At 43.3% G+C, this 69,442-nt stretch overlaps 10 protein-coding genes across 11 annotated transcripts; 5 read left to right on the forward strand and 5 right to left on the reverse strand.

The window, feature by feature from the left end:
- Positions 1–2,904: 2,904 nt before the first annotated feature.
- On the reverse strand, positions 2,905–5,013 carry LOC128708478 (protein TAPT1 homolog). Its single transcript, XM_053803457.1, has 2 exons — positions 4,818–5,013; positions 2,905–4,739 (listed from the first exon to the last, which is right to left on the reverse strand). The coding sequence occupies exons 1-2, from the start codon at positions 5,011–5,013 to the stop codon at positions 2,905–2,907; spliced, it is 2,031 nt and encodes a 676-aa protein (XP_053659432.1).
- Positions 5,014–5,450: 437 nt separating this feature from the next.
- Positions 5,451–6,809, reverse strand: LOC128708143 (cleavage stimulation factor subunit 1). Its single transcript, XM_053803104.1, has 2 exons — positions 6,736–6,809; positions 5,451–6,657 (listed from the first exon to the last, which is right to left on the reverse strand). Exons 1-2 carry the CDS (start codon positions 6,807–6,809, stop codon positions 5,451–5,453), a joined length of 1,281 nt encoding a protein of 426 aa, XP_053659079.1.
- A 238-nt stretch (positions 6,810–7,047) lies between these two features.
- LOC128708137 (28S ribosomal protein S33, mitochondrial) lies at positions 7,048–7,383 on the forward strand. Its single transcript, XM_053803098.1, has one exon. The coding sequence runs from the start codon at positions 7,048–7,050 to the stop codon at positions 7,381–7,383; it is 336 nt and encodes a 111-aa protein (XP_053659073.1).
- Positions 7,384–7,708: 325 nt separating this feature from the next.
- LOC128715243 (eukaryotic translation initiation factor 2-alpha kinase-like) lies at positions 7,709–14,401 on the reverse strand. The gene is made up of 3 exons (XM_053810127.1): positions 14,208–14,401; positions 8,082–11,151; positions 7,709–8,020 (listed from the first exon to the last, which is right to left on the reverse strand). The coding sequence occupies exons 1-3, from the start codon at positions 14,399–14,401 to the stop codon at positions 7,709–7,711; spliced, it is 3,576 nt and encodes a 1,191-aa protein (XP_053666102.1).
- On the forward strand, positions 11,480–13,255 carry LOC128715254 (protein misato). Its single transcript, XM_053810138.1, has 2 exons — positions 11,480–11,554; positions 11,621–13,255. The coding sequence occupies exons 1-2, from the start codon at positions 11,480–11,482 to the stop codon at positions 13,253–13,255; spliced, it is 1,710 nt and encodes a 569-aa protein (XP_053666113.1).
- Positions 14,402–15,288: 887 nt separating the features above from the next.
- Positions 15,289–17,141, forward strand: LOC128708091 (general transcription factor IIF subunit 1). The gene is made up of 3 exons (XM_053803049.1): positions 15,289–15,303; positions 15,378–16,867; positions 16,931–17,141. The coding sequence occupies exons 1-3, from the start codon at positions 15,289–15,291 to the stop codon at positions 17,139–17,141; spliced, it is 1,716 nt and encodes a 571-aa protein (XP_053659024.1).
- A 148-nt stretch (positions 17,142–17,289) lies between these two features.
- On the reverse strand, positions 17,290–17,804 carry LOC128719277 (splicing factor 3B subunit 6). Its single transcript, XM_053812901.1, has 3 exons — positions 17,775–17,804; positions 17,588–17,706; positions 17,290–17,521 (listed from the first exon to the last, which is right to left on the reverse strand). The coding sequence occupies exons 1-3, from the start codon at positions 17,802–17,804 to the stop codon at positions 17,290–17,292; spliced, it is 381 nt and encodes a 126-aa protein (XP_053668876.1).
- Positions 17,805–18,373: 569 nt separating this feature from the next.
- Positions 18,374–23,040, forward strand: LOC128719203 (protein CLEC16A homolog). Its single transcript, XM_053812826.1, has 10 exons — positions 18,374–18,576; positions 18,656–18,795; positions 18,907–19,285; positions 19,353–20,005; positions 20,073–20,282; positions 20,995–21,114; positions 21,193–21,391; positions 21,472–21,737; positions 21,807–22,401; positions 22,494–23,040. Exons 1-10 carry the CDS (start codon positions 18,374–18,376, stop codon positions 23,038–23,040), a joined length of 3,312 nt encoding a protein of 1,103 aa, XP_053668801.1.
- Positions 23,041–25,716: 2,676 nt separating this feature from the next.
- LOC128707074 (uncharacterized) lies at positions 25,717–29,333 on the reverse strand. 2 transcript variants are annotated; one of them, XM_053802021.1, is made up of 4 exons: positions 28,988–29,333; positions 28,634–28,894; positions 26,986–27,123; positions 25,717–25,991 (listed from the first exon to the last, which is right to left on the reverse strand). In XM_053802021.1, exons 1-4 carry the CDS (start codon positions 29,331–29,333, stop codon positions 25,717–25,719), a joined length of 1,020 nt encoding a protein of 339 aa, XP_053657996.1. The 2 variants fall into 2 exon arrangements, with proteins under 2 accessions (XP_053657996.1, XP_053657995.1); XM_053802020.1 differs by having other exon boundaries at positions 28,601–28,894.
- A 10,367-nt stretch (positions 29,334–39,700) lies between these two features.
- On the forward strand, positions 39,701–41,156 carry LOC128708174 (protein NASP homolog). The gene is made up of 3 exons (XM_053803134.1): positions 39,701–40,430; positions 40,509–40,783; positions 40,866–41,156. Exons 1-3 carry the CDS (start codon positions 39,701–39,703, stop codon positions 41,154–41,156), a joined length of 1,296 nt encoding a protein of 431 aa, XP_053659109.1.
- The last annotated feature ends 28,286 nt before the right edge of the window (positions 41,157–69,442 follow it).

Genomic DNA, 69,442 nt, shown 5'->3' on the forward strand with positions numbered 1-69,442 from the left:
TCACCCACCAGCCGGGAGTATCGCATTTCGGTTATGAGTTATGAATCGTTGGACAAATTGTTTTGTTTTAATTTAACGACAACCCGGCCGTCGATCGGGCCGCGTCAGCCGGATCCGGTGTCGTTACGGGCAATTAGCATACGAATGTGGTATTTAGGTGCGTGAAGGTGCCAAGAAATGGACTGTGCTGCTGGTACCGAGTATGGTCGAACGACCGGCATGCTGCCACCGGGAAGCCAACATCAGCCGCCAGAACGGTTAAGTGATGGTACGCAATGAATTCCAACGGATTCGGTTGGACCGCACCCACTCTCGGCTGGGTCTCTGCTCACTATCCCTTCGGAACGGTCCCATATATCTATCGTACCAGGGGCGTATGTACACCTTTGACTTCGATTTGCACGTTTAACTTTATGCGAATGGAAACGCATGATCATCGTACTGCAGATCGAACCAGCATGTTCCCGAGACCCAAGAGCGCGATCAGCGTACGCGAAGAACCCCCACGCTGCGCGAACGATCGGTCGGTGCGGGTTATAATTTTCCATAATTTAATAGGTGATCGTATCGATCGGTGTGCTTGTTTGCCCATTTTCCGCCATCTACGATCGTGTCACCGGAGTGACAGTGACTATGCGGCAGTGGCACCAATCAGAACCTTATCGGAATGCCGGACGGATTTGGTGAAAACAGTTCCGGCGGTCCATCGGACCGAAGTACACGCGCTTTGAAACATTATAAGAATTTGATGTGCAGTACTCAAGTATAAGCAGGTTAATAGGTGGAGGAGTTAAAATAAAATCAATTATCAGTAATAATAATCTTTTAGGGATTTATTTCATATATTCAAAATGTCTGCAGCAGCTAAGAATATTAAATCTCGGAATATTCAAATATTAAAGTTTTTAGATGAAATAATGTTACTACTCCAAGATTTTGCAGTACTGAAGGACCTCCGACCGCCTGTGAAGTCTGCGGTGCACACAGATTGACAGACGTGATAATTCCAACGTACTTCATTAGCGAAACATAACCACATCAGTTACGCGAGTTTGAAACACACTCCACTTTACGATCCTTCCCTCGTTTGCTGCTACATCGCGAACTAAGTAGAGATCAGATCAGCACATCATAACTATCCGCTGCTACTGTACAACGTGTACAGCTGGATCAAATATCAGTTTATTGACTTCAATTTGATTCTTCGAGTTACACATCGATAAAGGGCGAGTAAATGCTCAAGATGTCCCTCAGGAAATGATGTTGAGCTTCAACTAGACGAGTGTTCCTCCCTGTACTTCTACCGCCATCTACCGGAAAATCTTCTACCACCCTGTTAATGTGGCGAAAATGTAAGTTTTCGCATCAAAGAACAGCTCTGTATCGAATGGATTCGATTGCGCAAAGAAAAAGAACGAAACAAAAGCATGAAGTAAAAACGAAAGAAAAAGGCACAACGCGCGCACTGCTCTTCAATTTTCACGCCGTGCACAAGGAAACGCGAGAAGAAAACGGGCAATCGCAGAACGGAACGAAGGAAACATTTTTGCGCGGATTAAATTAAATGATACCTTTTAAGATGTCACGATCGAAGCATAAATACGGGCGGAAAATAACATATCATAAGATTATCAATTAAGGCAGCTAACCGATTGTCTTTTCGATGTCAGAATGTGTCTTTGCGGGGCTTGCATCCATGGGTTGGCAGAATCGTGAAGCGAAAAAAGAAAAAAAAACATCCAAATACAACCGTTCTGCACTACACCAACCATCCAGCTGTTGTCTGTTTTGTTTTTGTCTTTCCCATTCATGAGCAGCAAAAGGTCAGGACCATCTTAGGGGATAAGGTGAACGGAGAAGGAAATGAATGTTTCATCCTTCCGGAGTGTCTCTTTCTCGGTGCTCGCGTTAAACTCGATCCGTTTCACCGCCACTGCAGTACTGCGATACATCGTCCCTCCCAAAAGGTGTCTATAATTTTCGATCGCTACCACACCTTATACAGGCGCTAGAGTGTTGGCCGGTTGATGCTTAACGCGATCATAAAATAAAACTCCCTCCAGTTATGCTTTAAGTGGTGGATTAAGAATCGGTTCTGGTGAAGTGTAACGTGAAATGGAATGACGAGCAAAAATGACGGACACGAAGCGACAATAGTGTGTGATAAAAGTAAATCGCGTGAAACCGGGTATCGGTACGAGTCGTGGTAATTAAATTTTAACGATCCAACTGAAGCTGAATTTCCCTCGAGGTGCCCTGAAGCTGTGAGTGTTGTTCACACATATTTCTGTGCTGTGCGGTTTTCACGCTTTCTCACCAATGAAGGTGTTTCTTATGTAGAAGAAATTGCTTACAAATAAAATCCATAGAAAATCGTGTTGCTTCCGGCAACAATATTTATCTGCTGTAAGAAGAAAAACTTATTGCATTTATGATTAGTGGGTGAGATAAATGTAGTTTACCAAGGTCGTTACCGGGGTCAGAAGTATTTCATCGAATCAGTTTATGCTGTTCGATTCGGTCATTACTTCTCAAGAAGGTACAGCACGTAAACACGATTAAGTTTTATCCATTATTTATTTTCACATTTCATTACCTATCGGGTTCCGAAAAAAACGATACTATTCGCAAGTCCAGTAAACAAAAAAAAAACAAACAAAAAACGCATAACAAAACCAGGGACGCGAATGTAGTGAAAACAAACTCTAAACTAAAACACACATTCACGTGCATTGTGTCAGCCTTTGGTGCTTTAGCAAGCAATAACCATTCGAGCGCAGTCGATTGGCAAAATTAAAAATTTGCATTTCATCGAAATAAGTTGCTACAACCGTGTACTAACAAAATCAAACAACGCCTGGCTGTAGCGGTCGGGTTCCTCGCGTTCTACGATGTACGACGACCTTACCCTCCACCTTCCAGCTGGATCGATGGTTCTGACTCGGACCGTTTATGTGTCCGCACGTAATGATGGTGGTGATGAAGGTGCAACGGTCCGTCTCCTCCTTCACATCCAACCGATTCGTTCTGATGCCGGCCTGGTGTTTTCTCAAGCCCTGGCTCTTGCTGAAGATCCGGCACGCTGCGAGCTACATTTTCTTCCTCCTCTTTTTGGGTACGACTTACGCTGGAGTCCCCATTCCCAGTGCTACTTCCGTTCAATACCTGATCGTTCAACTTGACGTCATCTAGATCAACGTCGCTGTTGGAAAACAGAGCGGTCGCACCGAGCCCGGATGTTTTGCGCAGCACGTCGGTTGAGCTGTTGCTCGCGGAACTTGCCAACGAGCTTGTAGATTTGCCCACCGACATCGGTGTCGATTGCGGCGTGGATGGAGAAAGTGTCGTGATCACCATACCGGTCGAAGATGTGATTAGATTTGCGGACTGTGCTGCATGTGAACGATGGATCGGCGATGTAGCTGTATCGCTTGTCGCACGGCCACCAATCCCACCAGCAGCCCGGACATTACTCGGCAGGGGTGTGGAAGTAAGCGGATTGCATCCACTTTGATTCCGCTCATCCTGGTGCTTCTGCGTAAGATCACAAGCCTTACCGAGGGCACAAATTGTGTTCAACACACGGGCACTAAGCAACACCAGGAACGCAACGAACAGTATGACAATCGAACCAGCATTATCAAACGACAGCGCATGGTAGAGAGCTTTCACCAGGATAACCCCGAGTGGGTACGGTATGAAGCCCATGCGCCGGGCGACAAGATCGGAGTGATCACTGAATGCGTGCTTCTGTCGCGTTTGCGTCATATCGTAGGCCAAACTTGTCGTGTACTCCCGATACACATCGCAAGGTATCTCGTTGAACCGCGTAATGAATGCGTGCTTGATCCAGTCCACCAGACACTCGGTAAACATTACATACATACAGTCCGGAATCATCACGAAAAATTGTTCCGACTTCCAGCTGAACTCCTTCATCGTCTGTATCAGCACGATCAGCATCAGCACGGATAGGTGGAACCGCTCGCGAACATCGCTGCAGCTTAGCTGGAAGAGGTTGTTCTTGTCAAACTTCTTGAACACACTGCCCTTTAATTCAACAAAGTTGTTCGACATCATGATGGTCAGCAAACCTTTGTTGTTCGAGTTGATGGCCACGTTCAACGAGGTGGCCTGAAACATTACCAGCACGCTGTGCAACGTCACGTACACGATCGCGAACAAAAAATGGGGAATCGTGCCGAGGTGCTGCCGCTTGCTGTGCTTTGGCTCGGTTGCAGTCCAGAACAATGCATCGATCGTGTCTTGCCCGAATGCGGACAGTAAGCGATCGCCCACTTCGAGCATGTTGTAGAATATGTACAGCTTAATGATCGACTGGCTCTTGATCAAGTGGTAAAGCATGTTCGTATCGACGTACAGTAGCGTGTAACTGCAGATTATCCATATGGTGCCCTTTAGTAGGTCACAAATCTCTGCCGGTGCCAGTAACCTTTGGGACGGACGTCGAAATCCGAGACAGCGTGCGATCGGTCTGCTAATTAGTGCCCACAGTGCTAGGATGTATCTTATCGGTAGAAAGGTGTAGATGTACAGGAACGAATCGGCACACTGTAGCACACCGTACAGCATGAAGCATTCTAGCTCGCGCGGAATCTTCAGGAACGAGTATATTTTCTCACGCCGTGCTGAGTAGCGCTCTTCGTCGTGTTCCAGCACATAACCTCTGGTAAGTTCTATACGAACGAAATCGTACAGGCTACCACGTTCTGGTCGCTCTAGAGATGAGAATTCAAACCACAAATAAGTATTATTGCAACGATGAACTGATGGTATATACCGACTAGTTCGCTTACCCGGTGCCGTTTCTCCATTATTCAACCGTTTTGTATCGTCATCCGATGAAACTTCCTCAATGCGATTATTGCCAGACGTTCCATTTATCCCGGAACCGACGGGATCACGATTGAAGTGCGCCGCCAAATCACCCCGAAAGCGTAACTTCTTCCGGCGCTCTTGGGGTGTTGCAAAAATGTCATCCTTGCGAAACATTCTCACCGTGTCGATGCCGGTGGCATTTCCTGTATCGACTATTCCGCCTTAAGCTGCTGCAAGCAATCACCTTCCTGGTGTACTTAAACCCGGTGCACTTATGGATTTTTTTGTTCAGTAAACAGCTCTCGAAGACGTAAAGTTTACGAACGTCAGTGTAGCAAAATGCGTGAACCGAAAACAGCTGAATGACAGCTGCTTGTGGATGTTATGCCTGCGGGTTTATTTCACGCACGCCAAACTGTTTACCAACAAATTAAATGTCGCTTCCTCGCATCGTTTCTCGAAGCTAAATTTCGTACGTTTAAAATGTTTAACGGATTTTCCTTTTGGTTGGATGTTTTATTTATTACTTTTATATGGATACATTGATTAGTGCAAAGAGGAGTTATTTTAAAGTTTATCAATTACATGACAATTTAACGTCATCGTTAAAATTAATGAGCAGTCGTACGTCGTACCCAGAAACGCGCACGATAATCGTCCGAACAGGTGAGAAATGCGGACTGAGTAGGCGAATGAACAATGTGCCTCACTGCTCCATTGTGACCCAGGGACATCAGATGACAACGGGATGCATTCCGCGAGTTCCATGCACACAACGAAGTGGTTGCCTCGTCCGGAAAGAGAACATAGTCTTCGGTGTGGTTGAAGATGGCCTGTGTTTGGTGTTCCTGCTTACCGGTTGTTCCCGCTCCGGTATACGCAATCAAACAGCGGCTTGTGCTCAGTTCCCACAGTTTAACCAGCGAGTCCTGTCCCGATGATAGTAAGTATTTGCCATTTTTTGTAAAAACAACCGAGCATATTTCCGCTCCATCATGAGCCTGCGCGAATGTATTGATACAGCGACCACTGACGCCGTCCCAGAGCTTTATCGAACCATCCAAGCTGCCAGTTGCGTACACCTTCGCTGAGGTCGCGTAACGAACGCACGTAATTCCACTGTTGTGCTGTTGGGATGGAATTGCGCTCACGAAACATTGCGACGTATGTATATCGTACACTCGCAAAACGTTGTGATCCGTCCCGACGGCCATGTAATCGCCTGTCGGATGAAACGCTATGCATCGGACCGGCACACAGTCACTCAGTACCTTGTGGGCTTTTTTAACTGACGCTTTCGAAATGTCGAACAACTTCACGGTGTGATCGCGTGACGCGGAAGCAAGAATTGGGTCCCTCGGATGAAACTCCAGATACGTTACTTCGTCTGTGTGATCGTACAGCGTTCGGATGACAGGGTGAGCATGCTGTTCGCGACCCGGTTCCATGTCCTCCGGTGCAGACTTGGCAAGCATACGATCAACGTCGAGTATTTTTATACTAGCATCCATGCTGCCGGTGGCCACAAGCTGGCCATCTCCGCTGAAACAACCCGCACGGCACGCTTGCTTATGGGATGTTACATAAGCCGTCTCATAGGATGCCGGTTCCGGTGCCAGTGTAGAACCTTCCGTTTCAAACTCCAGATCCAACCCGCAGGGCAAATCATCGAACAGATTACTTTCCTTCGATTGTTCAATTTGATTGGCCTGTTTGAAAATGTTCATCAGCCGATCGCTCGGTGGACAGGGAGGATCTGCCCGTACCAAATTGGTCAGCTCTACCGCAACAGCATGATGTCCGTCGTAGAAAAGTTGACTACACGAAGGAAGAAGCCAAGATACCATGAGATAAGTAACGGATTCACCACTTCATTTAGATCAAAAGTATGCAAACCTTATCATCATTCGATACAACTGTTCACGGCACTTCAGCAAGTTCTTGTTTTCTGGAGTTTCTTGGTCTTTCATATTGGAAAATAATAAATTTAGCCGCGATAGCACTATATGTAGCAGTCCGCGTTTACGATGTAAACAATCTGAGCAGGCGGTGATATTTGCCGCATGTCAAAAACTTTTAGGGCTTCTTTCACGCACAGGAAGAAACGTGCACTGTCAAATGCTTTTTGTCAACAAATCAAATTACACAATTCCTTTCGATTAGTGGATAATAGATAATAGCGGTTTCTGACCAGTGCACAATAAAATAATGTCCAAGTACAAAGAACTTACCAAACTTACGACGACGTACGCGCGCCGGATGAATTACCTTTCGAACCGGATCTTTGGTGAAGTGGCCCGTCCGACGAATTCCCAATCCATGAAGGTGGTCAAGATGTTCAGCGACGAACCAATCCATCAGCGAGACTACGTCGTGAACTGGTATCCACGGCACGTTGAAACACACCTTCTAGCAATGAAACTTCGCGAGTATGGCCTGTTCCGGGACGAACATCAGGATTTCAAGGAGGAAATGAAACGATTACGTGCGCTTCGTGGAAAAGCGCCACCGAAGAAGGGCGAAGGAAAACGTGCGAAAAAATAAGTGTGTACCGGACACATGAATGTTTGTGGTACATCAAATATAGGAGCTTCAAAAACCTATCGGGACTATTTACAGTTTTATCACTTTATTACTTATTTTCATAACTCTCATTCAATACCATCCGTCGTTTACGATTAGTTTACGTAGTTTTAAAACAATATTTACGTTTTCACTCCTAAACGTAATACCTCACCGGGATGCGTTAAGACTGTAACAACCATGTGGGACGACATAAATATCTTACAACTAAACATTTTCACTTGGCAACTCAGCCAGCATCACAATAAGCCGCACTCCTATTGTGATCCCAGGTAATACAAGTTCTTCAAAAGCACAATTGATTGGGGCCTGGTACGCCTGCGGATCCATTGCCTGATCCGGACCCGGACGTACTGTAAGTACGGCTGTCTTTTCTGCGCGGTGGCAACTCAAAGTGCCATTCTTCACCATCGTCCGATTCAAACGATCCATTCGTAGAGCCGGGATTGCTATCAACGACCAACGTCTCATCCACAACGCCCAGTGCATTGGTGGATTTGTTAGAAGGGATTCGCTTGAACGGTGGATGAGCCTTGATACCAAACGTCGTTGGTCGTTTATTGGGTGTTTCAGACAACATCAACGTTAGTAGTTTAAACTGAAAAGAAACATCACATTTATAGTTACACAAGTAGGAAACAACATTCCACTATACAAACCTCACGCTGGTGCTCTTCTTCAAAATTATCCGGAAATTTGCTTTTACGCACGTTTTTTAGCGTGCAGATACGTTCCATTTCTGTGCCAAAGCTAACGAGCAACTCGAACAGGATCAACCCGAGCGAAAAGATGTCCACTTTGTAGTCGTACGGCAAACCCTTTAGCTGTTCCGGCGACATATACAACTGCGTGCCAACCTGCCGCGTGTGCCGATTGGGCACCATGGTTGGCATATTGTTCTCGCTATCGTACTGCAGATCACTCGAATCTGTCACGAGTCCAAAATCACCAATCTTAATCCTGCCATCTAGCGAAAAGAATATGTTGCTCGGTTTGAGATCACGATGGATCAATCCCTTCAGATGAACATACTCAACACCGGCAACGATCTGTTCAAAAATTGGCACAATTTTATCTCGCCGCGATGGGAACCCGTTCATACAGAGCCACTCCTTCAGCGATTGCTTGTGGCACAGCTGCATTTGAATGTAGAGATAAATTTTATTGCTCTTCGCAGAATTGGCTTTCGATTGTTCAGTGGATGAAGGAAGTGTGCTATGGTCTACCGTGCTTCGTGCAATCGGATCATCGGGGAAACAGCGCACATTTCCCCTACTGGTGAGATCAAGAGACAGTGGTCTACGGTGTGTTTTACGGAATGGGTTCTGCTTTTCCGGCTGCTCCATTGTGCCATTGCTGGCACCATGTAGCATCACTGGTTGAGATGGAGCTTCAGGCGAGAACGAAACATCAATCGATACAGCATGCTGGGATACTAAACCATTAGAGGTAATGCCTTCGCTGTGGGACGGTTCTTTGAAAACAATATCCAATGAATCATCGACATCCGCTTCTTCGTTCCATCTCTGCTTTCCGTTGCCTTCCATTCCCGACGTTTCATCTAAGTCGTCGGAATCGGAGCTGGATGTATCGTCGCCATCATCATGTGTCCGTTGTTTGTCCTGATCGCCCTCGGCGCGAAACTCAATAAAAGAACAACTGTCGCTCTGTTCATACCGCTTCACCGTAGGTCCATCACCCATTCCTTTGGAGAAGGAAAAGTTTGGCTCTGGGAACCGTGGCATCCACAGGTTCGATTGCACAGACGATGTTTGAAGCCTAGAATTTTTCATTCCTACCTCAAACGAAGATGCCGTAGCTGCAGTCATTCCACCAGACAACGGAGGACATGTATCGGTCGGTGTTTCAATGTCGATCGACGTCGAAAGGCAGTTCCTTTCGATCCATTCACGATCGTGCCGCTCTTGCCATCCCGGTGGAGGTGTTTCAACCCAAGCATGGAAATATCGAACAATGTTCTGATGTTCGCAGTGGGCCAACGTTTTCACTTCACGCATTACACGATCTTTTGACTCCTGCTTGTTCGGTAGCACCACACGCTTGATAGCGTATCGGCAATCGTCTAATTTGTTGCGAACCTCGAACACGACACCGAAGCCGCCTTTTCCAAGGCACTGCACCAGATCAAAATCATCTCGAAAGCGTGAAATGTAATTTTCCACTATTGCCGGTGGGCCATTCGATGAGCTAGACTCCGAGTAACTGCGCACCGTACCCATTCGTATCGCTGGCGGGAACTCTTCCACTGCTTCCACTGCAGTCGGGATTGGAACTGTTACCTTACGTTCGACCACTACCATAACCGGTGGTTTTTCCGCCCGTAACTTCAGCATCATATTCAATATTAATGCGGTCGTGATGGAAATGATAAGTATTTCCTTCCACCAGAACCACATCGACACGATGATTACCTTGACAGGTGCATCGAACATTGTGTTCAAATCGTCTCCAGCATCCATTACCGAATGCTCATCTTGGCTGTAATTTGTACTATCAGTACTGTTCGACACGTCCTCAGTCTGACCGCACTGTTCGCCACGATCGGAATCATACACTAAAAAGAATCCATTTCCATTGATATAGTTCGATGCGTATAGTACCGAACGTGCAATTGCAGTTGATTCGCCAGTGTCGTCTTCGTCCTTCACAACTTGACCAGAACTGTCCCCATCTGTAAGCAAACCCGCAACAGAAGGGCTTGCTGGTAACGGTTTCCACGGAATTGCCGGAAGTTTACTTTCGTCGGTTAGTAATGCAATGTCATGCAATTTTTCTTCCCGCTCGTTCAGCATCGTCGGCGATTCCTGTATGTAAAGTTGTTTCTCATGCATACCGATGTACAAAGACGGATTTATCAACGGAGGTCGATCGGTTTCATCATCATCCACGTTGCCATTCCACAACCAGTCCGTACGATCGAATAGATCAACACCGACCAACTGATCGTCATTCTTATCCGACGTTCGCCATGCGCTTACAATCGGCACATCAAACTTGTGGCGCCAAACAATCTCACCCGGTGCGCTTTTACGTACGGCGCAGATCACTCCCTCCGGAATGATCACCCGAAGTTCGAGATCAAGTATTACTGGATTCACTTCCCGGCGTTCCTTGCCTCCACGGCAGTCTTCGTTGCTCATCCTTTCCAGCTCATGATGGCCAATGCTAAAATTCCAACGTTCACTACCGGTGCGTGATTCGACCGCTCTGACCGTTTGTGTCTGTCGTCGAATAACGAGTACATCTTCCTGCATTGGATCTAGTGTACCAGCTCCAGCGGACGGTCGATCATCTTCGGGCGGCCCGTACTTGCCATCTCCAGTCGATTCCATCGCTAATTCTGTCGCATTTTTGCACCCTTGCATCGTACAAATATAAATCAGTTGACCGGATTGCATAGACACGCCATACGAACGCGATTCCTTGCCGCCAGATATAACCAGATCGTCAGAAAATTTGAATGAAGATTTGAGCAAATCTTCTGCACTGAATGGAATAGGTTCGATAGAATCGCCATCAAACTTGTACAAACTTCCACCGAGCGACGGTATCATGCGAACCCATTTTCCATTGTTCGTCAGTTCTAGACGGTGAATACTCGAGGAAAGTAGCGGTCCTGGGCCAGTTTGGATACTCCAACGTTCTACACCCCCGTTCAGCATGTCCAGGGCAGACAATTTACCGTCCAACGTTGTGACGAAAACCAATCTGAAATAGAAAACATTTTCATATTAGCCTAAAGTTGCACTTCATGCAAGAAAACTTTAACACTATATTTATTTGGCGAATTGTTACGTTTTCAAATATTTTTTTGTTCACGAAACCCCATTCAGAAAAGCCGGCTTCTTGCACGTGTTGAATGCACATGCGAATCTTTCAAACCAGTCATGTAAACAACTCTCACGTTGCAATACAACCCTGCGTAGCGCTTTGTTTGTATCTTGACAGGTGATGTTTGTTTACTAGACGAGCGTCGAACATCGTGGAAATCGTGCTAGAGTAGCGAAATAACTTACGGAAACATCCAAACCCGAAAATGGCACGTGAAATCTTAACATTCCAATTGGGCAATTATTCCAACTACATCGGTACGCATTGGTGGAACATACAGGTATGGTTTGTGGACTACGAGTAGAATCCGAACATGATCTTACGTATATGAACTGTTACCCGTCAGGAATCTTCATTCAACTATGATCCCAACGCAAAACCGTCAGAAATTGATCATTCGATCCTGTATCGAGAAGGTCAAACGAGACAACGACAGGTTACCTTCACACCACGCCTGCTGATGGTTGATTTGAATGGGACTCTGAAGCATGTGCCACGCACTGGCGACCTGTACGAACAACCGATTGATCCGGAACAAATATCATCGGACCCTGCGGAGGTTACTGACATCGGATGGGAAACTGGAAAGGTTGAGGTGATAAAGAAGGAAAAATCCGCTGGGAAACATCCTTACCAAGCGGACCTTCAGGCCGGAAGTTCCAACGACAGCGAGGAGGCAACGGAAAAAGATTACAATTTTTCCAATACGGTTGAAAATTGGATAGATTTTAGCTACACCCGATACCATCCGCGAAGTTTAAACATCATCGAAAGGTATACACACACCAAGGAAGAATCCCAACTCGATACTATTATGAACGGTATGGAGCTGTGGAAGGATTACGACTTTCAGGACGATTTTACTGACCGTGTGCGGCAGTACATCGAAGAGTGCGATGGTTGTCAGGGATTTCAAATGTTGTTCGATTGCTGTGATGGATTTTCTGGACTAGCAATCAAGCTGCTCGAGCATCTGCAGGATGAGTACAGCAAATCCTCGCTCATATTTCCAGTATTTTCGCCCAAGGCACCAATGTTTAAAAATGCCGATGAAGCCATGAGCGATTCTATACGCGTTATTAATACAGCACTTGCTTTTGCACAATTATCCGAACAGTGTTCGCTGTTTGTGCCCCTATCAACTATGAGCCGCTGCTGGCGCGATGTGACCAAGCCACGTTCGCTTCCTAACCTTGTTTACGATCCTACCAATTTCTATCAAACATCCGCCATTTTGGCGAGCTTCTTAGAAACAGTAACGTTGCGCTATCGATTAAAGGGATCGATTACAGCCGGTGCAGGAAGTTACATTTCCGGCATGTGCAGCGATTTGAATGCCTACGGACGAAAGATGGCTGCAGCCGGACTAATCTTTCCCTTTCCATTAGGTGACACGCAAGATTTAATAGACTGTCTCGATCAATTGGATGGTAAAAGCTTGACCGTTCAGCTTTCTCCAAACGTTAACGTGGGCAATCGTGCCGTCGTACAATCCGTGTGTGCCCGAGGATTGCCACAGAATCGTCTAAAGCGGCCCCCAACAGCCAAATCTGCCCAACGGCAACAGATAATGCCTGCGTACAGATGCAACAATGTGAGCGAAATGTTACAATTCTTCTATTCCTGCAGTCTCGAGATCAGCATGACGCACGTAACTTCGGTTCAGAGTCCTATGACCGTGCGGCAACCGTTCCCGGTGGAACTGTTCGACAAACGAGTTGGCTACAACGGTTTCCTCACCGACTGTCCATTGGCGCAAGCTTCTGCGCTGTACGTACAGCATTGTCCGGCTTTAGCTGCAATTCAATCGTCGTCTGATTTAGGGGATGGCCTCAATGCGCTTCATCGTGAAGTTAGTCGAATTCGGTTACCGAAAATACCACGATTTGCTGAGTGTGGTTTGGAGGAGGTGGACTACAAGGAATCGATCGAACGACTGTTGGAGTTTAAGGAAAATTACGATGAAAACTACGAACTGTAAGCTGTGGACGTGAGTGATATCTATATTCTTCAATGTTATACCCCAAGTGCTTTGAAATGCAAAAAAGCTCGCTGGTATGCGCTACTACAACACAAATAAACGTTAATAAAAAAATGATTGCTTTTAAAGTATAACAATTTTGGAAAGTGACCAAAGCCCAGGAAGTAAAATTAAGCCTGATTCGTTACTTTTTAATTAATTTCTAAAACTGTTATTATACAATTTATTCTATATTCGAGAAATAAGCGATATCTTCATTTATTTACTGAAAAAGACACCTACTTCTTCCTCGTGGCCCTAAGCAATTGTAAGCTGCTTATTGGCCAAAACGATTTGTTTTCTACAGTTCAGTATGAGTCAGACAAAAACAGACTCTGCAAACAAATAGGTAGACGTGTGTCCCACAATCGATGTGCTTGCGCAGCCACAAACGCTGTTATCAGACGATGCTACGGAATATTTAACTATTTGCAACTGACCTTAGAAAGAACGAACTAACTCCAACTGCCAAATAATCCTAATCCACAGAAGTATTAATTAGAATTTGAGTCAAAATTCCCACTCAAAATGATGACGCAATTGAGTCCTTTGATAAGGTGATGTATTTACCTGACCGATAAGAATTACCTGACCACCAATAATTGAAAGTAGCTGAGTTTTGGAGAGCTTTTCAATTATGAGGAAAGATAAGAGTAGGTCAAATCACCATCAACTAGTCAAACGGTAGAGTTGTAAGTAAATATCGTTCTAATTAGCGATCGTCAATCGATCAATGCGATCAGAAGACAAGAGCAAACGCATCAACTTTAACGCACGTACTATCAACCCTCATTCATTATGCTGTAATAATTGTTTACGTTTTGTTGGGATGTGCTTGACAAAACACGTCCAGACATGTTTCGAGCGAAAGTGGTGCGCGTTGCAGTTGCATGCTACGAAAAAGTCTGCTTACCCATCGTTAAGGTCACGCTGTTGGGGCACATCTTCGGCACAGAATGGGAGCTGCTCGACGGGGGCCGACGCGTCTTCCGGCAGTTTCGGTAATTGCTGTTGGCCATTGCTGCCCAGTGCCACCGTCACAACCGTGGCCAGTAGCACCGTTCCGACGCACAGTGCACAGCGAATCAAAACAGAGCACGTAGGCATGATGGGTCTTCGCCTACTGGTACAACTGGACCATTCGTCGTCGTGTGTTGCGGTGTCCGCAACGCCGTATATTCATATTTTGTACACACAAGTAATACTTGATGATACGCTGCAGGCATACAGTGGCATACACGGCAATTTCGGTGCTTTTGTAGTGCCTTTTGCTAAATTCAAAAACTTGGTACACACTAAACACGACCTTGGCGCTACGAAACCAATGAAAACAGCCGTCCGATTACTTCGTCAAAGCTAATTGCAACTGAAAAACATCCAACCTGGAACTGAGCAGGTGTTTGTACGTTGGATCTTAACGAAAGAAGTTTGTAAAACTGAAAAACGTGTAAAGGGACGACTTTCAGATGGAAACAAACTAGACCTGAATAATTGGAACTTTAACGTATCATTTAGCGCAAGAAAATGATGCTGATGAAGAGTTTCAAAGGTTTTTATACAAATAAATGATGCATAAATTGTCATCCAGGTGGTCGTTTGAATTAGGTTTTCTTTTTTATTTAACGAGTCTGTCAAAATATCGATTGCTCCACAGTCGTACTTCGAAGGGACAAGTATCTCGCACAATAAGTATTTAAATATTTTTTTGCTAAACGAAAACTAATGCTGGAAATGAAAAGTTTAAGCACTGCAATTCAACAAAAAAAAAAATTATTCGTCCCATTACAATGGTGCTGCTATCAATTAACATATTTATTAAATAAAATGTCACCCGAATGACGGACCATATTCGCGCCATTGTGGTCATAATACAACGAGAGTGAAAAACATTCGCTTCACCGTACGTGCTTCGTGTGCAGTAAATTGTTGTTGTGTTTTAAGTTCAGTGATTCAGTTTAGTTCCTCCAAAGCATAGGTGTACTGTAAATTGTAGAATGAGTGTACCATCGGTAAGTTATAATATTGTGCTGTTATCTACACAATCCAACCCGCATACTTCATTAATAACCTTTACTATTTACAGAACTCGAAGAGCAGCACTGGCGGTCAGCCAGGTGCTTCGGGTTCGGGGGCTCCAGTTTCGGTGCAGGAATTTGTGATTCGTGTGCCCAAGAATCTGAAAAAGAAGTATCATGTGATGCGGTTCAACGCTACGCTGAATGTAGATTTCACCCAGTGGCGGACGGTGAAGATGGAGCGTGAAAACAATCAGAAAGAGTTTAAGGGAATCGAAGAAGTGATGCCCAAGTTTGGTGCCGGGTCGGAGTTCAATCGTGATTTGCGTGAAGAGGCACGCCGCAAGCGATTCGGTATAATCGCAAAGAAGTACAAACCCGAGGCCCAGCCCTGGATTTTACGTGCCGGCGGTAAGAGTGGCAAAATGTTTCGCGGCATCCGGGAGGGTGGAGTTGGCGAGAATGCAGCGTTTTACGTGTTTACCCATGCGCCGGACGGAGCGATTGAGGCGTATCCGTTAAACGAATGGTACAATTTCCAGCCAATAAATCGTTATAAGGCACTGTCGGCGGAAGAAGCCGAACAGGAGTACGGCCGGCGCAAGAAAACGATGAACTACTTCTCCTTGATGTTCCGCAAGCGTCTAAAGAAAGGGGAGGACAATGATGGCGAAGAACAAGAGGAAACGAAGAGCAAGAAAGGCGAGGGTGGCAAGAGCAAGGATTTGAAGATCAGTGACATGGACGAGTGGATCGATTCAGACGAGATGTCCTCTTCCGGTGACGACGATGATGAGGGAAAGCCGAAACAAAAGGATAGCGACGATGATGCCATGGACAAGAAGGCAAAGAACAAAAAGAAAGCGCTGGCAGACAGTAAAAAGAAGAAACGAGACGTTGATGAGGAAGCGTTCGAAGAGTCAGATGATGGTGACGAGGAAGGGCGCGAGCTGGACTACATATCGGACTCGAGTGACAGTGAGTCTGATCACGATGCCAAGGTGGTGAAGGAGATGAAATCCGTGGCTGAAGAGGACGCGCTGCGGAAACTGTTGACCTCAGATGAAGACTCGGAGGAAGAGGAAAAGAAATCAGAGGAGGACGAAGAGAAAGAAGACGAGAAGAACGGCAAATCGAAGGAGAAAGACAAGGATGGCAAAGAAAAGGAAGGCAAGGAGGGCAAGAAGAAGAAAAAGGCCAAAAAGAACAAGAGCAAAAAATCGGAATCCGACAAAAAGGATTCGTCCAGTGATTTCAGCTCGGACAGTTCGGATTCGGATACCGCTAGCCCTAAGAAGAAATTGAAGGACAAAAAGAGCAAAGACGGTATTAGTTCCAATTTGTCCAGTGCAAACAATTCGCGCTCTGCATCGCCGAGCCTAAGTCAGTTTGATTCGAACAAACGCAAGATGACCGGCTCTAATATGCCAACGACAGATCTGACGGGTTCGGACAACAGCAACAGTCCTGTGTCCACGCCGGCCAAGAAAGTGAAGACGGACATTACACCATCGCTTCCGCCCACGTTTGCTGGAATCGTTAACGCGACTAGCAAAGAGTAAGTGCGATGATCGACGCTAATGACATGCCGCATACCTTACATTTTCGTTTTCTCTTTCAGTGATTACGGTATAACCGAAGAGGCAGTTCGACGGTACCTGATGCGCAAGCCGATGACTACAACGGAACTGCTAACCAAGTTTAAGAACAAGAAAACGGGAGTCTCCAGCGAGAAGTTGGTGGAAACAATGACCCAAATATTGAAACGCATCAACCCGGTCAAGCAGACGATACAGGGCAAAATGTATCTTAGTATAAAGGTACCGAAGTAAGGGCGAAAGGATCATCTTTCTCAATCATATATTACGCTATTAAACTATAGGGGAATAAAAACATATAAATTTGGATCACATTAACACTAAAATGGATACATTTGTTTAAATTTACATTTACTTGGATTACAGAATAGCTGCTTAAACATTATTTCTTTAACTCTTCCGTACTGATATTGTACTTCGCCTTCATCTGGTCCAGTTCTTCCTGTTTTTTATCGACATCGAGCTGCTTGAATGCCTTGGTCGACTGGTAGTAAAGCACCACCAGATACCGGTTACATACGTTGAATCCCGACAAATGGTCTCGTGCGTTTTTCGCATCGAAGATATCCTCGTACACGACAAAGGCGGTACCACGAGTTTCTGGTGTGTTTCCTCTGTAAAAAGAAATGCACTGATTAATATCAATATTCGGTTATGTGAACCATACGGCAGCAACTTACACTCTAATTTGTCGAATGGCACCATATTTTCCGAAAATATCGTACATTTCATCCGATGTTATCTTGTATGGAAGGTTCCTCACGTACAGCACTCGATTCACTTCCGGAGGTAAACGAACCTGCAAAAAATGAAATAAATCATCACATGAGTCTTCGAACTAAATCACAGAGCACACCAATTACGTACATTGTTTCTTTTTTGCATGGAGAGCGCCATTTTACGATGATTTTACCCAATTTAATTGCTAATTTCTGTGAGAATGTTTGCAGCGGGCCGCTTTCTTATGGTTTATTTTCAGAGCAAATTTGACAGCGCCATTTGTTTACATTCATCGGCTTTCTCCATTTATGCTGTGGTGTTGAAGATTTCCTGCCCCTTGAGTTTACCGGTTGCATTTCTTATTTATCTGCAATGTTAGAATTATTTTATAATACACTAATATTTACAAGCTATTTTATGTAATAAGAACCATTTAATAATTTCAATGGCGTGCTTTATAAATGACACCGAAATTAACGTCATTCGCTTTGTTCGAAGCCCTACCCATGGTGAACTGTTGTGTTAACGTAATGTCAGACTAGCAAGAAAAAAACATCACCCATCTGTGCGCTATCTGTTTTTCCTTCGTAGTGCTGTAGGAAAAGTGCGAAAAAACTATAATAAGATGTGCTGTGACGTGCTATTAAAATCTCATTAGATTTCGTACGGTTTATTGCAAATATTCCACTTTTAGCACACGCTAGCATTCAATCGAGCGCACCTTTAGAGACCCTGTGACCCTGAAAATGTTTCGGAGTCGCAGCTGGTTTGGGGGTGGATGGAATCGCCCGAAGAATCGTCTTTCACTTGATCATCTGAAATATTTGTACAGCGTACTGGAGCGTAATACGACCGTGTCGGAAAGTAACCGAGGACTGCTGGTGGAATCGTTACGTTCGATAGCGGAAATACTGATTTGGGGCGATCAAAATGATTCTTCCGTGTTCGAGTGAGTTCTCGCTGTTCCGCAGTTACATTATTGGCTGTTGTTCTTTGTTCATTGTTTTTGTATTTTATTGTTCTCGTAGCTTCTTTCTGGAAAAGAATATGCTGTCCTACTTTTTGCATATTATGCGCCAAAAGAGCGGAGGATCTAGCTTCGTGTGCGTACAACTGCTCCAAACACTGAACATCCTGTTCGAAAACATCCGTAACGAGACGTCGCTGTGTAAGTAATGCGCGAAATGCACCATGCATTACGCCGTTGTTTAATGGCGCGTAGCATACTTCCGCTCCGTAATGCTAACACAAACCATTCGGTGTTTCCTTATACTTTCAGATTACTTGCTTAGCAATAACTTGGTCAATTCGATCATAGTACACAAATTTGACTTCTCCGACGAAGATGTAATGGGGTATTATATATTATTTCTGAAAACGTTGAGCCTCAAGCTCAACACGCATACGATACATTTCTTTTACAATGAGCATACGAACGATTTTCCACTCTACACGGAAGCGATCAAATTCTTCAACCACCCCGAGTCGATGGTACGCATTGCCGTGCGTACGATTACCTTGAACGTTTACAGGGTGCAAAACCCGAACATGTTGCAGTTCATACGCGACAAAACGGCCGCACCGTACTTTAGCAATCTAGTATGGTTCATAGGGAAACATATCCTGGAGTTGGACAATTGCGTACGCAATGACATTGAGTAAGTAAATGGCACCACTACACTGAAACATGCCGTAAACGAAGTACTGTTCGTTTATTTTCCCCAGCCATCAATCCCAGCACCGTTTGGCAAACCTTGTAGCGGAACATTTGGATCATCTACATTATCTGAACGATATACTCTGTCTCGATATTGCCGATCTGAATGCCGTCCTGACCGAGCACCTGCTGCACAAGCTGTTCGTGCCATTGTACATATTCTCGCTTACACCCTCACCGCCAATGTCGATGGCGGAGGTGACGTGTAACCTTGCGGCCGTCTTGAACAAGGTGGTCGATATTGACATCAAAGAGATGAACAATCCACGCGTTGCAAGTGTCGTGGCTTTGTTTCTGCTGTCGCTCGTGTTTCTTGTAGTAACGCATCGGCCACTGATAAATGCGCTCACCTGGGTGATTCTGAACGCGGATCACACCGTTTTTAAGGAGGGAGCTGCCCAGGTACTGAACGCTTACATCGACAACCGGGAGGTGGTAGCGCTGGGATTTGTTCAACCGGTGGAAAGTCTGGAAGAAGCGTTGGAAAGTACGGTACCGTCTACGGCAGCTTATGGCGTTGAGCAGCTACACTTGGGAGATGAACGAACCAATGACAGAGGTGGTAGTAATAAAAGCCCCAACAGTAGCAGCAGTAGTAGCAACAAAAGCCAGGTTAGCAGTAGCTCCAGCACTTCAACCAACAATGAACCACCCATATCGAGTAAGCAAGCTGCAAATGGCACTCGTGGTATACTTTTCTTCATTACATTTGTTGCCTCGGATTTCAGATTCTCCTAGTCCGCCAACGCTCTCAGAAGAGATCGAAAAGGTGAACATCACCGATGAGGAAAAGGAGAAGCTCCTGCTCAATGCTTACCGAACGCCCGAAACGAATCGTCCCTTTCTCGACATGGTCCTATCATCACTTGAATGCACCGAGAACGATTTTCTAGCACTGTTGGCCTTGTGTTTGCTTTATGCACTTGCCAACAATAAAGGTATGAAGAATGTATGAATTACTGCCAGTAGTAGTAATAGCAGTAGTACCAGGGGATTTAGTAATACAATGGGGTTTTTTTGTAAATGGCTATCATCGATTAACCAAACGCTAATTGCGATAGTTACTTCACAGATTGTATTTAACTTACCGTTTCCTTCACGCTTTACATCTTCTCATCTGCTCATCGCATTACACTACAGCTAATATTTGCCACTATTAACTTTAAATTACTTTTCATACTAACATTGCTGCTGCTGTTTTGAAATGATTATTCGAATTTTGCACATCCTGACTAACGTATCATCGTGTCGTTGCAATGAACACTTCTTCTCGCTGTTGGTGCCGGTTTTGTAGACGGTTAGTTATCTATCTATTATTTAATGTATAATCTTAATGTGTAGCTTTACGTTTAAATATGGATTTTCCTGTCGGCCACTATGCAAAATTTATGAACACGGGTGGTTGATAAAAATTAGTTTGCTAACATTTACGCCTGTAACATTTGGTTGGCTAATTGGCATGCTTCTATGTATCTATCACTGAATAGTGAAAACAAATGTATTTGTGGTATTAATTTGAAACAACCATTAGTAGACACCATCAACCACTAACATTGGCAGTAAAAGTGACGTTTTCTAGTTTTATTTTGTTTGAGATTATGCATTATATTAGCGAACGATTAATCTAATTTTATCCATGACCTTTTCTAGGTGTTAACTCAGAATGGTTAGAGATTGTGTTGAATCGCTCGTCGCCTACAAACCGCACGCAGTATAATGTGGTTCTGATCGAGAAGTTGTTGCAGATCGTTAACATTTCTAGCCAACCTTGTGAGTAACGAATGAAACAAATTCGCAGTTTTGGTGAAATTTTTAACATTTATTTTTATGTCTGGATGTGCTTCTTAGCCTGCCGGATACGACTCGTTACCACGGAACTAGCGTTGAAGCTTCTCGGTCAGATAATAGGCACCGGTATGGAAGATTCTGCCACTTCCGTGCCGGAAGAGTATCTGTCTGCTCTGAATCAATCCCGTAATCAGGCGATGAATGTGTTGAAAAATTTCTACAAATCGGAAGACATTTTCTTGGACCTTTTCGAAGACGAGTAAGTGGAAACGTTGCGTTTGTTGCTTGATTGCCTTAATTTACGATGTAATGCTATGTGCCAATGTTTCTTGACCACAGATATAACGAAATGGTGAAATCTACACTGAATGTGGAATTTCTCTGCAATGACTCTACTATTCTGTTACCACCGACTGGAACGCCCCTGACTGGCATTGGATTCACCCGTCGCCTACCGTGCGGGGAGGTTGAGAAAGCCCGCCGTGCAATCCGTGTATTTTTTCTACTGCGCCGAATGTGCCAGTCAACATCGGGAGAAAAGGAAACACTGCTTCCGCTCACCAATCTGGGCCAATGTGTTCAAATAGATAATGCGCTTGATTTGAGTAAGTGGTGTTAATGGCGACTGCTGTTGTAGCATTGTTACTGTAATAAAATATCGTTCTGTTTTGTAGATAATAGTGATCTTATTGCCTGCACCGTAGTCATGCGAGACGGGACGAAATATCGACGGTTTTTGGTAATGGATATCCTACAGCTCATACTGGTAGAACCGGACAGCAAACGATTAGGATGGGGTGTTGCAAAATTCGTTGGATTTCTGCAGGATGTGGAAGTGAACGGTGATAAGGAAGATTCGCGCAGTCTTCATCTAACCATCCATCGAGGTGGTGCGACTAACAATCGTACGCCCATACTGTCCGCGAAGTTTATGTTTGACGATCATATTCGGTGTATGGCAGCTAAGCAGAGGTTGACCAAGGGACGCAGCAAAGCAAGGCAAAAGAAAATGTTTCAAATAGCGCAACTGTTGGAAATTCCGGGACAGTTGAACGAAACGTCTTTTCCATCACTCGCGGCGGGAGGATCTTCGGCAAGTGGTACGCCGTCGCTACGGCATGGATCGTCCGCACGCCAAGGGAGGGAACATCGTCCCCTGTTTTCTACCAGCAACCGTGTACCCGGTGTGGCAGCTGCGTTAAGACGTGACAGTATGCCATCGGGGAGCGTTAGCCGCGTGCAGATGAGCGCGAGTCGCTCAACTGAAGGGTAAGAAATGAGTTAAATTACCTTTTAGGCAGATTCTTGCAATGAAAAATTTTGCATGTAGATTTGATAACTGTTTTTTTTTTCTATTTTAGCGAACCAACTGGTGCACGAAGGAAACTACCCGTGGGAGCTGCACGGCGAGAGAGTAGCCAACCGATTGGTATTGGATCGAGTTCGATGAAATCGCGTGATAATTCACGTAACCGGTCGAGTACGCCTCGCTCGAGGGAATCGAGTCCTCGCATACCAAGACCACGTTCGGAAGAAATACCACTGGAAGATTTTCGTCGCTCACAAAACTCTAGTCCTGTGTCGCGCAACTCGTCCAACAATCCATCCCGTTCGCATACTCCTTCTCGATTGTCGCTAGAGCCGCTAAGTGTGGTCAACATCTCACCGAGCATAGGTGGCAATGGAAATGGGAACAGTGGCAACGGAAGCGTGCTGAGCGGTTCCGTCAAAGATCCGATCATTCCTAATGTGTTGTTAGCTGGTACCACCATTACTCCCGCACCAATCATAACACCGTTATCCGCTACGGTCGTGCCGTCGGAGTTAAGCCCCACATCGGAGGAAACATCATTCATTGCGCCCGAAGAAGAGCGCCAGAAAAAGCGTGGAGTTATCGAAACGGTATAAGAACGATCTTCGATTCTCCCGTGAGCGCGGACAAGCGTTTCGGCGGTGATGGTATTCTTCCTTTGTATTTATTTCAGTTGTATCGATTAGGTTTTATTGTTGAGATTTTTAACGTTCAGTTGGATTAGAAAATAAATTATGCAAATGTGGCAATAACAAATGAATGTTTCGTAAATGTATGTTAGTGTAAAAAAAAAATATTAATTTCAATAGATAGCAGCAAGAAATTTTTCACTTTTGAAATTTTCCTGCACTAATATGTGAAATGTTGCACGCTGTCATATCAAAGGACCACCAGACCAACCGTCATGCGACAAATGGTAGAATGTTTGACGTTTGTTTTACCGCATGTTTCCCCGCTTCTTGCGCGCCATTTGTATGTTGTTCGATTGCGGCCGGCTAAACTCCTGGCGCTTTGCTTGTTAAATTCAGTATCATCTATAGAAAATAGTTATTTGTGACCAACCGAAAAGATAGGGTACGTGTTGTTGGTGTATTGTTGTGTAGCGGATTAACTTTAACGCAGAGTTTCATTCAATCCGTCGTAGGTAAGTTATGGCTACATTGCCTCTATCGGAATTCTCATGGATCGGTAGATTTGTAGACGCTATTTATCATAGATCCGGAATGATGAATTCCACCTGAAAGTGTTGGCCAACTGTTGATATAGTGCCAAAAAGTATTCCACAAATGAACAGTTCTTCGCAAAGCGTCAGATGATATTCCACAAACAAAAGCTAGCCTTTCGGAGAACATTCGCAAGGGAAGTAATCATAATAGGAAGGAATCTTACTAATTCCTTTGTGATCCATTCGTTCCTTGCTCTTCAAAAGTACATTTCTTCTTTCGGATAAATAAGCTAGCTACAGTGAGAAAACGCTCCGTGCATGGGCCTTTGGTGTGATATTTTCCTCTTCTTTTTATTCTAAAGCATCGCGCTCTCATGCACCGAAATATTTCGCAGAAGTTTATATTTGTATAATTAATATCCTTGTATATATATGTATATATAGAGAATCTTTTGTTCCGCACCTCTTTTGTCTCCACTTACGTTTTTATAAGGCAAAGCTTTTACATAAACTATATCGATAATTGGTTTTGATGGTAAAATCCCCCAGAGCTTGCGGTAATTGGGTTTTTGGTTGTCATGCATCCGAGATTCGAACCACCGATCCACTCCAACTCCCAGCTTTTGTTCGATTTGTGTCGCGTTAAAACCTGTAACTAATGTAAGCTCGGAATGTTGCCCCGAATTGAGCTCGCGCGCGTCATCCTCGTTATAAACAGACGTAATATAAGTATAAACAACCGTGTGCGCATAGGATCATGCGGAACAAACGTAAGCAAATGTTCAGCGGCGGCAGCTGGGGAAGGGAGAAACAATGTACAAAACGGCGGAAAAACTTCTATTCTCTAGAGTGCTGCTGCGAAGGCAATGAAAGCATTGCTCTAAGATATTTAACAAGAACTGGTTAAACACCGCTTCTCCTGTACAACAATGTATAGATTAGTTCTGGGTTTGCAGTTTGTTTTAGTATTTCTTATCTCCTTTCGTGTTTGAAAGTTTTGTGTGTTGTAAAGTGTGTATAATGTATAATAGATTCATACAGTCTGTAGACGCTGTCTCTTTATGCTTTGTGAACTTTTCATCACTTTTTTACTGCTTTCGTTCGATTTTTTCAGCGCATGTGTTTCGAATAAATAAACGAAGATAACAAACAATACGTACATTGTTCATCGTCATCTCAGGAGACAAGCACAAGTTTCTTACTTTGAATTGGTTCTTTTTCACAGTAGCAGTCACTGACTGCCGTTAAATGCAATATTGAAGCGAACTATCGATTCTTCAAGTTAAGTTGATAATCGTTCCTAATCGTTCCGATCGTATTATCCTCTAGCACTAATCATTAATGTTGCAATACTATCCTTTCCATTCTTTGTTTCGGTAAAGTAGATTTTTTTTACGTTTACTTCTACGGATGTAAGTAGCTTTTGAAGGGATGGTTTTAAATTCTAATTTTTGCGTAAAGATATGAGCCACTATTACGGGTCAAAGAGATCACCGGCCATGTACCACTAACAAGCTTGCGTGAAACAATCCTTCAAAGCTGTTTCTAACTGTCTCTCTCTCTCTCTGTCTCTAATGCGTCACACAAAAACGATTGTAGCTGAAAGGCATAGTGAAATGTGTAAAATTGCGCATAAAACGGTGTATAAGCGAAAACTACAAATGGAGTTAGATTAACTTGCTTTTTGAGTCGGGAGAAATTATTGCGATAATAACTTCAACCGCTCCTAGTACGCTCTCAAATAGGACGAGCTATATGCACGCACAGTAGCAGCGTGGTGGTAAATTGTGCGATTGTTCGATCATCGAAATGTTATCACAAAGACATGTGTCCTCAGGATGTGTCACCAGAGGGAGGATTGTGATGAGTTTCCCTTGCAAGAATGGTTCGCTTGAACGTTTTAATTCCCGCGACGAATGGATGACGGTATCACGATGGTGTCACGTTTTTCTAAATTAAAATATTCCAACAATCGTACACTTCTCCGGGATATCGCCACCTTGAAACACTCTGCATGACGCACCCGAGGCCGGTCGGTCGGTCGCAGAAGCTGAAGCTACTAGGTTACATTGTAAACGGCGACCTTGTTGAACTTAAATTTGAATCATCAAATCATTGCCGACAGTGGATTGAAGCGCATGATTTTCGAGAGCAGAATCCATAGGAACGATGTGAAGGCGCACAGCACCACTCCACCCCAGCCAAGATCCAGGCTCCAGGCGGTGACGAATATTCGGGCGCCGAGGAATTTCGATGCGGCCCTAGCCGTACCCTTGATGGCCACCACCCCATCGATGGTACCGTCAAAGTCGCTGTCGAGCAACGGTCGTCCCTGCTGCCGCTTGAAGTGTATGATCATCAGCGTGAACAAGGCGAACAGCGCTGTGGACGGGAGAGGAAAGGACATGAAATGCGACACTCTGGGAGCGAAGGCTTTTATAGTTTATATTATTTCTTTGCAAATTTAATGTGTTTGCTAAAGTTATTGCGTCTGTTGAATTTAAAGCTGTATCATGCTAATTCACAACACAACAACGTATTGCAAAAAGGTTTTTCACATGGTTTATGAATATTGCGCGTTTCATGTGCAGCGCGATACAGCCTGAAATTCACTTATCCTCCTTGAAAGGGGGCAGCAGCATTACAAAAGAAGATCCTAACAAAAAGAGTCAGGGAGGGAAATTGTTTGAAGTTAGGAAGCTCCATCGCCATTGCGCTCTGCATGGTTTTGTTGAACTTCCATCGCGTGACTTGTGCACCGAGAAGATGTACACGGCAGTTGAAACCTTGGCCGGGTCCTCGAAGGAATAGAATTTGTCATTTTCTATTTCCGACGCGTCTGTGTTAACGGTCGACGGTTCCTTGCATCGTTCGCGAAATGGACGCGCGCGTGTGTGCAACAAAGTTACCAAGTATTATAAGGGCAGGATACCACCTATTGCCCCATCGTCGTCTTCGTCGTCGTCGTTCAACCATTACCACTTCGTTCGCTGCGCTTAACATTGGTTTTGGTTGGGGAGAGCAAACAGCTGATATGAACGCGTAGAGGTAGAGAAATACAAAGGGATCTAAACGAATAAAACTCCACATTTCATCGATTTTGTGGCGCGCTCTCGCCTATCCCGGTGGGAGTAGCGTGTTGATTGTCGGAGTGGCAAGCGAACAGTCAATAACGTTAAGTCTTCAAAAGCAACACGCGGAGCAAAGAAGTTTTATGGTTTTAGTGGGTTGAATTTTTTATGCCAAGGATTCGTTGCCAAACCCAGCGGGGGGAAAAAATAAACCTATGCGACCGCTACCTGTGTGCGACGGCAACCGAACTAAGCATGTACTCCAAGGGCAGTTCGTGTGTAAATGAAGGGAAAATTAAACTTACCAGCCAGCAGGTACATTACGCCCGTCACCAATACGGCACTGATTTGACGCTGGCAAACGCCGAAGGCGCCCACCAGTGCAGCGCTGCCGAGTATGATTAGGCACACCAGCGAACATGAAATCGATAGATTCTGCATCCCTGTTGAGATGTGATCGATCGCAAAGGAAAGGGTACACATCGCAAGAGAAGAACGGAAGGTGGGAAGATGGATTAGTTAGAACCGGAGAGAACAGCCGATTGCATTTTATTTGAAGAATTAATTTGTTAGTAAGCGCAGCAGTTCGAAAGTGTAGCGAAACTAATGTAATAGTAATGGAAAATGTGTGTAAAATAGTAAAGCAAGTAAAGGAAAATGTCTACAGGTAGCTTTCAGGACAAATGTGAAATGCTAATTTGCAGTAGAAAATTTTGATCGCCTAGCATTCCGGAATGCAAAGCCAATCGGAAAGTGTAGCTGAACGTAATGCATCCGTAAGTAATAGCAAGATGGAATATATATATGTGGGGTCGGCAAATTGTTGTGTTCTGTCACCGATTGACGATATGGTGGCCCGCTGTGATCGATCGAGTAGCTGCAGTACTGTATGGCACCATTGTCGAACCCACCATCCCGGCGGCATCAGCACTGAACGAATGAGTAAATTATGCACTCGGTCACAAAAAGTGGCTATAGTATAAGGGGAGCGGGTCTGGGAATGGGTGGTTTGTGCCGGGATTGCACAAAGCTTTTATTGTACGCTTGGAAGGAATGAAAGCGAACCATGGGATAGAAAAAAGCTTTGCAATTGCTAGTCACTAGCGATGAAGTCATATGCTCATATGATGCTACCTACATGAATCAAGCAAAGAAAAAAAGAAATGCAAATGTGACTGGTTTTGCACATCACCCCCCCAGGGTGTGGGTACACTTGGTCGATCGATATTCGTTACCCGGTGTTGGTATCAGGAGATGATGGTAACAGCAGCCAGAAAGGAAAGAACGTGCATCCCCAACATAAAAGATTGTTCTTAAAAGCAAATTCATGACAAATGTAAATGGCGAAAGTTTTTCGATGTAAGAAAAAAAAATCAAGTATTCGTGCTGATCAATGTAATTGATTAGTTTCACACTTTGTTAAATGTGTTGCTATCTTTGTACATTTATGAACAAGGTAGATTGTTAGACAGTTCGATCATCTTTTATCAGCCAATCGAGTCTATCCTGTATCACGGGGTTTCTCTTTCTGTTACAGTATAATCCAATGCGGGGACCAACGTAGAAAACGTAGAAAGGTTAAAGGTGACAAAAGAGACCATGTTTGTTTGTAGGTGTTATCTATCACCAACATATGATAAAGAAAGGCAAAGCGCTTGGAAAATGAAGCAAAACTTGAAGAAAAACACCCTCATTGGGCTTTGTAAAACACCGAGAAAAAAAGGTGACAGGAACGGTGAGAGAGTGCTATGTCTGTAGGACCATCTTCCCATACGCTCTGAATCGGTGCTAAAAGGTCAATTGGGAAGTTAAGAGACTGACTCCATCGGTGGGTTTGCAAACAGAGTGTTAAGAAGTTAAAGATAGGGCTATAAATATGATCTAGGATGAAAGTATTTGCACGTGTCGCGCTGTACCTACTTAAATGCGGATGTAAGGACGCCTGGGACTCACTGTGTTGCCAATCGGCCCTTGCATCCTCGTCGTTACCCTGTGCGCTCTCCATCGTACCGGCGAGATAGTTAACGCACTGGTCCACCTGCGGAAAGCCATCGTTAGACATGGTGCGGATCTCATCCGCCGTCAGATCGATACACAGCGTCCAGATGCCACCGTTCATCGGCACCAGAAAAACGCCCGCCCGATTGTCCGTTACCGCCGGCGTAGCCGCACCTCCCTTCTGGTGATGATGCTGATGATGTTGCGTTGGTAGACCTGTTTGGCAAATGCAAAACGAAACTCAATTTTTGTTTGTATTTTTAGGATGCGACTGAGCAGAAAACTGTCCTCCCGCTAGCGGCATATTACCTTTGCCCTTTAGAGGGATCTTTGCTGCCCGACCGTCCAGGTACCAGTGCAGTTCGATGGCGGTTTCGTTGCTGATCCGATCGAGGCTGGTACGATCCCAGGATACGTGCTCCCAGTGATCGGTCATGATGGCGGCACAAAGCATGGCGGTTGCACTGGACGTCATGAGCAGCGTCAGGAAGAGGAACATGATCGGTGGCGGTATCGAGCAGCACGTCCCATTGCCGGACGGTGTCTGCTGATGGGCAGTGGCTCCGGACGCGGTGGTGGTCGTAGTTGCGACACCACCCGCCCCGGTACTGCTGGTGGTTGTGGCCATGATGGTGGTCGTTGCCAAAGGCTGCATGCTGCCGCTGTAGTGCTGATAATAGTAGCAACTATCGATGCTGGGAGACTTGTCCGGCGGATAGTGATGGCCGCTCGCTAGCAGATGGTAGTCGTTGCCCGATGCGTTCGCTGTACCGTAACCGAGCAGGGTGTTGTTGTTGGTATCATTGGGCGGACAGTAATTTACACCGTGCTGTAGCAACGCTGCATCGTAGTCATACTGCAGATAGCCATGCTGTTGCTGCTGCGATGTGGGTTGTCTTCGATTGGCCGTCAATTGAAGGCCACCACCACCACCGCCACCAGCTCCACCACCGCTGCCGCTCGACGTTTGATAGCGGTAGTAAGAATTGTTACGGTGTATTACCGGCCAGCTGCGGGTGGTTGACTTATTCCGTGTGTAGCTGTTAGCCGTGGTGGTGGTGGAGGGAGTGGCGGCGGTTGCGTCGGTGGAAGTAATATTGGCGGCCGTCGTTGTCGTCTGTTCGAGCGTGTACTCTTCCCGTCCGAGATCCACGATGGAGTGTTGCTTGGTGTACGGTGCTGGTGCACACAGTGATTGCAGTTCGTCCCTGTCCGTCTCTTCACTGTTGTGCGTTTCGTTGGGTTTGATTGGTTGCCTGCTACCTCGAACCGCTGCTCGAATGCTGCCAAAAAAGGAGCTTCTACGTCGCTCAAAACTTGCAGCGTCGTTGAGCTTATTATTGTCGTCCGCCGGATAGGAGATGCGTTCGTCTAGGCAGGCAGGAACTACGTCAGGATCGGTGTTTTGATTCGCAGTTTCCGGAGTAGCAGGAACGGGAGTGATACTCGGTGGTGTTAATGGTGTAGGTGGTGCTGGGTCTACTGTGGTTACAGTCGGTGACCTTGGTGTTGGTATGATATAGGTGGTTATCGTCGATGCTTCTGGTAGGCAATGGGTCGTCACGGTGTACTTGCAGCCGGTGTCCGATCCGGGATTTACGAGTCATAAATCATTCCCGTGCTTCTTCATTTTGTCACTACGATCGTGGATGGGTATAATTGTTGTATCGATTGTAGCGTACTTTTCTTCACGATATATGAGCCGCTGTATATTGCCGAGCTTTTATTGACGGCTTTTTACAATACTGTTAACCTATCCCTGCAAAACATAAAGGGTTTGTTTAACAACACTTTCACATAAACCACCGCATACGAGTGCATTGATTATTTCATCGCATAAAACATGACTAATGGGTAAGAGAATCCTTTACAGGAATTGCATTCGCGTACCCCGTCTTATCCTTTAAATCAATTGAAGCTCTTGCGAATCATTACCTTCAATCTAACAATTAATCTCGCTCCGTTCTTTATACGGATGAATTATTCTTCAATCCATTAATGTTTTCCAATTGCCCCGGCATTTGTGGATTTCTATTAGCAGTTACCCTGACATTTAATGGCAGTGACTGGTGAGAGTTCCTTTCTGGCGCATATCTACAATCAGAACTAACTAACGCATCAGTTGCTACGCCATGCGAGTGGGATTGCTTGGTAGTATCGCGCTAGTAGTAGGTTGGTTCGTTATCATATTCAGGCGCCAGCCGGCTTCCGCTGGACATTTTTACGACGCTCGCAATAGCGGGTTGACCCGTGCGGCAAGTGTGAGACAGAGTGCCGTTCCGTGACGCTGCTAACGCCACCGAACCATGAACGCACAATGAACTTTAAACGTTCGCCAGTTTTCTGGTTGAGCTGTGTGGCGATGCATTTGATGATGGAGGCGCATGGTAGTATGATAATGGGATTGTGATACAATCTCCAATCCGTTTACCTCCGTTTGCATCTCTGCCGCACCGCCGTATTCGCCGTGCGAGTGCTACAAGCTTCACCAGAAGCTGAGAACGGGTCGGGTCTTCGTTTACATTTCGTTTGACGAAACGAAACAAGCTCTTGAAGACGCGGTGGATGGATCTAGCCTAATTAAGGTCGTGTTTGCAAACGACATAACGGCGCGCAAAGCGTTGTTTCTTGTGTAAAATGGATCCAATTCACTGAAAGCATGGCACGTCAGTTAACGGGAGGCGGATAATCAAAATCCTTAATTAGTATTTTTAGTGCGAAGCGAGGTTTCAGGATAACAGACGACGAGCTGTGTTAGCTTTTTGCGAGCATAGTTAAAGAGATAGTATTGCGATCGTTTGAGTATGGTAAACAAATTAACGTTCTTCTTAACATAATTCGTGAACAATATTCTTCGGCTGATGCTGATTTATTTAGTTTTTTATTGAGTAAGTTTTATTTGCCTGATTGCTTAACATTGTATGTAGTATAAGATTATTGAAAAAAAGTATGGAAACTTTCATTGAGGAAAAGTTTCAGCAGTTCCGATTCATTTTCTATGCGATGCATTAATGATCAAGCATTTTTTGTTTGAGTTTTCCCTGTATGAAATTTGTTTTACCACATCAAACACACAGCGCCATTTTTTCCGTTTTCTTTTTGAAAGGTAAAAAAAATCCGTGTTTATTTATTCATTCAATTATGATATCCGCGAGCTTTGCACTGGGGTTTTTTGCCGGTGGCTGTGGTGCTTGTTCTCTTATTCAAATTCAGCTGGCACAACGACAGCGATGACAACGATTCGGGATTGTTTGTCATGCAAATATGGTCGTTAATTTAACTGAATATTAAAATACCCCGGCCCTTGGATGAGATCATTTCCTGCGCACGGTAAATTGTATGGAAAATGCGAACATCATCCCCCCCCGCGCCATATATGAGAGCTCGTCGTACACAGTGGGCTCATGCATGCGTTAATCGTGCATAAAATTTAAACGTTATTGCGCGTTTTAATTGCACTGTTGATAATGAGTACCGCGAGGGTTGACAAATATTTTTGCGTGTTTGAATATTGCACACAGAACAGAGTTTTTATAGGACATTGAAAGTTTAAAGGTGTTTAATATTGAATGGACCTGTTATTGTTATGCTTGTGATAATCAGTGGTATCAGATTAATACAAATTAGTTAAGGTTGCTCCTTGATTTAAATATTGTTGACCTTTTGCAATAAAGTTCAGTTGTATTACAATTTGCAAATTGGAACTAATGGTCTTTCAACCCACGGAGAGTTTATGATCTCGCATTGATACAGCCTTTGGCGCTTTCCGTGAGTGTGTCGTCGTGTATTCATTCAATCCGGTTTGTTAATGTTTGCTCTTGCTCTCTAAATGCACTCCAAGCATGTAGTTCTTGTCTCCTAGGCTTTTTGTATCTGCAATCAGCAGAACAGGAAGGACGAAATGTGTAGGTTGGGCCTACGCGCTTTTAGACAGGGTGTCTTTTGTAGGAGGATCAACTGTCAACCTTTGTGTGCTATCGCAAGGATGAGCTAAATGGGCAAATGTTACTCTATACCAAGCACTGACGCAGCACCGCTTTAGGGGGGGATGAGAAGTGAATCTGGAAAAAGAATCCGGTTGCTCTGAACAGTGTGTACCATATCGACGCCCTAATCCATTAGCTAAGTGTTTGCGATTTATGTTTTTCGCTAAAGCAGTTTGTTAACGGGCAAATATATGTTTTAGCGTACTGTAGTAAAGTATTTTAATAGTTTAGTGAATTGTAATGAACGAAAATATAAAATATTTAACAAAATAAGCAACCCTTAATCAATAATTAAAATATTTGATGATGAACCCCCCACCTTTTCACCAAGGTTCGATTAGTTTATCAACCATTTAAACAACGGAAGACGGAAAACAATTAACTAACTAAGTCCACATGAGCAATGCATAATTTATTCGAGCCGACTGCTGGCAGTAAGTAGTCTGTTAAGCTGTGAAAATGTTAATTTGGGCCAGGCGCGTACGTGCTATCCGCCATTAGCTCACAATCGATTGCGACCTGTTTCGTTAAGGACAACAAAAGGCTGTAAAAATAATGACTGATGTGCGTTGGGGTCACAAGCAATGCAACGAAACGGTGGTGTAGCGTTTATGACTCTAATGGGAAAAACTTTTTCTATGAGCTCTTCGGTATATACCCCCATGATAAGAGGTGGATAATAGATGGTGTGACTGTTTGCTCTATAACTTCTCTACCGAGGTTTGCTCTGCTGCAAGGCACATCTTTGCGTAGATTCGTTTTATTTCTGCAAGGCTTTCCGGTGGTACTGTGAGTAGACGATGTATCTTTTCCCCCTTTCGGTAAACTACTGTTCTTTTGACGCAAGCAGTAGTGGTCGTTGAGCAATTAAATCACGACACTTGGATTGAGTTTGTTACTTATATACACATCTCTAGTGGACCTTCATATTGTAATTGTCAAGTAGTTATGTAAAATTGTTATTCTTTAACTGTATATTGTTGGATAATATGATCGATAAACTATGTCGTTATCTAAAGTTCGTCCTTCTTTAACACTAGAACCACCGGACCAGTCATTTTGACTGGAACGTTTCATTACATTAATTTTTGGGGTAAAACAGTTCTTCCATAGCTGACTTTTACGTATCTTTTCAGTAGTATGAAGTCAAAAACGTATTGAAACCTAAGCCAGGACATCAAAATTGTTTACAAAGTGACCATCAATGAAAAACGCTTAAAACTCTTGGTAGTTCCCAAGTTAAATAACTTTTCTGTTATCATATACTTCAATAGCAATAGCAATAGTTAACAACAGTGATACTATTGTTCTATGAATCTCTGTTATTCGGCCAAATGAACTTAGGTCCTATTGACAAAAAATCCTTATATTCTTATAAAAAAAAGAAGCTGCTTTGGGAATAAGTTACTTGGGGTTTTATACAAAACAAGAGGCTTTTCCATCTTATTTAATTGTTCAAAATTAGCTTTGTATTATTCTTGATTCCTTAAAATGACATTGTTTAATAAGCTACATTTTCGATCCCTGTTCAACATTTTTTTTCAACAACTTACTGTTGAAGTTGATCAGGATTTTATCGGGAGTTGTTGAAATACGCAAGCGTATCTGGAGATGGTGTCATAGGTGTGCTTAGAGTTACCAAATATTATTGGAAGTTTACATACGGCTCTTTTGTCGTCAACGACTTCCCCAAAATTTTCCCCAATGAAAAGCGTCGTACGAATTGGCTGAGTAAATGAACTACGATCGTTCTCAACAATTCTCAACCTTCGCCATTTAATGGAAATAATAGCAAAAAAATGTGAGCATAAAATAGTATAACCGATTAAAACCACAAACCCATACGCATTAACGACAGTGTCACGGTCCCATTCTCTACAATTCGTCAAAGTTTATGGCGCTTAATACGTGGAACTTCAGTATTGGCATTGAAACGGTAGCGAAATGGGTAAAAAGTTCGTGAAGAGCAACGGTGAATACATACATTATAAATTCATGAATAAACATTTGTTTTCCACGAATTTTAGTTAAAATAGAAAGCCTCGCTACTACGAGGTTAATGTTCAACATAATATTTTATCTCGTTCAAATGAATGTAAATACAATTTGACACACTCCTTTCAGCACTGCTCTCGCAATAAGCTTCCGTTAAGTTTCAAGATTGCGTGTTTTATGCATATACGATCAGACACTGTTAATGCGTACATCCGTCCCCTTCCTGACCTTCACAACCGATCTCACCGGAGACAGCGTTGGACGATAGCCAGCTGGTGTATCGCTGATAGACGGTACTGTTCCGTTTTCTTAATGGCTTGGCCGTTTGCAAATCCTAATCATAACCTGTAACAATCTGGCGACCTACAAACGTCTACAGCACACGGTTTAATGTGTTCGTCCTGTGTATCGTTTGATGGGGCCAGTAACCTTTCGCAGTAGCGCCAATAGAAACACACCAACCTCAGGATGAATATTGTAATGAGGTTGGCCGTCGTTGGAAAAACCAGCCGGCCACAACGCGGCCCCGGCTGGCAACAATGGGTGCCCAGTGGTGGTGGTACATATTATGTACCGTTCTCGCTCTGTTTTTGGTGGTTTGGACCAGCAAAAACCCGCGGTCGAAAGCGAAAGGACCAAAGCAATCGAAATGTTTGGCTTTGATTTATGCCCGTCCGGATTACGGGCGCGCACACTGCCACCGAAGATTTTGCGTGTTTGCCGAGGGTTTGTTATACACCGGTTTTGTGGATGTGTTAACTTCTGTTTCGCCTTTTGTCCTTGGCTTCACGAAAAGTAGAACAGAAATTAATTGTCCAAAATCACCGGCTCTTGTATAAGAGCCGTCCGTCCAATCCACCAGCACATTGTGGTGTGTAGTAAGTTTTATTCTTTGAAGTTATTGCGTCTCTCCTCGAAGATAATCTTTCAAAGAGTTTCGACAGTTAAAATGCGTGTGACGAGACTGGTTTTGCAAAAGCAAAAGACATTGATAGCTAAAGTTTTCGTTTCTACTTACACGGTTGTAATGCGTTGAAGTCTACGCGGACGCTATGCAGTTGTTTCGGAGGTTGTGGAAACTTCGGTGTGCTTGGTTTCGGTGATTTGGATAACGAAAACTTTACGCTCAACTAACAATTCCAAGCATGTAAGATGAGTGGTAAAAGTTGTTTGTTATTTGTCGAATTTGTTCAATATCGTTTTACTCTCTTATACGATTTTGTTTGCAAAATTTAACACTTTTTCGGAACCGGGTGTTGTTCTTGTTGTGGAGCGTTTTGTTTGAGCAAACCTTACAGCTGCTCCCTGCAAGCACTTGAAAAACCAACTAAGGAGAGCGAAACAATCATTTGTCACGAAGCGTTTCTTACAGGCAATAGTTTGTGCACAAGGATTCGTGAATGTTCAGTAGTGTCATTAAGTAGGAAGCACTTTACTTCTTTAATCCCACGGTTTGCCCACACACACACACAAACTGGAGTTCCGTTGGGTTGTATGCAATATTCTAATTCCATTTACTGTGCAATGTTCAATTATTTTTCTAATCGTACGGTGAAAATATTTGTACGAAAATTGGCCTCAATTGTTGCTACTGCTGGACTGGTTCGTGCAGTTAAAAGCGCTTGGTGTTATTATCCTGATCCCGGGACCGCCGTAGTAAAAAAGAGGTGGTGGATTGCTTTAGGAGCTTTTGTGGTGGCTCTAGTAGGTCGCCCTGGTAGTAGCACATCACTCACTACGGTCACAGGAGAAGAAGAAGCACAATGCAGGAGCGATGATGATGATGGCGCAAAAGCTCAACGTAGCAAATTGGTAAATGCTTGCGTTCGACCAGGAAGGTGGCATGGTTCGTTGTTTTCGTTTTGCCTCTACTCTACGCTACGTGTCGAAGAAATCGATTTAAATATTTTTAGTGTTGTTTGCTTTTGTACTTCTTGTCCCCCTGTCCTTTTTCAATTAAATTTTATTGGTGAAGGGTTTACGCAAGGACCTGAAGGTGTTTGAGTATCTTTCAATGGTTCTAAGCTTCTTATTTACTGTACTAAGAGGAAGTACATGCAAAATACTACAAAGGCGCTTGTTTCAGGCGGCTGGGTTCGTCCTTTGGGGCGGCTAGGTACGGGTATCAAAAGCTACTTTAGCAACACCTATCATTTGAAGCAGTATCACAGTGATGCAACGATTTAGAACAATTTACATTTACTGAACGATCACCGTTTTAGGGTTTTAATGTTGCTTGTGATGTCTTTAACGAACCAAATAGGATACTGTCCAATTGTGACGAATCCGATGGTATGATTACGTATGCATTTGATTAAGTAACACCGAGATTTGCCTCCACACTGTTGTAGACAAGCACTTCATCCCAAACGTCACCGAACGTCGTACTTCTTAACGTTTACTTCTCTATATCCTTTATCCTTCGAGCACGGCCACACACGGTCACACTTTCGAGTCGGTCCCACATAATGGCAGTAAGATAGTGTGCAAACAAACAATTCCCGTTGGGTGTAATAAAACGCAGCTGTGAATATTCTATTCCGCTTCTTGTGCACTTCAGTCACATCGTAAACACATGTCGCTCAACATCAAATGCAATATTGGAAGATGTTTTGTTTTTATTCTGTTACCATAATCTCACCACGCACAAAACCAATTCCAAACGCGTGGTCTTTTTGTCTTGCTTGTAATTTTCCCTCCCAAGTAGCATTAGAAACACTACACTACATTATTATGCTTACAGGGAGAAAGGATATGTAACCTGACGGCGTTGTGTTGCAAAATTGATGTATCTTTGCTGCGGCGCTAACCTCTTGTGTGTGTGTGTCTGTGCGAGTGTCTAAGAGTGACCTCTGACCTGTGCACAGTAAAACTTAAGTGGAGCTCATTTACAAAAATCACAATTAGTAGCCGTTTTGTTGGTTTGGGGATTAATGGTGGGATCACACTTCGTTGAGATATCGATGGTTCCACTTTAGGACACTGCTACTGGCTTAATGGTTCTGCTGCTTCCTTTCATTGCGTGGTGGAGTTCGGTCTCTCTGTGTACCAGAGCGTTCGGTACGCGTACGTTGCGCTGCGTGTTGGCGCTGTAACTGTGAACTTTCCTTACCGAACTTGCACCGAATGCACGAAACGGGTGAACATTTCCCTGGCGAGAATGCCCAAAACAGAGCACAGTTGTTTGTGGTTTGAGAGCATTTGTTTGAAAAGAACCAAATGCAACCGAAACAGAGCAGAAGAGCGAGAGAAAGCAAGAGCGTGATAACGAGGACGAATTGAAGTGGCTGTGAGGGAGTTTTCCTGAGTGGAAAACAACATCAATGTTTTCAGGAGAAAGTGTTATTTTTCCTCTCTTTGAATGAATTTTCTCTCGTCCTGTAGCATTTTCCTCCGATTCGTCGTTTTGAGTTCATCCTTATGGCCGTCCCTATTCGCTCTGCGATATAGCGTGCACCTCTCGGCCGGTTAACTGTTTATCAGTTGAGACTTTTTCTACACTCGTCCTTTTAACCACGGTACGGAACAAAGAAAGAGCGCACTCAACGTATCCTGCATCGAAACTTTCATCTCCCGCCGGTATTGTTCGGCGGTTGTTATTTCCGTGAAAAGCTTGCGCACTTGTGGGTGGCATGGGAAAAAAATCGATAACATCCGATAGTTTGCCGCTAACAGTGTCAGAGGACACAGACAAGTTAACTTCACAGTGCTATCAATTGTTAATGTAGAGGGATATTTAATTGTGTTTGAACTATTGTTTGACATTTGCAGCTACGGTTCGGGTTTTTAGTAGGATTCGCGCTATAAGCGATGAAGATCAGTGAAATCTATATTCGTATTGGGACGAGCTAAGTGGTTAGAGTGTAAAGAATATGTTGTAAAAATATGGTACGGATCCATTACTTTCCTTATCGAAACCATCCCAAACGGTGTACTGCTGCCACGATACATATGCCACGATGTATACATAATGTACAAAAACAGGTTTTTTACAGCTATGCGTTGCATAAATTATTCGCCGTTCTTTCTGTGTAGTATTGACGCTCAATGGCATATTAGTTTACATGGGAGTGTGTCAACACCAGCATTCATTTTACTACAACAGATGGGGACGTGTAATCTTTTTTTTTATTTCGAGTAGAATGGCTTGACCGGTATTGCCGCTAACTGAGGATTACATTATTTACATGCAAATAACTTTGGTTGGGAGGTATTTCCTTTACCGAACCGTGAAAGGGCACCTTATCCTGAGTGTCCTCAGCAACGTGCAACAGTTTACAAGGACCTTGACATTGTGATTATTATTCTGAGGGTCTTGTCTTATAATATTAATAATTAATAATATTACATCATGATTTTTTTGCTTTGTTTGCAAACCGAATATCTAAGAATCTAATATTATTTCTCAAGTGTAGTTTTAATAAAAACGTGCTTTTATTTTGAAATTTTCTCTTGAGCGTGATACAATAATAAAAGGGAAATTGTTTGTTACGTTCTGATAAAAACTGTCTGCTATTTTAAGCTTCACGACGATCTATTTTTTGAGTTATTGTTACTAAATTTAATAATTCAGAGATGTAAATTCACTCCGAACGAATGAATGAATGATATTTTATTTTATAATATGAAGTGATGTAAAACCGAACGAACAAATAATAATGGTTATAATACGTTACTTCCACAAAAAGCTCCATTTTTGTTGAGTTGTTTTGCGATTAGATTTTGCGTTTCATAAACAAAACATAAACAATCTGCACGATCCGTGCATAATTTTCTTTGCATACTAATGTGAATTTTCTCGGTCACATTTCATGCATCTTGTGTAGCATAAATTCGCATGATTTATTCAAATATAGGGCACTTCTGCACCCTACGAAATGGTCCAATACATTTTACATTACAAAAAAAAAAAACTCATCTGAAAGCTATGCCGGCGGATATGATATTATCTTTTCCTAATTTACTTACAGGATTCCCGTGTGTAGAACACGTCGCTGACTTGGACTCATCGAAACACACGCAACGGACTAGTATTTTCGCGATGGCTGAGAAATCGGAAACACTTGTCACTAAGGAGGAGCGAATTAATGAAGCAAAGGAACTGTTTGGTCGCGGTAGTCGAAACTATTGTATGAAACAGTACGCGGACGCGGCCGACGATTTAAGTGAATGCTGTTCCATCTACTCCGAGGTGCACGGGCCGAATGCGGAAGAATTAGGATTGCCTTATCTAATGTATGCCAAATCTCTGATTGCCCTCGGGAAAGATGAGAACAATCTGATCGTTGCGGAGGACGCCGAAGACGAGGAGGATGACGATGACGATGAGGAAGAGGAGGGAGAGAACGAAGGCGACGAGAAAAAACAAGCAGAAAATACTGATAAAGAAGAAAAAGATGAAGAGATGGATGCGAAGGAGCCATCACATGAGGATGGAGAAGGTACAGCCATGGAACAAGAAGATGAAAAAGATGATACCGAGGACAAGGCCGAACAGACAGAAGTCTCTGAACCAGTTGTAGCAGGAACCAGCGGCACGAAGGATGTAAACGGTGAGCCACAGCCGGGACCTTCAACTTCCAACGGAGAAACCTGTGTGCAGGAGGATTCCGCCGACAATTTGCAGGTTGCCTGGGAAATCCTTGAACTGGCAGTCAGCATCTTCCAGCAACAGGGAGAAAAAGGATACGAAAATCTTCCCGAATGCTACACAGAATTGGCTGGCATTTCCTTTGAAAACAGTTTCTTCAAGGAAGCTATCAAGGATTACGGTATGTATCGGCTTTGAAACTTTGTAAAATAATATAATAGCAATGTATAATTTGTGCATCGTTTGTTCATCTTTACAGTGAAAGCATTAGAGATTTACAAGAAAACAAAACAACCCGACCTGCGTTTGCTGGCCGAAGTGAACTACAAAGTTGGTTTGTGCTACATGATGGAGAAAGAGTTCGAGGAGTCGATAAAATCGTTCCAAGGCGCTGTATCGGAGCTGGAGAAGGTGGTAGAGGAGGAAAAAGCGAAAGAGCAGACTGATGACATTAAAGAAACTATTTTGGATCTGGAGCAAATGAAAATGGAAATTTTAGAAAAGATTACGGATGTCGAAGATGCGATGAAAACGGTGAGTGATACTGTCCCACTGATTAAACTGCTTCAAAATAAGACATCGTACTTATGTTTTAATTGTAAAATTATTTTCACAGCCCATAGAAGATGTAAAACGAGAGCTTTCAAAGATCCTCGTTTCCGGCGAGGGTGAATCTAATGGCAAGGATCTAAACAATGGTGCCGGTACCTCTTCTGCAACGGGTAGCTCTAATGGTTGCAGTTCCAAGCCCACGGGAGCTACCTCCTCAAAGCCGGCAAATGATATTTCGCATCTTATCAAGAGAAAGAAACCGGACAGCGTCACCACCGAGGTGGAAGGATCTCCGGCGAAGAAAACCGCTTCGGAAACGGAAAACGTAGCGGCGTCTAATAACTCAAGTGCGTAAGGTAAACGAAAGAGCAGAAAAGTGCATTCTCTGGATCTGGATGGAAAGTTTTTGTAGTATCCTTTGTTCGGATCATTTCTTTCGCTCTCGTACCTATGTGCTCGTGCGACTATCCTTATATTTTACGACCTTTCCTCGTCTATTGTAAGTAACTTTGCTAAAGCAGTGCAGTTGTTTTTATATTCTTACTTTATACTCCATTTCTTACGTTTTAAATTATTCATTCATATTGTCCTTGTCCAATTCCTTCTGTTTTTGTGATTTAGAACACTTTACCGGCATTCCTATCTGTCCTGTGTGAGTCGCAATTAGCAGACAGTGACAAGACAATTGCATCAATATGATTTATCTAATAAATGGATGGAAATTTTCATAAGTAATTACGGTTGTTCTGCTGTTGGTATTGAGAATTAGATGTTAATGTTAATTTTAGAGATACTCTTCTTACGTATGAAGTTCCTGTGATTCTTGTTAGTACGCGAGTTTACGTTTTCTATCAATTAGAACCCGTATTAAGTTATGGGTTAATTGAATGAATCGTTTTAATTTGAACAACAATTCATTACAGGCTTGGTTATTAGGGCAGCTTATGCTAGTTGTGCTTTTCAATTTACTATCTATTTAAACTTTTACCTCCCCATTATATTAGTATTTTTAGATTACTGCTTTAGATTGGTTTCTTTTTATTTGGTGAAATATACTAACTTCACAAAAGTAAGTAAAAACTTTTCGTTTTCACACGTATTTTGCCTATGGGTTGACTTATTTTGATGTGTGCTGTGAAAAATTATTTACCATACTTACCATAAGAGTTTCGTACATGCTGTCTGAACCGCTCAAATCGCGCAGGGCATAGACTCAAGGATATGGACTCTCCTGTTTGCTTGTTTGTTGTTTGTACGATACGGGCGAAGGACACCCATGCTCTTGGCATTTACGAACGGCCGGAGTTACGGACTAGCTCTGGTTTGAAAAGGAAAATTAACCACTTGCTAGTTGAGCTGTAGGCGGAGCAGCACTGGCTGTAGCACTACCGGACCCACCTGTAATGCACGAGGCGTAAGAGAGCTGGAGTAGTGAGCTCTCGTTGGCTGGAATAAAATGGGATATTTACCTGTCGGATAAGGAAAGTATTGCTGGAATCGAATTGGTGATCTGGCCATGGAAGTACGACGTGCTCAACTGTCAGTGGGTCAAGAATAAGGAGAACTGCAGATACATTTGTGGCTCTTTTTGTAACTTCCTATAAACAATGTATTTCGTAATGCGCTGCTTGTTGCTGCATAATTTTAAATTTCATTTTCCTAGCATTACACAGTTACAGTCTCTTCTTGCGTATAAAAGGTAAAACCATTGCCCGCGTACAGTGTTACCGAAAACAAAAGTGATCGCTTCTGTGGCACAGTGAACCGCACAAGGAGATGAATGGCAATTGTAACATACATAATGAGTAAAAGTGCGTAAGTGCAGCATACATCCTCAAACCTCTTCAGGTGCCAAGAGGGAACGATCGGATGAAGACAATCAGTGAACATCCGATAAGGGTGCAGCAGCATCGTGAGCATCGGGTGAAGCGCACAGGAAGACGAAATACGGTCGTTTTGTCAGTCGCCGCGGAAAATTAACGATAATGGAACCGTTTAGTGTCATTCCGATGCCGGTTGCGCGTCCATTGCGCGATGGTTTGTAGGGTGAGACTCCGTAACGGAGATGGTTCTGGTCGAAAGGGGGGTAAAAAAACTGTAGAAAACTTTCGCTGTAGCGAAAGCGAATGTCATTTCCCTTTCGTTTTCCGTGCGGGCACACGCTTGCACCGACCACAACCCGAGAGGTGAAAACGCCCGCCTTTGTTGTCGCATTACGGTTGATTGGTGAAAACAGTGACTCCCGCGGCATTGGATGCACCCTATGGGTTGTGCACACCCGTTGCGTTCCCCTGTTCGGGTTCAGGGTCAAAATGGTTGCAGAAACACCCTCCAAATGCGCGTCTCGTTGTCTTACCGGGCTGTATCTTTTTCCGTCGTTGGTTGCTCTTTGGGCTGCTACGTTGATTGATTGGCCATTTGGTGTCATTTCCTTCGCTGTGGTGTGGCGGGAGCTTAATTTCATCCGGCGCTCCGGACCGACCGACCTCTACAGGCGATCGGTAGCTCCACGGCCGTGGGAGCAAGGTTTTCTGAACATGCGTTTAATGATTCCTTCGCCCTGCACACGCTAAGTGTTACTTGCAATTACACCGCAGAAACACAGCCGCGGTTTTGGCAAGCAAAATGGGTATTATGGGTGGAAACAATTTTTGGGTAAAAGTGGTGCATTACGCCGTGTTGTCGCGGAGTGTTGGTTTCCAGCTTCGATCTGCCGGTAGTCATTTATCAATAACTGCTCCAGCCATACCTTGCTGGCTCAGACGAAACATGTTTACAGCTTTGGTGTCGGAAGAAATTATCGGTTGGTTGAAAGTTAATTTGTTATTGTACGGTAGCTTGTTGCAGGCTCTTAAACAATTATCGATTTAATTTTCTTGATCAGTAAATGACCGATCATTCGGCCGTATCATTTTTGTAATGTTTTGTTCCTTATAATCGATTCGTTAAAAGTGTACATTCAAGATGCAGGAATGGCAGAATAAAAGGTAATTGGTATGCCCCTCGCGTACCACTTGCACGCCTCTAGTGGAGGGAATCGATAACTTTTGACAGCAGTTTGTTTACAATTCTGTAGTAAAGAATTAGTGCTGGTTTGATAAGAGTAATCAATCGTGTCCACAAGTTATCTCAAATGGAACTCGTAGAAAAACGAAGAAAAAATAGTGTGCACAAAATCTTGGAAAACCCGCAGCAGTCTGGTTCCAAGCTGGCTAAAGTGCTGAAGATGCTGAAAACAACAGTGAAGGAAACGGAGTCACGGGTCCTTTGTTAAAATTGGAGCCAATGATCGTCAGATACTGCAACAAGGTGTTAAGGTACGCACTAGCCAACTCCGATCTGAACTGTGGCCAGATGATCGTACGTCAACTGTTTTTGTTCAATCAACTGTCAATTGTTTTGACGAAACACAAGGGCTGCCAACAAGATTCAGTTTGGCCCAAGCTAATGAATCCTCCGAAGTATCTCGAAAAATGTGGATCAATTTTACAGCGAAGGGGACAGCCAAGAACATCCAACAAATGCCTGCAAAATGGAATAAATATTCTGATTTCGTGTCCGTTTCCCTGCGGGCAGTGCGGGCACTGAAGGGCTCCATCAAGAGGAGATTTCGTGCGCACTGGATGGTTTTAACAGTGAAGATCGTATAAAAGTACTGTAAAACAACCATTGATGCACTTTTTAACCTCATACAGAGAGTATAACAGAGCTTCTCAGAGCTTTTCTACAGTTAATCCAACATCCGATCGTTTTCACATTATCCAATAATTTCACTAACATACAACCTCATAATGATCGACGATCATGTTAAATGAGATATTTGTTAATTTCTGCAACACGCTTAGAGACACCAGCTACGCCCAAATGTTGGTTCTTGTAGGGTGAGAATCGGTAGCATCGGTGTGTTCGTTATTCTTATGCCGTGTTATGGTACAGCATCGATCGGTGTGCAATTTACGCTTACGATCGCGTTTCGATTTAAGCAGTTGCGTATTCCATAAAATTGGAAGTCATTAAATTAAATTGGCTGCTCCCGGGCATCGAAATAATACCAACGGGAATTATCGGTGGGATGGTATGCTAAATTAACACGATACACGCTATCAACTGTGTGTTGTTGGGCTTTTTTTTAAGGCAACGGTACATCCAAATCGATCTTCCATTGTACGAACAATGCACGGATTGACCGGTGTCTGTTTGATTATATCAATTCTCTGCTGATGTTTATATTTCAATAATTAATCTGGTGGCAGCTTGGAAAAATATTTTGTGATTAGATAAAGTTTGTTTTGTTATCTCTTCTCAATGTGTTATTGAAATAAGCACTGAAACTTATTATGCATGCTTCCGTACTAGCGAAAAGTGCCGTGAAAGTTCACGCCAATTTTGTGTGCAAACTCTTGCAAAGGTGCCACAAATTGCTGCCCGGCATGCAATAAATCAATTGACCCCGCCGGTTTCCCGAAAATTGCTCCCTTCCGCTGTTCGTCCGAGGGCTGGAGGGCTATCGTAAGATGGCGCGTAAAAACACGATAAACGTTGTTACACTCCTTCATCGGAACGGTACACGAGATACGATAAGGTTTCATTAATTATGACATTTAAACCTGTGGACGACTGATTTTTGCTGTCGCGCCATCCTCCCTGGTGATCCTGGATTCGACTGGAGAGCTGGAGAGCTGAAGAGGCATGACGGAGCCCTGCTCCGGAATCGGAAGAGCTCGCACCATATAGGCGCGCATTAAATGAAACGATTGATCAAAGGAGAACTTCTTTCCCTTTTTTTTATGCACCTTTCGCGCAGTATCATTACAGCACGGTACATCGCTTCTTCGGTCACGGATTCCATGATCGGAGCTTGTTCGAAACAGTGTACACATCCAATGACCGGTATCGTGTTAGCATCGAATAAGGTCATATCCGCCAAAATGGGGGGCGTGCTACCAGCGGTCATCAGCAACGCAAAGAAAGTGCAAGAAAAAAAGTTAATGCAACACACCGTCCTGCGGGTGATTGTAAGGTACGTGTCTACAGCACGGCTCACACTGATTGAGCGATGTAAATTCCTTAAGGACATTTATCGATGACATCTGGCGTGAAAGATCCGGTTTTATGCAAGTCAGCCGTGTGTGACGGGGGATGCAATTGTTGCACAATTTTATCTTTCAATCGCGATGCATCGACACTTACTTTGTATCGTTTGCACACTGGCATACATTAGACAGTTTATATTAAATTCCCTTTTTCGGCACAGAAAATGTTCGACAACACCGGCATACCGTGCGGAGTTATTTATGCATGGCTAATATCTTTTGAAGGTATTCATTTCTGTCCTTATTTATGTCCATCTACGGTAACGAAACATTTACCGGACGCTTATTATCCTTCCGGTGAAAACGCATATAAAGCAAAGCATAACTTTCTCCTCTTAAATTCGCGTCCTCTCACGCTTCGTCCACTGTCGCAATCGGGCGAACCATCCTGCAAGGATCCGCTGCAAAGAAAAATGAGCGTATCATCGCATTCGTCCCGCTTTCTTCCTTTCGATATTCGTCCTGACCCAGCCAGATGGCTGATTACGGACATCGTTTTGTGCGCTTCGATGGTTAATTTATTTGACAGACAAATTTATTTAAATCTTCCCGTCGTACCAACCAGCAGGCAGGCAGAGGAAACACGTTGCCAATAGCCTCATTCTTTCCCGAGACACGAAGAACGGAATGGGTCGGTTAGGTCAGGCAAACGGTTGTGCTTCGACAAGCCTTCAGGTGCGCTTTTCGGTATTCTTTTTGCTGTCCGACCTATACCGCAGCACTCGTTTTCGGTAAGCTGCTGCCCTTTTTTGGACCTCCTTACGACGCACGGCCTTTGTGTGTGCTGTGTTCGAGCGAAACCAGTTCAACCGTGAAGCACGCGTCCTCGATCATCCTGCTCGTTGATCCTTTAGCTCGCTGTTAGCCGTCCAAGAATGGCATCCAGAAAATGGTTTGTCAAAATATTTTACCCCCAAAAAAAGGGAGCACAGCGAAAGCACGCCAAGGTTCGTGCTTCAATATGGTGGCAGTGGCAAGAGAAGAAGGAACACGGGCTTAAGAATAATTGGGTTAAAGCAAGGTTACAAAGGGCTTCCCTAAATCTCGATTCCAACTTACAGACGTTACGGTTGTACACGAGTTTGTGAAATTGTAAAACATGCTCCAAAACAATCCAACCGAAGGGAGGAACCGTTGAACAATGCGAAAGCAACAAAAAGTAGTCTGGCAGGTCCACTGTAGGGAAAGGGCGCGTAGAGAAAGTTCTGGGACGATTTATGAGAGTATTCTTCCCCGGTAAGCTTTGTTGCAGCTCATCCGTTTCTTGTCGCTTCCGCCATTGACTTCGATTAGCACAACAGTTATTGTAAACCCCAAAGAAGAAATTATTCTCAGCAACTTGGAAAAAGGGTAATTTTTGTGTTTTTTTAGAGAGAAAAAAATATAACAATAAAAAAGCCGAATGTTTTTTTTTTGGGAATATTTGATTCATTAATTCTTCGGGATCAAATCTTTAGAATGTGTAACTAAATCTTAACATCATCACAGTTAATGATTTTATGCACCTTGTTGACGGTCCACATGAGCAGTTCGTCATAAATTATCTAAACAAAAAAATCCGTATTATTCTTAATGAAGTTTCCATATTTTTTCATTAGTATGGAGAATGTTTGAAGGCAATTTTCGATTTATGTTTTCCGTAAAAGACAACATTTCATTTACGTTTCGAAATGTTTCAGTTGAGATATTAGTTATTGTTATAAAGAATATAATATCAGAGTGTAGGGTAAAATGATACACATACTAACGCGTTTAAATATTGAAGTTACACATTATGAGTGTATTGAATTTTCACGGGAATCTTCCGGAAGAATTTGAATATTCCCCTAAGTCCATTAAACATAGATTACACTATTAAACACATTAAATTGAACGAAGTACACTGTATATGGGCTGGAATTCATCCTTTATATAATTACTCTACAAAACACTCATTGAAGACGTAATCGAATTTATTTCAACACATATTTTATATACAACCGAGTATGCCATGGATAAGACAATAGACAAGTAGGAAATGCCTTGAGGAATTTGTACTCTCTGCAATCATTATAGGACTGATAATGCGGCTAAGAGCGATTATAATTATATTAAGTAAATAAATAAAAAAAAATATTTTATTTAAAAATCTAAGTTAAACATATATTGAATGCAAACTGTTCACTGAAGTTTTGAGTGCATCGCGTTGCCCCGATTCACACACACGCTCAACTGGATGGTGCAATCACCAGTAATTGTACTTCATTCCAAACGCATCGACCTAATCACGATATAATTTCTAAATGACCCAAAAATTAATTCCATTTATCAAATACCAGCCAGCTTTAACATGAAAGTTACATGCGGTAGAATTTGTTCGTTGCTTCCGTTCGTCTTGTTGTGCCCAGGGAAGCTTCTATGCCCGTGAAAGAAAACATTGATGGGAGCTGCATAACTGTGCAGTGTGGGGTTGCATATGCCCACTTGCCTGGGGAGAAGATAGCAGTGCCACATTCCTTGTGGTTCGGTAGGCAATTCCTATTATTGAACCTCCCCGCCCGGCATATTATCCATTATTTATAAATCTATCGAGTTTCCGGATGATCAATCTGACAGCTGCCACTGTACGTATGGGAAGAAACGAAAGCAAACACAAAATTTGCCCACTAACAGATTCTCCCAGATGTGAGGGAAAAAGCCCGCTGCCCGGCGGACCCTGACCTACTTCAAGCGGGGCGTTCTACGTAAACTTACCATCTCGCACAAACGAATATGATGTACTGTTGTGGTGCACCGCGTGCGCCGCAACGGTCATCGAACGGTTTCCCTTGCCGGCATGAACTTTCTCCCCGGAACTAACTGCAATTGGTATCGTTCAACGATCCCGCGCTTGCGTGTGTTCTTGCGCGTTGCGTGGTACGGCGGCTATGCGCCATTCACGTCGGTCCGCTGAGCCTGGACCGCGTGCTCTTGGAGTGCCGAGGCTTCTATCTGCATTCTGGCAGAACTAATGAGTGGAAGTGAAGATTCTTTGAAGCTGTTTGGAGTAACAATGAAGGGTACTTCACAGCGGTTGAAGACGCGTGTGAGTATCGGATTAACGATGGTTTAATATTCGCACGCAGATCAACCAGACAATGACTGGATCATAGTTCTGGTCAAGAGGGACAATGAAGAGGATGCCGAATTGCTAATAGTTTCCCAAGTATCATCGATAGAACTTAAGTGGTGTTTTGTGGTGCAAAAGAATCCTATTTATTAGATGTATCAAAGTGATCATGCCTATAGATATGTTCATTAGAAGTAGGTTTTGCGAATCAGCAAATCGTTTCATGTATTTAATATTCCACTCAACATTACGACGCATTGAATATATCGTATTTAAGTGATTATAAATGCAAATCGTAGGAAAACAACTGTGTAGGAATGTGATCTTTTAGTTCTCAAATTTTATTCATCGTATTTACATAAATTCTCCGTAATTTTGTTTAATATTGAGAGCGTAGTTGTCGAAATTTACTGTTCAATGTTTCCAACATCTCACCTAATAGTTCAACACGTGTAATTGTCAGTTTATAATGTAATCAGTTTATTTTAATAATTTGTTCGGCATGAACTAGCGTGTACAATGATAAGTCCTCGCAAACAAATTCTGAGTTCTCATAGACTACTACATGTACAATACTTGGGTTTAAGCATTCCAATTGATTTGGGTATTGGTAGCTGACTTCTTCGACTAATGCAGAGAGATGTCTTGCGACACTATCTCCCAGAACAAGATGATATAATTGTTAAGTTTTCTTCAATCGTCAGATTTTTCAAATGATATTGATTGATAACAATTTCAACATTAGTGAGCATAGTATTTTTCGTATGCAATGAGTTGAGTTTGTTGTCAAAGTCTTGACTAGAGTGATCCTGATGCTCTAATCTGCAGTCTTTGGATGCAGGATATTAAGGCATCTTAATATTGGTGCAGGTTTTAGTTTCAATAATTTTATTGCTCTATCTCTCATGACAAGGACATCTTTGACCAGAACTGGCAATGCAAAGGAATCAGCAGAGTTACGTCGTCAGCTCATACAAAGATGTCTTATGCGAAATTCTGCCAAATGGTTTTTAGTACATCTGGCAGCCTCCTTATTCTGTTCAACACTAGGCTTGAGCTTACTACAGTTAATGAAAGACAGCACGTTCTAAAGTCAATTACGAATGAATCTTAAAAAAAAACTCCAATGAAAAGAGCACGCAAATCGCGCGATAACTCCCGGGTCGCGTGAGTTATTCACCATATTTGAGAAGAATTGTTATATTTGTGCATGTTTGTGGAACTAGCAAGCGAGTGGCCAGGTTCTAACTTTAAATTAATCCACTAGTTTAACATAGGCTTGATGGTGTGGATTAAATTGAACATCAGCTTGTTCTATCTATTCTGCAACAAACACCTCGGTTCAGTGCGGCTGTTAGAACAGATTCCAGGTGTGGCATGTAATTTACCCCAATGTATAAACAATGCACTGCCGTGTGGAACATAATTTGAACAACCTAAACAAACAAAACCATACCTTCGTGTTGAAAGAGAGAGAGGAAAGGCAGTCTTCAATCATGAAATAATTCTTCACAGATAAATGTGCAAAAGCTGTTTGATGCGGGCTGGCTAAATAGAGCGGAAACGCCCGGTTAGAAAAAGAATTCCCTACCGCATTTCATCCATTGCCACGGATGCATGCATTCCCTTGGCGTGTTGCACACCTGCACTGTGAGCAAAATCGTTAGAACCGTTCTCCGCAAAATAACGCACGGATTTAGCTGATAAGCTGTGCCGGTTTGCTTAAGCTTCGACCAGGCCAAGCTTGCATGCTATTAATTAGCGCCGGGATTAGCGCCATATCAATCACGGTTTATCAGCTAACGGTGGGCTTAGTGAGCTCTAGTGGCAGCAATTGAGCCACACCATCGGTTAGTGGTTTCTTTGTGGGCAACAATCTCGTCGCTGCATCGGTGCAGCTCCGTCCGTTGCGATGCACCTATGCAAGCCTGCTGGTGGCAGTGTATCGACTGGTGTAACGTTCTGATGCTTCGCTATCACATCAATCATAGGGGCGTCTGCCCGGAAGAGCGCATATCGTATCGTGCACCAACAGAGAACGCTGGAAGCGTGCCGACACTCGACCATTTCGTGGGCTATGCGTGTGTTTGTCGGGCTGATAATGATTGGCGGCTTGAGCTTTGTGCGAGCTGGTTCTGGGGAGCGGATTGCGGATCGATTCATGAACCGTCCGACGGTCGCACGCTTCATTTTCCAGGCTCGTGAGTACGAGTGGTGCTGAGTGATTGAGCTACTTTTGCACCATTTTATCGCTCGTTCATCATCCGTTAGAATTTGCGCAGAAAAAATGGGTTGAGCAATTCGTCGTTCGAAAGGGTTTAATTAATTTATGAATCAGTTAACACCGGAACCGCTTTACGACGGATTTGTTTTTTTTTGTTATTCTTAGCAAACTATTCCTCATACTCATACTTCTAATGGTTAATACTCTCACTTAAATGTTTATGTTGTTTGTCTTTGGCCACTTTAGATTGATGAAGGGAAAAGCTGCCATGGACTATCGAATCAAAGTGTCTATACTTAAATAAGTTATTTATGAACCAAACCTTTCACTGACATCGCCATCGCGGTGCCAGACATGTGTTTTCGTGGTGGAAAAACATTTCAATCATTAAATCGTCATATTACTTCCCGCGGGACGGCCGTTTTTCGAACCGAGAATTGATCTTTTCTACCGACATTTATGTGCAGTTGTTTACCTTTCACTGTTTAGTTTCCGTCAACCCCCCCACCCTTACACATCTCCCATTATACACACACACACACACGTAGACGCAATACGATCCAACCCAAAATGCTTCCGCGCCACGACCCCGTTTTGTTGCGGATGGGACGGATTTCCCGGCTTTAACACCGACCACGGATGATCGGGTTGACTTTCCGTTTCTGTTTGCACTTTGGGCCCACGTTGGGCTAAAAAACACTGGCTAAGACACACACTTGACCCGTAGTGTAGTGGCGAGAGACGAGCCGGAGGATGCGCCCACTTTTCGGCTAACTTATGGTGCGGTTCGGCGTGTGGCCGTTGTGTGTCATGTGGCTCATTTACGCGTCACAACACATGCCAAGGATGGGATACGAAACGGGGATTTAAACGGCAACACAAATACAAAAAACAAAAGGCAAAAAACACACACCTTTACGGGGCGGAAACACTAGCAAGGGTGGATTAACGACTGCAGCGGGACCCCCGAGGTTCGAGTGCGACGCACAATGTTTGTGTTTGACCAATAGATATTTTTTTTCTCTCGCAAGCTGGGAAAGATTTTGCTTAATGAACTTTACCGTTTTTTCCCCGCGCCCCGTGCACATTGCCGTTAGTGGCTTTTCCTGTTTGTTAAGCCAAGCACGAGCGTCGATCAGGTGATCATACTTTCGTTTCTTTTTTGTTTTTTCACCTCAGAATGGATGGGCCCCGAAGAATCACGCGCAATGCAAGGGGAATGCATTGAACATTGTGTTTTTTGGGGAATACCAATCAGTGGAAACTAATTGGAGAATAAATATTAGACTAAAGGTAACGTGTTTACTTAACCGTACTGTTCGCGCAGCGGTTCTCCAAACCGCTTGTTGTGTTGATAAGAGAATTTGCTCCACGTTCCTCACACGTTGCATTGTGGTGCAATCATCGAACAATCACCCCGGGGGCATAAGAATTTTGCCATGAGGTTCCGTCATGTGAGCGTTATGCCCGAAAAAAAATTAATTCACAGTCATTGTTTTGGGGAAGCGCAAAGTAATCACTGCACAGGTGAAGATACAGCAGCAAATGCAGGAAGAGAAACAATAGCCCACCGTAGAATGAAGCGTAATCTTGGCATCACCTCAAAACAAGTGTCCTCGGTAAACTGTGACAGAAACAATCACAACCACAGGGAGGTTGATAATAATCCTTCCGCGTCGCGAAAACAATCGGCCCAGTAGTCGGCAACGGACAAAATTATATAATGGACAATATCGTGGCGATATTTGTACGGCGCGCAGATATTACGCCATTTGCCTATTGTGCTGCGTTGGTGCGTTGCGGATGGTTTCCCGGCATTGTGTGTGCCCAGATTTCCTTGAAGGATGTACTTCGGAATTAGTCGACGCTGGGCGCGTCACAATGTCACGATACGCTCTGTGTCAATGCGATCGTTTATCCCATTATTACGCTGGCAGCAAAATCCGTTCCAATTGGCTAAAGTATGGACGCCTTTGCGAAGGTACAACCGTTGTCGCTTTCTTTTGTGCTTGAGCAATGAGTGGAAAACTACACAAATTGCACTGCGTACAGCCGTGGCGGTGCTTCTATCGGCGAATTCGAAACACAAAGCGTCAATTATATAATTTGTTTGCTTTTTTTGTTAGATAGAGTGCAAGAGGTTAGCCATCTGATTTACAAGATTAATAAAGAGTGTTTTCGAACAATGTTTTCGAACAGTAGAATTACCAGTCATGATTCGTTTTGGGATTCCTGCTACTTACATAAATATTTAAATTTAACCGTTCTTGAAATACATTAACTCGTCATCCTCTTTTAAACTGTTTTATATATGCATAAATTAAAGCCAATATAAACCCTGTCAGCTCTAATATTGAACAAAAAAATAATGTTTTTTCGACACTAGTCTAAATTTTCTCCTTCGCAAAGTTTCGTCACTTTTTTCGCGTTGAAGTTCTTGCCTATTTGCCTATTCTTGCCTATTGCCTATGAAGTTCTATCTATTCATTTTTGAGCGAGTGGCTTTTCAAGCGATTGCACATAAACATAAGTAAAACCAAATTGTTGGTAAACACTCTTTCCACCAACATAAATAAATATCCTGTCGAGATTTGTAAGTGTATAAGGATGTATAAGCCATTATTCAATGTGAACATAGAATTTTGAGCTCTTATAACTTGCAAATGAAACACAGATTGTCCGAACTACAAAAAGACTACAAAATGAGACAATAAGGGACAATATGGATCTGGTAGCCGGTTCATTTATTCACGTAAACTGTTAAATATCTTACAGTGGATGTCAGTTAGACACAGAATTGTGTATCTTACCTTGGTGTTCATGTTGTAAAACTGCATGGACCTAGTTTTTTGGGGAATATAATTGAACGGAAAAGTTATACTCATTCACTCTACGTCAGACAAGCTTGTCAAAAGGGCCAGACTGTCCTTAATTAAGTGTATATATCATAAAAGCGTTTTATATCAAACTTTCCTATCTGCAATGCCAGGAACTTTTTGTGGTTTAAACGTCTGCACTTTCATACCAGGATGTCTAATCATAAATGGAGCTAATTACAGTTCATTTGACAGATTCAGAAAGGTATTTGTGAACTAATTTGTATGATATAAAATAAATTTATTTAAAAAATGATTACTTATTGCAAAGTTTCACGAATGAGTAGCAAAACGATGAAGACAACGTTTGTCTTCAGACGGTCTACGGTTTGGCTTCAGACGGTTAACGATGTTTGAATTTCTTAGCTAAATGTATGTTGGATCTAACAACACATGACCCATGTCTGAACATGGGTTCCACCTCTTTTGTATCCTCCTTCTTCTTCTTTATCGGCATAACAACCTCAAGAGGTCTAGGCCTGCCATTTCTGGCTTTCTGTGACTTTATTCACAGTCGCGTCCCAAGTAATCTGATAGATGTCCATTTAAAAGTTTATGCACTAACTTCACTTCAACTTCAATGATTGATATTTCACTCGTGTTTCATTAATTGCAGAATATTAAGCATTGTTGCAGAGAAGGTACACAGGCTACAAACTAAAATAGCTCTCCTGGCTTTATTTTGCGTTTCTGTGGCCAAGAATAGAACAGAGGATCAAAAATCCAGACGTGGAAGTATCGGAAAGCTGAAAAAAAAAATTGGTGAAATTCTGTACAATGTTCCAAAATGTTAAGCTCCTGTACGGGAGAGACCACTCAGGTCGCAGTAATTGCGGTGTGACCTACATTGAATTGCGCCAAATCCCCGAATCAGTTCCCCGACGAGATGCAACCGAGCGCATCACTTGCACTCTTGCTATCAGAAAGCGTGCAGCCGAACATGGACATGCACAAGGTGGCGTTAATAGCTTGTGCGACCCGGCACCAATGTTTCCCCGGGGTTCCACCCCAAAGTCTCGCCGTACCTGGGTGATGATTTATGTTCGGCAAAGTTTACGATTACCGCGATTACTCCGCGTCGGGTTCGTGTGATTGCCGAAAGCGCGGACACACGGAGGTTTGCGTTTCTGGGGTGCGCCGGCCACGGAGAAGGAGATACACTTTTCAATTTTCTCAGAGAATGCTACATTCACAGACAATTTACAGCACACTTTACAACCATCTTACCACGCGGGACACACTCACACGCATATGCACGTGTCGGCCCACAACGTGCATTCCCGCTTAATGGTGAAAAAGGTGTCGGATGAGTTTAGTTTTATGCGTATGTTTTAAAAGAAAGCCTTCAGCTCAAACACCAGGACCGGTGGGTCGAACGAAAAACAAACCAAAAATAAAAACAGTCGCTCCCAGAGGCCAAGAATCGGGTGCAGTCGCGGTGCCGGCATTAAATGGTCGGTGTTAATGGGTTTCAGCTCCAGTTCCTGCACGGGTTCACCGTTTCGGTTTCATTACTCTGGCTGGTGGCCAGAAAACTCGCAGGACACTTACTGCAAACACGTACAACGCGCGTATTGAAAGTTTATCTTTGCAAATGGGGAACATTCGCACCTTGGACTTTTGTTTTGTTATCTGGTCCTTACGTTTTCATTCCCATTCGTATGATCAATGTCTTGCCATTTTCTTTCCACGGTGGATGATGTATGTTCAAGCAGAAAGGGTCGTTACCCAAAAGAATAGGTATCTGTTGCACTGTGTGGTTACTTTGTGTGGCAATGCGATTGTGCCGCTGGACGAACCGTGCCATTAATTATTTGATTATCAATCACTTTTATGCCAACAATTCGGCCAGGTCATTTTAAAGAAATATAAAAAAAACATTATTTTGTGTTCGTGGCTTAGAAGCTTTTTCGAAATCAGTGCAGCATGGCGAAATAGATTTGTTCATCTACGAATTCATCACATTCTGTATATTCACCGCATTCCCTTATCGTTCAGTAACCCTGATTGTATGACTTTAATTCAAGTTTAACAAGCGTGTAGCCAATCTTACATTTTTATTCATGAAGAACGGATTACTGAATTCGTATGATTAAAAAAACAAAAAAAACTGAACTGCTGCACCAACGAAGTTTCCTTTATCTTGCAAAAATACCAAGTGGACTGCCTAATTATTACCTTGAACTATAAAATACGCCACTGTAACGTTGTGTCGAAAAAGAATAAAATCGATCGTTCGAAATCTTTTTATGGTCGCGGTGTAATATTAATAATCACCCTGTGTATGTGCCAAAAGTAAAATTGTCAATTTATTTGCCATGATCTCTACGCAAAGTCGAAGATAAAGCGTCCTGAAACGATCCTTGCACGTGGTAGATAAATAAATCTGCAAATCGTCCCGAGGCAGTGAAAGTGTCGGCAAAGCTGCCGCTTGGATTGCGGCAAATCGGATCTTATCGATCGGCGAAAAATATCCACCAAAAACAAGTATTTAAGGTTCGTTTCATGCTGCCCTCGCGTTAGTGCAATCACTCGCGGTTTAATTTCACCTGGTCCCGACGTTCGCCTTGTTTTGTGTTCCCTCTATCTGTACGCATAACCCTTCCGCTTGGTGCGGCATTGGTGGCAATATTTAAAGCGATCGGATCTGGTCTGGGGAAGGAATTTATTTTCACGCTTCCTGTGTCGAAAATTCTTGCCCTTCCCCTTGACAGTGCACCAAACGCCGGGATGGAATTCAGGGTGCTTAATTTATGCGAATGTTAAAGCGGACACAAACATTAAGGATGGAAGGAATGACATAAAATATGGTGGTGACAAATCCCTCTGACAGGTAATTGACGAAAAACAACCTTGACGTGGTGCGTCCGTTAAAGCGGACCCGATCCTGGGGACAGAGAACCCAACGGAACCAAAGGCGGGGTGTATGTATGTGAAGTTTCAGCTCGGACGAAACGCAAACCGTGGAAAGATAAAACATCTCGGAACACGGTACCACCAGGGGGCGTCAGTTGCCAAACGGGGAAAACACACGTGAAGTAAGAAGCCAGGATTTGATAATGAACTCTGAAAGTTTTTGGCACAGACTGTGGGTCTCCCGGCGAAAAAAAGATCACTCACGCCGCTACATCAAAGCCAAATTCCACTTCTAGTAGGCCGTTTTTTGGTTTGCTTTGTGTTTTACGTGCTTCTTTTCGTACAGTCGGATTCACTCGGAGTCTTCCGGTGCTTCACGGACTTTCGCGCTCGTGAAACTGAAAGTGGCATTATGTTGCACGGTGTAACATTGTCCGCAGGGCAAACAATTTGCAGGATCGTTAGTATAAAAAAAAACTACAAAGCTATAACATCGGTACGAAGGTGAACCGGAACGTTAACGCTTATCTTAAAAAAGACCGTCGGGCAAGATGATCATGAAAACTGAAGAGCAAAAAATGTAGTTCAGGCTGATGGTGGTTTGTTGGAGAATCCAAAGGAAGCGAGCATCCAAGACTGCCGTGAAATTCATCCTGAATGTCTCCTGGAGCTCAACGATACCGAGGGGAAAGTGCATCAAGCCAAGCAGGTTAGGTTGTGTTTTCTCCCTTTGCGCCAGCATTGTTAACTGGAAAACATTAAGCAAAACCGTGTGCAAGCCCCGAGAGAGGTCAATACAATCTAGCTCAAGGACTTGGCCGGGCGCGGCAACAAATTGGAGGCCGATGTTCGAGGGTTCGAGTGTAAAGTGCTAATCGTGTCCGTGCACGTACCGTGTCCATGTACCGAGCCGGCCAATCTTCAATGTCTTTTGGTGCACTACTATTCTGTGGCGGTGTAGAGCAGCGTAACTGCCACCGTAACAGTTCTAGCAAACCAGAGCAACGCTGTTGGGTTGGAACGAACCGACTGAAACCGACACCGTGTTTTCTGTGATTGTTATACTTAATCTCGCACCGTCGAATCTTGCTGCACTGTTTTGAGAGCTTGCTGTAGGTTCGTACGCAAGGTGGGCAAAAGTATTTCGTTCAAATAATACACTGTTTCGCTGTGTCCATTCCTTGTAAGCAGCTCACTTTTCGGTACCACTGGAACACACCTACCCCAGTGGATGCGCAAGGGAGATATTCTTGCAACAACAGCGACAAATACCGTGCCACTTAAAGATTTGGCTGGGTTCACAGACGTCAAGAGCGGTTCAGTAGCGGCAGGATTCGCTTTTCGTACCACGGCATTAACATATTTCCATAAACGCTTGCACGGGCGCGTTTGCGTTCACTGGCGCTTCGTTTTGTCCGCTTTACTCGATGAATTACGTTCGCAGTTTCTACATTCGCTGGATCCGCATCGGATGGACGCACCGAGATGCGCACGAGGTACCTTGTACCGGTCGGATGCTTGTTGGTACAAGTTATTGTTTCAGCATGCCCACCATGCCCAGATGCTGCTGGTACCGTCCGCAACCGAAACGGGTGTACGGTCGGCAAATCCCAAAAGAGGAACTCTTCGATGTCTCCTTTGACGGAGACTCGCCACGGTGTTTTTTTTTTCTTATAGACACATTTTGCGTGGATGACCGACCGGCAGGGTGGTGCGTCTTTTTTCGCTGTTTATCACCGGTAACCTATTTACTTGGTTTTCTTTTCATTAGACAAAACCATGGCCGAAGAAAATCGTAAACACAGATGTACTGCACCAGGGTGAGATATTTCGTTTTCTCTCTCTCGCTCTCTCTCTCTCTCTTCGGACTTTGCATAACCTCAATTCTACCGTGACCGATGTCATGTGTTCTTATGCCAAATGCATTCCGAACCGATGGTGGTCACGATATGAGGTACACAGTGCAGCAGGGGAAAGTGATATAAAATAATTAACTACCCAGCCACACCACGCGAACCCTCGGGATGGGGCGTAATACAATGGACCCCATGGACCTTTACGTGAGATGAGTAGGTAGGCACTTTGTATCGGTTTACAGAGCTAACGGTTGGGGGTAATGGACAAATGGTGCGACCGTTGAGAAAATTCACCAACACTCGTTGGTGCATGGAATAGGTGCGAGCTTTACTTCAGGTTACAATCTTATGTCCTACGCAACCGTTAACGGCGCCCGTTTTCATATCCTCGGGTAGAAATATTGCTGCTAGTTTGTTAATTAATCTTACGAGCTAAAGACAGCCGTCATAGTTTATGTCTTAGGGCTAATGGCAACAGGTTGGCTTGTTTGTAATTAATCACTTGCACTTTGATTGAAAATCGATATTTAATGCTAACAACACTTTATTTCTGATGCATCTTCAATTAGAAATTGAGCAGTAATACAAAGTATGTTTTATGGCTGAATTTCTCTTTAGTAAGTAAATTGGTTCAATAAATTAACTTTAAAATACGCAAGTTTTAACAGACTTATAAAATCATAATAATAGTACCAGCGCCGGCAAACTCCGGGAAATTTTTCAAAACCCATCGAAATCCAAATAAGTAAAGAAATGTTGTTAATGAAAACTCTGTAGTGTATTACTTATCGATCTTTTAAATATGCACATAATAACATAAATTTACACGAGTAAAATATAAACTCTTGATGAAAATTTGAAGCCAATCGATTACCTGTTTTCTGAGATATTCTGGGAACTGATTTGTAAGTAGTCGTTTTAAGAAATACGAAGAATATATATAAAAAATTTAAGAAATAATAAATTTAAAAATGGAACATATACATATAGAAGACGAATTAACTCTTTGGACTATAAATTCGTTATTTGTCGGCTTTTTAAACCTGCCCAGTGGTGTATTTTGGCGGGACCGGTTACACACAACATGATCCGTATTAAATTCCATTCGGATCAATCCCCCAAGGAATGACTACGGAAAAATATCTTCAAAGAACGCCAAACCTGACATGTATAGTAGACCTCTTTTTGAGGTAGTAGTTTTTCCAATGAAAGGAATAAAAATAATTTGAGTTGTTGGAACATTAAGACTGCATATCGCCTTTTTACATCCGTAACCACAAAATTGCTAAAACAATGGCGAGATGAACGCATCAAATGTACCATGCGTATGTTGTTATAATGGTACGTACGCACAACATCACTTGCGTAGTCTGCACTAATTGCGTATGTGGGTACGGTGGGCGATTTGTTAGGCGCATCATAAAACCAACCCCCAATGTACGCAACCGTCTAAAACACAACACCTAATCATTGCGAGTCTCGAAAGGGAAATGAAGACACGGACGATCGCCAACAGGCTCGCCAAAGGGGTGAAAGCTTTCACGAATGTTAGGATGCTTTTTAGGTTTTTTGTTTTATTCATCAGCCCTGCTACCACTACGGGCTGATGTTCTTCAGCTAGCATTAACCGGATGGCTGAAAGTGATGCTTATGTGCCTGCCGTTGAGTACCGATACCGATTATGCTGCGCATGAAGGGTCGGATCTCGCCATCCGTCGGGCTGACGTAGTGAAGCACCCATTAGGCGCAAAAATAAAAAGAACCGGGAACTCTACTACACAACCCGTCCCATCTGCTCAATCAGTTACGGGACGAAAAACGTGATAAAACTTCGTTTTCATTCGAACGAAAATGAATCTTTTTGTTTCGCGTAGTGGTAACCGCTGATTCGTGCATTGTACCAGCGCATTGTGTTTATGTGTCGCTTGAGCAGCAGCATCATTCGGGTTAGCATGGGCGCTACTATTGATGTTGTTCACGTGGAAGCCCCCCAAGGATGAGCGATGAGTAATTTCGGTTTTTAGGCAGTTTAACCGCTTGGCTCCTTTCGTCAGCTCCGAGTAGATCGCGATGCAGTTTAGTTTTGCTGCCGGGAGGTTCGCTCACCGGTTGTTAATTTTATGTTTGGGATTTTGTAGCCGCCCTCCTGCACGTTTAAGTGCGTCGCTTGCTGTCTCTAATGCGGCACGTACAGTTGATCGTTCCAAATATCCGAACCGTTCCTAATGAATGGCTAGCAGAAGTTCAGCATAACTTTTTTTTTATTCGTTGCCCAGAAACATTGACAAAAAAAACGACAACGAACAACATTAGTTTTGCCGGTGTTTGCGCAGATTCGTTAGCTAGACTCACTACCAGAGCGGAAGACTTCAATGCCAACGGATGACACGAACCTCCGGCGTTGGTGAAAAAGTAAAATCGAAAGGGGGAAACTAGACAGTATTCCGGGCACAAGTGACACCACTTGGGCCAAAACCTTAAATCCACCGTTCTCCCTTTCACCCTCCTTTCCCCTCCTTCCTTTCCGAAACAAACAAACGAACGAAAGGGAAAATGGCTGACGCTGCATATTCGGAGCAGCGGGAAGAGCAATGAATGTGACACCGCCGTGTGCCGAGCTGTCATAAAAAGATTGAATTTTTCCGCTCCCATTATGATGTACGCGTGCAAGACGACGGGCACGGACGGGATGGCGTGTGTAGTAGAGCTTTAGTTCGATAGGCTATAAACGGTACCAGTTCGATCGACCGGGTGACGATTTTCAATTTCGAATCATTAGCACCGACTATAGAAGGAAAGATAGACCGCACCGGGGAAGAAGCCCGTACAGAAGACACAGGAAAGGAAACTATGAACGCTGTGTATGGCCGAAAGTTTTGTGCCATTCCGTGGATACGTATCGGGTATGAGCAATGGCGCAGTAATGAGAACATCCGCATAGTGAGAAAGCTAAGCCATCATCGATCGCTGTCGCGAAGTTGGCGTGATCGTTCCGTTTCGGAAGTTATCCTTCTTGCCATGTGCGTGATGGGTGACAGTTTTTGTTTGTTTGTTTCTATTTGAATCGAAAATTAACCGACATAATTCACCGCTCGGTATCGTTTCACGGTTGTGGCGTGAGATATTGTACAGCGCCGCTTTGAAATGCCCTAACGCAGAAACTTTCATTATTTTCGTTTAGTTAGATACATCGATCACATTAACCCCTACAGTTCTTGACATTTTCCTCCCATTGTTTGGCCTACTGCTGCCGGAACGGAAATGTCACGACTCGTGGTGGAAACACACGTCGACGAGCCGGAGCATTAGTGTGCACCGGATGAGCTTCGATTTCACGTCGGGAAGAAGCAAATGAAGCCATTTCCAGGCCTAACCAACTGGCCGACTCAAATCACAGTCGGAAACTACCATGCTCTCGATCACTATGTTGATGATAATGTGTGAAACATGAAACATAGTCGTTGTGGTTCGAACATTGTTGATTGATCTTCATCGGCCTTCGATCGTGCCTGGTCCAATGCGTTACGGATGCTAATAAAGTGTACTGTGGGGCATGGTACATCGAGCCGCGCTAGAGATGTTTTCATACAGCACGATGTTTGTGTGTGTTATTTTTTACAGTTGTCCATTTTACGATGCTTGCATTTTTGTCGTTCCACCCCGAAAGCTGCTGCGCTTGGGTATCATATTTCCAAAGCCAGAGGCATCTCAATAAATTTCTTTTGGATGCATTTTTTAAGTGACCTTATTTGGATTTTGGACCCAGACCCAAACCGTTGGCCTCGAACCGGCCTGCACCGGTCGATCGTGTTCCGGGAAAAATAAAAACATCGGAAATGGTCCCGCAACTGACAAACAAAACGTACGATCGATTTATTGTGCGTGGTGGTGCACAAATGTGTCGATCGTTTCATTAAGATCCGCGCTATGCGTGTTGAAAGCGGGTTTATTAAGCACGGTACAGAAGTGCAGCCTGCAACGATGTTAAATCAAACAAAAAAAAACGACGGCGCAGTGGGTTTGGAAGGTGAAAAATAAAGAACTGTCCGCGCCGTGGAAATCCCTCGAGGCAATCATTAAGGGGTGTATGTTTTATGTGTTGCATTTACGACGTTTATAAAAAGTGACCGTGCAGGTGAAAATGGGTATGGTACGCGCGTTTTCGGTGATGTATGGTAGTGGATAGACTGAAGCTGTTCGTGCTGAAGCGAACACTTGGTGGGGATTTTAAAAATTGGACCACCATCGTTGAGTGGAATTCTACGGTACAAAGCATTTCTTGGTTGGTTGTGATGTTTGGTTTAAGGAATAATAAATACCAGAATACCATTATCATGAAAAAAAAACATTTATCCATGTTTTGTTTTGGTTACCAATTTAGATTGAAGCATCCACTTCAAATTACACTGCATATCTCTGAAAAATATCGCTAGAGCAAAGCGCTGTCCTTTTGCGTGTAAATTCGTTTAGCTTTTTCTAATCAATATAAACGAAGTGCAATATTAGAAAGGAATCACTTGTTAGTGTCACTGCTTGAAAGTGATCATCGTCATTATTCATCGGGAACTGTTTGATTGCTGCCGTGATTCCTTTTTCGGAGATCAGCTGCGAGCAACCTTTTGAGTTTGTTCGCGTGTTTAATGACGCAATTGTTCATTGAAATCAATCCGATGCAATGTATACTCAATATTCATTCGGATAAACCTCTGATCGTAATCAACATCAACAAGCAGCGAAAGCAATCTTATATTGTGGGTCATGTGGTGCACACCGGGCTCAAAATTAGTGACCCCAGAAATTTGAGACAACTTGTGCGATTGGTGTATTTTCACTGACATTAGAATCTCTGTACGTAGGATTGACTACTCAGCTACGGATAAATACAGTGTTTCCCGTCCTATAAGGTCATTCGCCCAAGCATTACCGTCAGCGTTGCATCCAATATCGTCATCTTGTCACCAAGTATCGTCGTTCGTTCTTTTATATCGTCATCATGAAAACATTAATTTCTAAGTTATTTAAAAGGTATTTGCAAGGAATAGGGAAGTAGTAAAGAAAATCTTCGTGAAATAACAACAAACTATTATGTTTAAATACATATATTTCATATTTTATTTATTATTTCTGACTTACCAAACCAATGAAAAATATAAGTTTTATTATTTACATATTTTTATTTAATACAAAAGCTGAGTCAAAACATTCATTATTTTCTCTTTGTACTATTAACATATTTGTTCGTATATACCACGTTGAGTTAATTACGACGAATTGATTTGAGATCTTAAATTAGAAACTTTACTAACGTTACGTATAACATGACTAATGGATTTTTTTCATATCTTTCACACTTACTTATAAGATCTTGGGGCACTCATGGAAAACTACGCATACATCTTTTTCTTTCCTCTTTTCGTGTTGGTAAATGTGCTGATAATATACTTTATTTAAACGCAAGAGCTTTGAGTGACATAAAATTGTTTATTTCAATCATTTCCTGCAGGATGCTGTGTCTCATCATTGGCACGTCCTGGTTGATTTTGGTATTTCCCTCCCGGTTAAAACATTTCTCTTCGTAACCTTGTCGCGTAACCCTTGTCAATTCCCCCCTTTGGAAAGGGTATATGCGTCGAGCGTTACCCAACGATTGCTTATTCATCCGCATGCCATTTGCAGTGACCTTCTTCCTGCGCCCGGAATAACCGTTATGCAACCTTGGCCTGAACCGGCTCCGGACTTTGGTGCTGCTGCATTCTCGTCCAGGGTTGAGTCAACGCATCGGAGCGAACATGTTGCGCGGTTTTCTGTCAAACGCGTATTTGAGTAAACGCGAATGGGTGAATTGTATTTCAAGCGTATCGCACACTGTCACACTTTGTTTCGCAAGGAATGAAGGTAGCATAAACACCTCAAACACCGGCTCGCCGATAGACGCGGCCTGGAAATTAATATTTTGCACCAAAGTGGTTCAATGTTTCCAATGCAAGCGCCGAGGTAGGGAAAAGTGACTTCATTTGAAGATGGCAAAAGTGAACATTGACAATAGCGACGTAGAGCAAGAGTTTTGAGTGACACATGATTATGAAACGTACGTGTACGGGGTGGGTAGCATTGTTGCGTTGAGCGGGTTGTTACGTCGAATGAACAAAATTCGAAATAATAACAACGCACAAATGAGCGTCTGAAGCGTTTGTTTGCAATACAGCCGAGGAACCAGCCGACTGGTGAAATGACTGGAGAGGATGTCTTTGAACGGATGGCTGACGGGTGCATGATCATGCAAATGATGCAAGTGTTGAGTGCATTGTGATGCTGGTCATGTTTGCAGTTCTCGTTTGTCTTGCCTTGAAGGTCACTTTCGGTCTGGCAACTTATGGCAACAAAGAATGGCCACGGAATAAGATGTCTTTGAACGAGGTTTAATATTCCAAACTGTTGTAAGTAAATTTTGCTTGTAAAATGACCCTCTGCGACATTTATCGGTAGGATTATAAGTGCAGCAAGAACATACTTTAGGGAACCTGTTGTGTACGGTTTTATGTTCCCATTTATATTTGCCGAGCGAAAGCAATGTCATGTCGGGGTTCAGACGGTGCACACTGACCCCAAGATTAGTGACCGCTTAATGGGCCATTGTTGAGATTTTGAGAAAATCTTGAAAGATGCATTCGGGCTGATACTGCATGCATTAATTCCATTATCCCGATGTATCCTACCAGTCAGATGATCTTGCACCGCTTCGTATCACCCTTCGCTGGTGGTTAGACTCACTGACCTTACCCGGTGAGCACGATTCGCTAAACAGACGGAACGCTGGAATGATCTCCGACATGGTAGCCGCCGATAAGTCAGTTTCACTTTCGAGATTGACGAGTTCGGCCTTTGCCCAAATGGGCGTGGGCGTTGTGCTATGATGATAAATTTACCGCACATGCAACCGACCACCGGCCAGATCCGGCATGATTCATCGGACGCGGTAGCATATGGAAATGGTGAAAGCTTACCGTTTCGCTTGGATTTAATACACATGCGATGTTATCACTACCGCTCGGCAACCGCGAACGTGCCGATAACCTTTTGTTCTTCAGCGATGTGAGGAATATGTTATGTTAGGTATTCAAACAATACGCGACGAGCAAATGATTACGACAGCAGCAGGAGCAGCAGCAGCAGCAGCACGGTTCAATGCACTATCATCGAACATAATTATTTTATTACCAGCGCTCGGTGGATAAGCTTGATCGTTCGATCATCAACAGCTTTTCAACTGTCCGATTATGGGATCGATCATTACAACCAAACTTTCACTCTCATTTAAATTGAACCGATGAAAAAATGAATCACTGCACGGATCGCAAACTGCATCTCAAGACATCAATAGCATCTAACACCGTATAGGCCGGTTCGGAATGTTGAAACCATGCCCGGCGCGTATGTTTTGTTGAATTTTACACAAATACCAAAATGCACAATAAGATTTACGGTGCTGCACCGAGATGAGTGGCAATCGAAGCCGTAATTTCGTCCGTTTCATCATTACTGTACAAACATCATTACTCAACGCACGCATTAGAAAAGACCAAACGAAAGCGAAAAGTGTAGCAAAGCGTTGAAAGAAGGCCCCGGCTGGTGCCTTTAGTAGCAACGAATTAGTTATAAGCATCATAACGAACAACAAACAATCCCAACCCTTGGCGGCAGTAAAGCGCCATCGAGAGTAAAAGTAACTAAAAACGGAGGCACAAATGCGTATGGCCGGTGCATTGTTTGGTGGCACGCATGCCCAGTACATTGCAATGGGGCTAGTTAAGCGTTTCTCTTCGCATCCACTGCATCTAAAACAATACTTCAGCAGGGAGAAGAAAACAAAATCAAACAATCATTTTGTTTAATGTTGTTTTACTAACCGTGCTCACTGCAAGATCACTCCGGCTCGGTTCATTTGCATAACAGCGTATAGCCAAGGCAGATGCCATTAGTGAATTAGATAGGAAGTGATACAGAGATAGTGAAAAGAAGCACGAGAAATCATTTCATAATGCACTATTATGTTGATTTTGCCACATTCGTGTTAGTTAATACGAAAACTTAAAGAGAAGAAATTATAATATTTTTACCCTTTTATGTAGTTATTTTAATTCGTATCTCCCACACCATGAACTGCGTGTGGTTTAAACTGTCCTTAAAGAATGTTGTTTGTCTAATACAAAGCATTCAAGAGAATATAAGCAGCTCGCTGCACGCAAGTAAGAGTGAAAGTACCATCCGTGAAGCGGTCAGTACTATCTCAACATTACTTCCACATATTGTCCAAGCTGTGCGATGTGCCTGGGGGGATAGCAATAGCAAAACGTCTCCCAGGTGGACCCAACGGACCGTATCCCTTGTACCCACCGCAGGCAGCGCTGATGAACATGTCGCGATGGTCGACTGTTGTCCAGTGTCCGGAAATGCAAATGGTTCCACGGCAGAACTTAATTGGTGGCACTTTCGTAAGGCGATCTCCGTTACGTAGAGACGCTTCTGAATGGTTTTTGTCATGCGTGTGCACAAATGTCGCTCTCAGTTTCGGTGCGATTTTGTTTCGTTGGACATCTACCGAAAGGTTTCAGGTTTGTTGATCTGGGGTAGCATATCGTTTTGTGTGTGGGTTTTGCGGGGTGGTTTACGTTTTTTTGCTTGATTTATGTGTTGCTTTACGGTTGCTTAAAATGGGATGGAAAAGGGGATTTGGACAAGATTTTGGAAGCGGCGTGATACACTTCCACTTTAAATAATATTGCAACCTAGCATTAGGGGATTTTTTCCACCCGTTTCGACGCGTGTGTACGGGATCGTGTTGCAATAAATCTGTTCCTCAAAATTGATCACGGAAAAGCATGGCTTAAGTGCCATTGATGAGACACGCGAGTATATCACAAAATAGGTGGGCATGTGAAAGTGTCATCGTTATAATATTGTTTTCCAATGCAATAAAGCTGAGAAATCGCATATTGTGCGTGTTTTGTGTGTCGAAGAGAAAAAAAAATGTAGATTTATTACCCCCGAAGGCATCACAAATGGATAGAAACTGTTAACACGCGTACTGATAGAGTAGGTCACTGTTGTTATTTGGGATTAGAACGACTGAAACGAAACTTGTTTGTGTTTGTGTTGTTATGTTGAAGTATGTGCAAAATGTGTCATTTATGTAACGGAACATACAAGAATGAAAATGGTGGTTGAACACTAATATTTTGAATAATTCCGCGTTTAATGAAAAGCCAAAGAAAAGTAGGCATAGAGAACGAATTGTTTTTGTCACTCGTCTTAATCGATTGAAATCGTGATGGAAATGAGCTACAAATTTCTCATTTCGATGCTCATTAACTGTTTGCCTAGCTAAACCATCCAGTTAGCAAGAGACTTGCACGAGCGGGTAGGAAGCGAACGAATTTTCACATTCGATTTTTCATTCGTGCGGATGATTAACCTTTTTTTTGCATTTCCAATATACCGCCCACGGGATGATTGGTTGGACGTATCACCCGACACTGAAATGCAAGCAAAATAAATGTCTTAATTGCTTGCCTGAGCGTATCGCTGCACTGTTTTTGCGGTAGTTGTGCGAAGACTCGGGCTGGGCTGGGATGTGGGAGGGTTTTCCATTTTATCGCAATAATAACAACCCGAGCTTCCCCCGGGGCTGCTCGCTAAACGGTTGGAGCGAACTTTTTGACCAAGATTGGATGGAATGGTAGATTTTCCTTTTAAAATTAAAATTACCCTTTCGCTGGGGCTGCTGCCCGCAAATGAAACAAATCTCTTGGAAAAAAAATTCGACGGCGGTTGTGTTGGAAGGGGTGAATTTATTTGGTTCAAAGCAAAATGGAACTCACAAAAAGTGTAATGCAGAGAGAGGGAAAGTTTTGCAAAATTTTAGCAGGCGATAAAACAAATAAAAAAAAGTTTACGATGAAAATGTCATTAAAGTTGCACCATCAATAATGCGGTATGTAAACTAAATGCACAAGATAACAATTGGTGCATCATATTATGGTTGAATGACGAGCAGTAAGAAAATTCGTCTGAAGCTAACAAAACATGCGGAGCACAGAAAAATCGAACAAATCGAATGTACCTTATGGTTAAATTATTCGATTTGTAAGAGCATTATTTCAGCTTATTATCTGTTAAGAAAAATTTCGTACAACATAAGCATGTTTTAAAACGGTAAGCGGCTTAACTGATTGCCCTTGCATTGCAACGCTTGTACAATTAATTACGGATTCTTTTTGTGGCATTGAAGCGCACCGTTGGGCGATGCTTTTGTTTGCTTTCTGCTTGCTCGTCTTAAATGATTTTAATGAGCATTATCTGTGGCAGTGATTTCTCTTGGAAATTTTTGTATGTTTCTGAAGCGGTACCCATGCCGTCCTCATGAACGGTGCGTTAATTAAAATTGTTTAACAGCACATTCGTTTAAGAATGACATTTCTCTCGTTGGGTGGCCGTCGCTGATCAAGGAATTGTCATAAGCGGGTTTGTCGAATTGGCTGGTGCTAAATCTTTCATGTTTTGTTTTCTTTAGGAAAGTGAAAACTGCACTCCCAGTGAACGGTTTTGACCTTATTTCCCTCGCCAGGAATAATTATACCAGTTGATATGC

Source organism: Anopheles marshallii, chromosome 2, assembly GCF_943734725.1.
Source record: "Anopheles marshallii chromosome 2, idAnoMarsDA_429_01, whole genome shotgun sequence".
Classification (NCBI taxonomy): Eukaryota; Metazoa; Arthropoda; class Insecta; order Diptera; family Culicidae; genus Anopheles; species Anopheles marshallii.

Bases quoted from the DNA above. Each gene is read 5' to 3' on its own strand.
- LOC128708478 (XM_053803457.1), bottom strand. From the start codon at position 5,013: ATGTTTCGCAAGGATGACATTTTTGCAACACCCCAAGAGCGCCGGAAG. The intron at 4,740-4,817 runs GTAAGCGAACTA...TCTCATCTCTAG, and splicing joins TAATGGAGAAACGGCACCGG to AGCGACCAGAACGTGGTAGC.
- LOC128708143 (XM_053803104.1), bottom strand. From the start codon at position 6,809: ATGAAAGACCAAGAAACTCCAGAAAACAAGAACTTGCTGAAGTGCCGT. The intron at 6,658-6,735 runs GTTTGCATACTT...TCCTTCGTGTAG, and splicing joins TTGTATCGAATGATGATAAG to TCAACTTTTCTACGACGGAC.
- LOC128708137 (XM_053803098.1), top strand. From the start codon at position 7,048: ATGTCCAAGTACAAAGAACTTACCAAACTTACGACGACGTACGCGCGC.
- LOC128715254 (XM_053810138.1), top strand. From the start codon at position 11,480: ATGGCACGTGAAATCTTAACATTCCAATTGGGCAATTATTCCAACTAC. The intron at 11,555-11,620 runs GTATGGTTTGTG...GTTACCCGTCAG, and splicing joins CGCATTGGTGGAACATACAG to GAATCTTCATTCAACTATGA.
- LOC128715243 (XM_053810127.1), bottom strand. From the start codon at position 14,401: ATGCCTACGTGCTCTGTTTTGATTCGCTGTGCACTGTGCGTCGGAACG. The intron at 11,152-14,207 runs GTAAGCAGACTT...TTTCTATTTCAG, and splicing joins CAGCGTGACCTTAACGATGG to ATTGGTTTTCGTCACAACGT. The intron at 8,021-8,081 runs GTTTGTATAGTG...GTTTCTTTTCAG, and splicing joins AAGAAGAGCACCAGCGTGAG to TTTAAACTACTAACGTTGAT.
- LOC128708091 (XM_053803049.1), top strand. The intron at 16,868-16,930 runs GTAAGTGCGATG...TTTCTCTTTCAG, and splicing joins GTTAACGCGACTAGCAAAGA to TGATTACGGTATAACCGAAG.
- LOC128719277 (XM_053812901.1), bottom strand. From the start codon at position 17,804: ATGGCGCTCTCCATGCAAAAAAGAAACAAT. The intron at 17,707-17,774 runs GTACGTAATTGG...CATTTTTTGCAG, and splicing joins CCATGCAAAAAAGAAACAAT to GTTCGTTTACCTCCGGAAGT. The intron at 17,522-17,587 runs GTAAGTTGCTGC...TTCTTTTTACAG, and splicing joins GCCATTCGACAAATTAGAGT to AGGAAACACACCAGAAACTC.
- LOC128719203 (XM_053812826.1), top strand. From the start codon at position 18,374: ATGTTTCGGAGTCGCAGCTGGTTTGGGGGTGGATGGAATCGCCCGAAG. The intron at 21,392-21,471 runs GTAAGTGGAAAC...TCTTGACCACAG, and splicing joins TTGGACCTTTTCGAAGACGA to ATATAACGAAATGGTGAAAT. The intron at 22,402-22,493 runs GTAAGAAATGAG...TTTCTATTTTAG, and splicing joins GCGAGTCGCTCAACTGAAGG to CGAACCAACTGGTGCACGAA.
- LOC128707074 (XM_053802020.1), bottom strand. From the start codon at position 29,333: ATGCAGCCTTTGGCAACGACCACCATCATGGCCACAACCACCAGCAGT. The intron at 28,895-28,987 runs GTAATATGCCGC...TTTGCCAAACAG, and splicing joins GATCCCTCTAAAGGGCAAAG to GTCTACCAACGCAACATCAT. The intron at 27,124-28,600 runs GTAGGTACAGCG...ACATCTCAACAG, and splicing joins GTCCTTACATCCGCATTTAA to GGATGCAGAATCTATCGATT.
- LOC128708174 (XM_053803134.1), top strand. From the start codon at position 39,701: ATGGCTGAGAAATCGGAAACACTTGTCACTAAGGAGGAGCGAATTAAT. The intron at 40,431-40,508 runs GTATGTATCGGC...TCATCTTTACAG, and splicing joins GGAAGCTATCAAGGATTACG to TGAAAGCATTAGAGATTTAC. The intron at 40,784-40,865 runs GTGAGTGATACT...TTATTTTCACAG, and splicing joins TCGAAGATGCGATGAAAACG to CCCATAGAAGATGTAAAACG.